We start from the raw sequence: 60,948 nt of genomic DNA, 5'->3' as shown, positions 1-60,948 counted from the left end.
AACATAGTCAAAAATTGACTAGTTCTCTTTCTCAATCATATATGTAACTCTCCTCTGAGTTATATCTTACAAGGCTTTGACCCACTTTCAAACATACTTGAGAGTGTCTCCCACGTATTAGTAGCCAATTCACAATGTTTGATGTGTGGAACTATCGCTTGACTCACTGTCTAAGCAATAATACTCATCACCTTCTTATCCTTTAATTGTCATGCTTTGACATCAATTTCATACTCTCTTCGTAAACTTTGTTGAGTTTCACGAACTCGATCATCTCTTTCTTTGGTTTCTCTCCTACTGCCTTCTAGTAGTTCTAGAGACATGTTTGACATTACATTGGCTCTAGTGAGTATACCCCAAAGATCATAAGATTGAAGGATTATTTTGTTTTTGAATCTCCAAGTCTGATAGTTGTTCTTTTCAAGTTTTTCGATAGTTATGCTTTGTACCTCTGCCATGATGACAAGGATGAAGTGCCAATGTAGAGAGTTATATAAGTGAAAGGTTTAAAGAAGAAGTTTAAGGTGTGTTTGTAAGAGTATTTATGGTTGTAATAATTGATCTGTACTATATTCGGTATATCTACCTATAGGCTCACATCTACAAGTTTACGTGTCTAGACTCACAGCTACAGGTTTACGTGTCTAGACTCACAACTCATGTCTATAGGCTCACATCTACGTGTCTAGACTCACATCTACAAGTTTACGTGTCTAGACTCACAGCTCATGTCTATAGGCTCACAACTCACATCTCTAGGCTCACATCTCATGTTTCCAGGTTCACGTGTCCAGATTCATGTCTTTTTGCACATGACAATGGGCTCACGTCTCTTACACAAGAGCTAGTTTGGCCTTTTTTGTGAGTTTTGTGATTTTTTGAACTTTATGAAATGAGATTAGGGATCCCAATACTAATTAATGGTTGTGATGCAACTAATTAAGTGTTTTTTGATTGTTTTTAGATAGTTTTTCTACCAATTCAATAATGCATAATCAAAATATGAAATGCATAAATAAGAATCGACAATTTCACTCTAATTCAATCTAATGAAGCTCATGTTTTTGTAGTGGATTCTACTCCTAATCATAATGCTAAGATAATTCTTGGATAAAAGCAATGAAATCTAAGCCTTTTGGTCTCCAATTTGATGTAAATCACTAAAAAACTACATAGAACACCATATTGCAAAATAAACTCTAAATCAAAATCAAAAGCAATTAAAAAAACACATCCAATGCTCCAAAACCGTATGCTTTTCAAAGTGTGTCCTCCTAATCAACACTAGGCAATATTGGATGATTCCAGCAGTTTGGAATGGGTGGAAAATGGAGCTAAGCCATAGGCTAGTCCTTGGCAACAATGGCTCCAAATATGTTGAAGTCAAGGTCTTGCCTACGTCTTGCCAAAGCATGTGTCGTTGGATTTTTCCTTAAAACCACAAATGTAACTTTCTATGTGGGTGCGCTAGCTCATCTGTCGCATCCTCACACTGTTGTCGCATTGGAATGCTCCTTGCCAAAGGGGTGAAGGGAGAGCTCTCAATGCCTAGATGGAGGAAAGAAGAGATCCATCTTCGTGGTGGTTCTCTCTGACCAAGACAAGGGAAGGAAAAGAAGCTATTGTAAGAAAAAAACCTACAATCAAATCTATCTAGCATGCATCCATCAAGCAAGTAAGATTTAAAAGTAAGAAGAGGAGAGGAGGGAAAACAAGAAAACTGAATGATTGTGTATTACTTTTTGTAAAAAATGACTTACCTACATATGACTAGTTTTCATATTAGACCGATCAAACTTAAAAATGAAAAATGGTCCGATATTTTATTACTAGTCTTAAGGAACTCTGTATACTAAGTCTGTAGACTTTTCCTATTTGATCGTAAGTCCATGGTAAAACTGCTTTATATGTTCTAGTGTCATCTTACAAAGGGTAAAAGCACGTTCGTTTGGGTAAGTAGGTCGAGCAAATGAAACCATATTAACCTACGGAGTGGTTAACACGAAGTTGTAACTAGATACACACTATTCCGGTTGGTGGCATATGGAGTAGACCCAATGATGTTGATGGAATACCTTATCCAAGCTTGAGAATTACATTCAGTGCTAAAAATGCAATGGCCGAAAGGTTGATTAACCTAGAAAATTTGGATGACACCAAATTGATAGTGTCACAAAGAGTAATTGTTGAGAAGTTCCATAGAAAAAACTAGTTAGATCTAACGCTCATGTTCGAGGTTGGATCCAATAAGAAGAAAAAGTTAAAATATCGAGGTATGGGACCATCCAAAGTCAGAGATCACTTGACAAGACTCGATAAGAGATAAGACCCTTTATGGTATTGAAATGGCACGAATTGAAAAACAAGCTAGCGATGAAGCTAAAGCCTGTGAGATTTAAGCCAAACAAAGGTCTCATGACCAAAACGTTGTACGTGAACATGGTTGCACTCACTTCTCTGAAAGATGAGGACTTGGATATCGAACCTGCTTGGCTAAAGGTCTAGATCTCTACATCTAGTAGTCAAGCTTCTAGCATTGCATTGATGATATAGGGGCAAGTCACAACTTGTTTTCATATGAAACACAAGAGGCCTTGGATAAGCTAGAACTTTAGCCCACAAATACTAATGCCCAAAGTGTAAATTCATGCATAGTGCATTATGAGGGATTTCTAAAGAGATTAATATTATTTCTGTCAGAAATAATGATAGAAATAATCCCTTGGCCAAAAAGGTGTGTGTGATGCCTACAAGACTATGGAAGAATGGATACTACTGAGCCAAACGTGGATTGGTGTAACCAAGTGCGCCGTCTAATCGGCAAACAAAACTAGAGGGCGATGACACAGTCATAGTGCCACTTTGAAGCCCCATCAAAGCTGTGATACAAGTCATTCAAAGATTTGCAAGACAACTAATGTAGATTGGTGTAGCTAGTTGCACCATCTAATCGGCAAACAAGACTACTCAACTCAAGAGGGTGATGACACAATCATAGTGCCACTTTGAAGCCCCATCAAAGCTGTGGTACAAATCATTCAAAGTTTTGCAAGACAACTACTTCTCCCTAGTCTCCAAGACGATCAAGAAACGTAAGGAAAACCATTGCTAACACGCCTCACAAAGAAGTCAACAAAGGAATCAACGCCAAGACGAGACCTCAACCATCTTGAAGGCAATGGATGAAGAAACATCTCCTTCAATCTCAAGGATACTATTAAGGAGAAAAGGTGTGGATACCAAAACAAATAAGAAAAGGTTAGTACCACACGTGGTAAACCTCAACAACCAATAGACCACAACCACTAAGTGCACACCTTAGGAAGACCTCAAGAAAGATTAAGCAATGAGGATACTAGTGACCGTACAAGAAGCTCAAGGCTACTATGAAAGTATCACACAAATCAACAAACCTAAGCAAAAGGAAGTTTCAAAAAATAGTGTTGGAGTTCCCTCATTCATCTTCGCCATTCTCCTCTTGCTTTGTGTTTCTTTATCTTTTCATCATCCCTCCTTCACTGCAAGGTTCATAATGTTAAAAAGATTCTGCCATAACAAATGATATGCTTGTGTCAACACTTCAGCTTTGAGCAACACAATGTTTATACCTTCATAAAATGGGAATATAACAAAAGCATGGCTTCCATTGAGAGCTCGGGCTATGGCCGCTGCTGAATGGACTCCAAAATATGCTCTAGCCTATGCTTCATCAAAGGTTGACCAGAATTGGTCCTCTTGAACATTTTTGCCTTTAGATCTTTACGTGTTTGAAAAGCTTTTATACGAGCTTCTTCCTTTGCCTTGAGGGCTTCCTCTCTCTCCTCCTCCAGTTTCTCCTCTTCCTGTTTTTTCTTCATAAAATCCTGTCTCAATCCTTCTAACACATTCCTTCCTTTCTTCAACTTATTTTTCTCCCTTTTTGCAGGATAGGAAGATCCCCTATGAAATGTACTATCATTGCTTATGGGATCATCATTGAACTCACCTTCCTTTTTGTCCGCACTTGGACCACCTACAAAATCCTTAAAGCAGCAAAAACGATTAGTCATTAGCAAATCTACTACTTGAGCATGTTGTACAGCTATCAAAAGAAGTAACTCATGATTTCTAACACATAAAGAGGGTGAAAGACTGCCATTCATTCAAACCAAGAATGAAAACTTGCACTTGCCAGACTATGAATCTTACCCAATAAACCAAAGATTTGGAGGAAAAAGACAGGAGGGCGGGAGAATCTTGTGGGTTTGTTTTGTGGGGGGGGAAGGGGGGAGGGGGTGTTCTCTCGTCCCAGACACCATTTCAAAGGCAGGACTACAGATTCTACACTACATCAAGGCTTTCCAAAACTACTACTAAGGTGCTACATCTAGAGGAAACAGAATCATCTGAAGCAATGGAAATTGAAAATGGTGTTTTTGCAAAACATGAAGACTATACTGCATGCAACTTTGACTGCTGGGCTGTCTGAATTGGCTGAATTTCAAAGCAAAAAAAAACATATACCTCAGCTATTGACCTCTGCTCCTGTTGAGGAAGATGCTTTATTAACGTTTTGTATTTCTTCACCTTTTTTGCATTTTCGTAGTATTCACGTCTTTTTCCTGAACACAATAAAAATAGTAGGTTTTTTTTTTTTTTTAAGAATGACAGTAAAGCCTTGATTTTCTTGAAAAAATGGTTGATATAAATGAAAGAAAGAAGCAGGCACAGTGTGCTCCAACTCGAGTGCAAACAGAACATGGCTACATACAACTGGACAGGGACTGAAAAGATGCACTTACCTGCGACCACCAACTTAAGACAGACTCTGCTTGCTCATAGCAAATGTTTTAAAAACATACAGCCAGTATCACAAAGTGATCCCAAACCACTAGAATTAGAACTTAGCAGCTGTGATCTACCAACTTAAGATAGACTCTGCTTGCTCATAGCGAACACATTAAAAACACACAGCCAGTATCACAAGGTGATCCCCAAACCACTGGAATTAGAACTTAACAGCACACAAGAAGCTTGAGGATCTATGAGGAGTCCAAAGAGTGCAGGGAAGAGAGGGCATCCCAATCACACTATGAATCTCCTCTGAGCATCCCTCAATTGTGCATACCCTGCCAGTCACCTACTTGTCATAGTGAATAGCTCCACCTCTAGCTGCCTCAATCTACTCATCAATCAAGACAAGTGCAGATGGGCATTGCAAGCACAGTTTCGAGATGGGTAAGGTATAGCAGGAGAAAGGAAGGGTGTCATCATCATGTAAGTATAACAAGAAAAGAGAAGAAAGAGAAGGTAGAGTCTGAACGAAAGCAACGCTAAGAAGATCAGAATCGGGACCTTGCCAATGACAACCTCACTTCTTTCAGAACAAACTTGGACCATCTCGTTTAAAGGCTCCCAGTAAGGTTTCTTTCAATATGATTTCAATCAAAGTCTCACCTGTCGAGTTTTTTTTCTTCATAGTGGTTAAGACTGAACAAAAGGCCAGGATAATTCATTTACTAAAATTGAGATGAAGCAAATGAGCAGGTGGGGGGATGCGGCATACACATTGCAAGGCTCAAACACCCAGTGCAGTTATGCCTTTGTACTTTAAGCATTTGCGAACAAAGTTCACAACAAGAAGTGGAGATAATTGAACAGTTTGTCCAAGGTATTTGACAATTGAGAGTTCAATTGAAGGAGTCAAACAAGAGCCAGATGAAGCTTTTTTTATTGAGCATGTGCCAAACATCCAATTTCATAGGGGGTTGGCTCTTGCACGAGATCCAGGCCAAGAGTACAAAAGAATTCTAGTAAGGGACAGTAGTGTACATGCCTGCTCATAGAACGACAAGAAGCTCAAAAAGCAAGACCACCCTAGAGATACAAGCCAATAATTTTAGTAAGGACGCACAGTGTACATGCTTTGGTCAATGGTATGACAAGCTCGAAAGGCAGGGCAAATACAAGAGAAGCTCAAAAAGCAAGACCACCCTAGAGATACAAGCCAATAATTTTAGTAAGGATGCACAGTGTACATGCTTTGACAAGCTCGAAAGGCAGGGCAAATACAAGAAGACTCCTAATCTCAGAATTCAATCCAAGGAGGCGAAAGAATGGCCATTATAGGGAGAAAATTACACTATGCCATTATAGGGAGAAAATTACACTTGTGCTCTGATGTGGTTATTTGAAGAGGAATTCTCCTCAGTTGGAGGTGGTTTAGCTCACTAAGCAGCAGTGCAAGAACCCACACCACCACGAAGTAAAAATATGGTTATTGAGGAGCTAGTTGAAGATTTTTTTAATTTATTTTTTCTTTTGGGGGAGGGGGAGAGATGCAGCTCGAGAAGGGGGCTTTCACACTTAACATAATGCAAATTAAACACACATGGATGGCCACAACCACATTCACAATAAAAACTTGAACCACAAATTGTAAAAGAAAGAGAGAGGAGGAAGCCACACCTCACTTGGGCCAAAATGGGCTGAACCCCCTTGGAATATTTTTTCTCCCCCAAAGAGAAAGGCCAGATTATCCAAAATACAATAACCAATGTTACAACTGTTAGCAATCATCCCCTGTCTGTACAGTGAGGGCCTTTGTTGTGGGTGTACCTGCCCAGGAGCTTTTCTCATTTTTCCATGTTTTCCCTATTTTTTTCTGGTCGTGGGGCAGTCTTATGCTGGCCGACTCCTACTGTACTAGCCGACTGGTGATTTTTCCTAGCCGACTGCATTTTTTGCTGGTCGTGGGCATATCTGCTGTTGTCGGTTGCTTTTAGGCTGGCCAACCAGCACTGGAGGGTGGTCCCCCCCTTCCTCTTGTACCGGATTCTTGTGTATATAGCAGAGTTTATATAGGTTCTCTCTCTCTAAACTTCTGCGTTAGGTTCTCCGCAGCACCCATCTCATTTTCCACTGTGCATTCTGACATGGTATCAGAGCCCCAGGTGGCTTGAAGCTTGGAGACAGTGAGAGCTTGAGGGTTTGCTAATTTTTGGTGCTGATTGGAGATTTCGTGGGCTGTTTGGGACTTGGAGATTGGGTAGAAGGCGGCCATCACTGTTGGACAGCCACCTTGCATCCCACCCTTCCTTCACAAGACCTTGTGAACCATTGAGATGGCAGATTTGCTTGAGATGGCTGAGAAGCACGTGAAGATCCCCACATTCCCGGTGGATCAACAATTGGACGAGACCAACTATGGCATCTGGAAGGTCTGTCTTGGAGTCTTATGACTTGGCTGATTTCATTGTGGTTGGTACTCCACGGCCAGAGTTGGAGGACAAGTTGAGCAGAAGGGGATGTCACGTGCACCCCACACTTGGATGCCACGTACACATTTTTGTACAAAAGGTGCAGGACCTGGGATGGTGAACTAGTCCCATGTGAGCCCAGTCCGGGACGAGTCCGCCAGGGATCCATCTCAGTCGTCCGAGGTCAGGTGTGCATTGTCCTGCACATGAGTCCAAGGTCAGGTGTGCACTGTCCTGCACATGAAACAGTGCCAGTCCGCGCTGTGAGTCTCCCTCTAGAATGATGTGTGTGATTCTGTGTTTCTGGTATGGTACCGGATGCCAGATCACTGAGTAGTTAGTGTTTAGGACAAGGGGCCAACCCATAGGGCTACCCCGGATCTTAGTGTGGGCGTGGGAATGGTGTGGAACCAACCCCATGAGGACCAGGAAGGCCCAGGCTGAACCCACCAGCCATGGAGGGGCTGTAGGACAGCCCTAGGGCAAGCTAAAGGCAAAATTCAGGAGAAAACAGCCTTTGCATGACTGTAGGGCATGATACCTCTATGACCAGCATAAGGTGGAGCGTGACATTTCTCCATAACCTTCGGACGCAAATCCTTCACAACACAAAGGCAAGTATCCTTCATAAGATAACCCTCATTGATAGCATAAGAGGCATGTGAATGACCAGCCATCAAATCAGTCCATATATGGCAAAGATCAACATCCAAATGATACAAATCTCGCATAGCAGATAAGTCTCCATGAGAGGCCACTGAGACTGCAGCTACATAAGGCCTCCTGGATAATGCATCTGCTACCACATTTTTCTTTCCTGGAGTATGCACAATATGAAAATGAAACATGGAAAGAAAGTTTGCCATTCTCATCTGCTTCTCCGAAAGCTTTGTTTGAGATAGAAAGTATCTCAAGCTTTGATGATCTATCTTGACTACGAATTCAACCCCAAGAAGATAATGTTTCCAAATCTTTAAGGCATGAATTACAGCCAAGAGCTCTTTCTCATAGATATCCATATGAAGCTTAGCATCATGTAAACGACAGCTCTCATATGCAACTGCATGCCCTTCTTGATTTAGGACAGCTCCTATACAATCGCCACAAGCATCACATTCTACCACGAATGATCTTTGCAAGTCAGGAACAATCAATACGGGTCCACATATGATAGCATGCTTGAGTTGCAAGAAAGCATCCTGTTCTTTTGAAGTCCATTTGAAAGTGGTTTTCTTCTTTGTGAGATCATGTAGGGGGGTGGCTATCATAGCAAAATGCCTTATGAAATGCCTATAATATGAACATAATCCCAGAAAACTACGTACTTGATATACGTTTTGCAATTCTGGCCAATTCCGAATGGTCTCTATCTTTGCAGGATCCATTGTTACACCATCTTTGGATACAATATGACCCAAATAATGTATCTCTGAAAGGAAGAACTCACTTTTCTTGGCATTAATGAAAAGTTTATGCTTCCGCAACTCTTCAAACACTGTGACCAAATGAGTTCTGTGTTCCTGCTCATTCTTGGAGAAAACCAAGATATCATCAAAGAATACTCCTGTGAATTTGCGATGGGGTCGGAATATCCTATCCATCATACGATTAAACGTGGCAGGAGCATTGGTGAGACCAAAAGGCATCACCAAAAATTCATATAATCCAAAGGCTGTCCTTAATGCAGTTTTATGGACATCTTGTGGCACCACTCGTATTTGGTGATAACCACTCTTCAAATCAAGTCGGCTGAAACAAGCCGAACCATCAAGCTTATCCAAAATGTCATCAATACGCGGAATTGGAAATCTGTTCTTAATGGTAAGCTTGTTTAAAGCTCTATAGTCCACACACATGCGGAATGATCCGTCTTTCTTTTGAACAAGAAGCACAGGAGAGCAATAAGGTGAGGAACTAGGCTGGACCAAACCTTTCTCTAAAAGCTCATTTACTTGCTTCATGATCTCTTCTTGTTATGCAGCACTCACTCGGTATGCGGGTTTGTTAGGTGGAGAACTACCTGGCACAAGATCTATGCGATGATCTTCGGGCCTTTGGGGAGGTAATTAACCTGGCAGTGCATTAGCAAAACAGTCGTTGAATGCATGAAGAAAATTCAGCCTATCATTAGTCATAGTGTCCACATTTTGATGACTTGGTACAATGCTATCACGAACAAAAACCAAGTACACAGAAAGACTCTTTTTCATTGCTTTATTAATTTGGATGTGAGATACAAGTGGGATGGAATCCCCTTCTTTGCCAGCATCAATGAAATGCATGCGGCCTTTATGCATAAAAGAAATCATGTTGGTCTTGTATTCTTTGCGGGGCTCAAGCCTATGATGCCAATAATACATCACATCCATTTAATGGTGCAACTAAGAAATGTTCATTATCAAGGTAGCCCTGGATATGTATGCGCAACTTCCCTATCAGCGGGGTAACCTGCACCTCTTTACCAACAAAAGCAGCTTCGGCTTCAATCTGGGGTCCCATGTTCTCAACCTCAATACCCAAGGCAGCTGCCGTTTGTATGGAGATGAAGTTATCGCTTGCAGAGTCATCAAACATGAATAGGGCGGACTGATCCTTAATTTGACCCCAAGCCTTGCATACCATCCACTCTTTTGCATCATGATTTGTATTTCCCTGCACATCGGGAACTGCATGTACATTAGCCTTGGTCTGCTTATCCTCGTGCTTTGGTTTGCGGTCAGGGCATTGTCGAAACATGTGCTACCACAAGAAAAACATTTTTCCTCCTTGGCATATTGCTCTCTTTGCTCCGGGGTCAAGCCAAATTTGTTTTTCTTTGGGCCTTGATCTTTAGATGAGGTATTTTCAGCTTTACCTTCCTTGTGGGTCCCCCGGAAGTTCTTTTTAGGTGGCTGTCCACCTTTTTGCAGATTTGGTACAGCCTTATCTTTCCCCTTTGAACCGCCGTGATCTTACTTAATTTTAAACACCAAATGCTCCATAGCAAGAGCAGAGACTGTGAGCTGTTGCAAAGTATGTTTCAGGTGCAATTCAATGCTCGAACGATATGCTGGTTGCAATCCAGAGCGAAACTTCCTCTTTCTTTCATCCTCAGTGATTTGCATAAAAGGAGTTACCTCCAGCAACACTTTCCAAAACTTGTTGACATACTGTTGCACGCTTTCATTATCTCTTTGCTCAAGTCTATCCCACTTTTGGGTGAGAGTTTGCTCCCCATTTGGTGGCAAAAATTGAGCATAGAATCTGTCCTTAAATTCCTTCCAGGTGCAAATGGGATCTTTAGTGATCTTTTCAGTGATCCACCAATGAGCAGCGGTCCCTTTCAAGAACATGCTAGCGTGGCGTACTTTAGACTTCTCAGTGAAGTCCTCATCGCTAAAGGCAATGTCAAACTGTGCCACAAATGCTAACACTTTAGAAGCATCATGCTCTCCATGAAAAACATCAAACTTAACAGACTTGTCACTTGCTTTAAATTCCTTGAGCTTTCTGGCATGAGGCTCATGGTCCTCTCTTTTTCTTTTCCCTTTATTCAACGGGGCAGCCCTATTTGCATGTGCTTCATGGGCCATCGTGGAAGTTTCATGAAGCACGGTGGCATGTGCTCCACGAACTTGAGAATTAGATGCATGTGACTTTCCTGCATAAGGCAATGTCTCTCCATGAGACAACTCAATAGACAAAGCTCTTCTAGTGGCAGACCTCTCATCCCTACCATGGGATACATGTCTTGAATGCATGTGACCTTCATGCCCTCCATGAGTACTAGCATACATATACCTGTCACGCTTTGTGCCTTGTGGAGAAGATGCATGACGAGAGGTGACTGTCACCTCTTCCTTTTGCATAAATGACCTCAACCTTTGAAATGCGGGATCTCCATGCTTCAAGCGAGGTGGATTTCTGAATTTCAGCTCTCCGTCTTCCCCCTCTTTGATGTCACCTTTGCGGAGGAGGTAAGAAAGTGCCAACTCCCTTGGCTTCTTGCCCATTTCCCGTGCCATGGACTCAGAAGTCACATCTACCATTGCATCGGCTTTCCTTGCTTCAATGGCACTTTGCACATGGGGATCTTCATGCAAAAATTTCAGCTCTTGCTCCTGTGCCTGCAAAAGCTTTCTCATATGCTCCATTTCAGCCCTCATTGCATCAGGCTCTTCTTCTAGCATGACTGTCTTTCCTCGAGACAGTTGTCCCTTTGAATCACTATCATTTACCCTTTCAAGAGGCTTGTGCCTTCCTCGTAGAGCATCAGAACCACGCGAGGCACTAGATGGGACCCTTGAATTAGGCACTTCCAAAGGGTTGCCTTGGCTGTCCATTGTGTTAAGTGTGCTAGAAGCGGGGTGTCCAATACACAGGTTTGTTTTCCCACTACCGTGCTCTGATACCAATGAAACCGATCCCGTCAAGTGGGAATAGACTCCGTTGGACACCCACACTCGTAATAGCACAACTTAATATCACAATTTGAAATGGACAACTTAATATAACAACTGAAGTTTGAAATGAAATGAAATGAAATAAACGGACACCAGCACTGGGGCCGGAACGGGCCGACCCCCCCTCAATATATGATATATTATTGGGAGTATTTAACAAATACAATGATCCATGGGTTCAAAGAACCAGATGATGTCCATGTACAAATGCATACAGTACCAAACAAGAGGCTCGAAGTAGATGTTCGCCCCACTGGTGTTCCAGGACCACGCACAAACAGGCGCTCCCGTACTAACGCATGGCTCTCCCGATCTCGGCACCTTTGGACCGTGGTTCTCCAAAAGCTTGGACTACCCGGCACCGAACGGGTGTTAGCCGTAGAGAGAGAATCCTTTATCAGATTTACAACACAGTTCTTAACTTAAATTTGAATTCACTTACTTGTAGCTTGCAGATGGAAGACTAATACCCGAAAGTGTGTGTGCAGCTACTAGTGGTAGACACCAAGACACAACAGCCTGTCGAGGAGGATGAGGGGTAGCTGCTTGTGGAAAAGATGTAGCCTATCTGAAGAAGGGAGATGTCGCCTATGAAAGGGCGACGCAACCGCCTGCAAAGGAGCAGAAGGAGCAGCCCTTTGGAGAGGTAACGCCTGGCTGCTGAGCAATTGAAGCCACCTTGTAGAAGGCACAGCCGCCTGTATGGAGAAGACTGGAGATGGATACACAGTGGGCTGTATGAAGAGGCAGCGCAGCCTGTATGGAGATGGCAGCCAGCCGCCTGCAGAGTAGGAGAAGCAGCCGTCAGCTTGTGGTGTAGCCGCCTGATGGATGGGAGCATGCGCAGCCTGAGGGATAGACAGCCGCCTGTGAAGAGCAGCAGCGCAGCCTGCGCAACCTGTATAGAGGTGGAGCGCAGCCTGTAGGGTCGCCTGACTGGAGATGCACACACAGCCGCCTGCAGTAGGCAGCGCAGCTTGAGAAGAACAATCACCGCCTGGTTATGCAGTAACGCAGCCGCCTATGGGGTGGCTCAGCCACCAGTCTGAAGAGGAAATGTAGCGCAGCCTAAAGAGGTGTGGAGGAACAGAATCGCCGGCTGCTGAGGTGGTGGAGATGGAAGCGCACGATCGTGTGTGTCCAGAGCATAAGGGTGGTCGCCATCTTTTGAAGGTGTTGGAGGGGAGTTCCACAACCACAGCTGGCCAGCTCCCCAAGTTTGCATGGGGGCGGCCAGCTTCATGGTGTGGTGTGGGTGGTCATGCACCCACTCCCACACACACAAAGGGTTAAGTGTGGTCCACCTTGGCCCATATGTGGGTGCCCACTTTTAAGTGAATGTGAACTTACAACCTTATAAACTAAAAGGTTAGAATTAAAACTATTACACCAACAAGTTCAATACACTTACCACCTGTTCACATGCAACAAAACTCGTCAGAAGACAAAGCAAACTTCACAACTCACTGGCAGGCGTCCCCGCTCAATAAGTGACACGTCAAGCAAGCAAACACAAGAATACAAGTCATGCGAAAACAGTTTCAAACATGCAAAACATGAGTGCATGTGCAAATAGTATCATGGATATATCTCCCGTTCATGGAACAAGTACAAAATATCTGTCGGCACAAAAATGGCACGACATAAAACATAAATCCTGGTCTTCCTATGGAGTGACAGTCCCATAGGTAAAACACAGTTCCAGGCACGAGCCTCCCTATGGAGTGACAATCCCATAGGCAAGACACGGCACAAATACTGGCTCTTCCATGGCGTGACAATCCCATGGATAGAACACAGTCCAGGTCATACACGGGTGGCACAAGTCTGGCTCCCGTCCATACGACACCATCCTGCTAACCCACGGGTGGCACCAGTCTGGCTCCCGTTCATGTTAAGCAAAAATACTGGCCTATTCACATGAGACACCGGCCTGGCCTTAAGTGAACGAGACACATGATGGGAGAAAGTAAATTAGGGTTAGGTTAATGTGAGAGACATACACAGAGAAGCACAAGGGAGAGAGAGAGAGTTGTGGGGATAAGTCAACTCATGAGGCATGAGTGTGTGACTCCCCTATCACACATGTATATTGCACTAGTACACATAGTGCACTTAGTACATTAAAAGTACTAAGTGTACTATGTACTATAACTTATGGGCTTGTACACACTATAAGGGTGGGCATAACGCCTTTACCCCAACAACCTCCCACTTAAAGGCAAAGTGCCCTTAAATGAAGGAAAAGAAAAATCAGCATGTACATGATAATATACAAGGCCATATCAAGGCTGAAACTGGCCTCATCCAATGCCCATCAAGTGTCTGCAATGAGCAAACCGCTCCGGAGGCAAACTCTTCGTCAACAGATCAGCCGGGTTGTCATCCGTGTGAATCTTAACAAGCTGAATTTGCTTGTTCTCTATCACCTCTCTGATGAAGTGATACTTCACATCCACATGCTTCGTCTTTGTATGAAAGACAGGGTTCTTTGCCAACTGGATGGCACTCTGACTGTCACAATGCAACAATGGAATATCCCCTGTGTAGCCCAAATCAACCACTAACCGAGATAGCCATAATGCCTCTTTGCAAGCCTCTGTGGCTGCAATATACTCGGCCTCTGTAGTAGATAAGGCTGTGCACTTCTGCATCCTGGATATCCATGACACAGCACCTCCTGTGAATGTAAACACATAACCGGTAGTAGACTTCCGGTTATCTGGATGACCGGCATAATCCGAATCCGTGTAACCATGCACTAATGCATCCTGTTTGCCAAAGCAAATGCACATATCTTGTGTGTCCTTCAGGTATCTCATGACACCTTTCACTGCTTCCCAATGCTTCTTGCCAGGGTTGGCCATGTATCTAGAAACCACTCCCACTGCAAATGCAATGTCCGGCCTAGTAGCAACCATGGCATACATGAGACTGCCACATGCTGAAGCATACGGAATCTTGGCCATATCAGCCCTGTCTCTATCCGACTGTGGGCTGTCCATAGCACTGAGTTTCACATATGGAGGCAAAGGAGTACTAGTCTTCTTCCCCCCGTCCATATTGAACCTCTACAAAACTTTGCCAATGTATTCCTTCTGAGACAAATACAACACATGCTGATTTCTGTCCCGAAGTATCCGCATACCCAAGATGTGATTTGCATCACCCAAATCCTTCATATCAAAGGTTTGATGCAGCCTCTGCTTCAAGGCATCCATCTCTTTACGAGATTTCCCGGCAATCAACATATCATCAACATACAAGATGAGGATCAATAGACTGCCATCCAAAGCTTTCTTGGTGTACAAGCAGTGATCTATGTCACTTCTCCTGAATTTCTGGGATTTCATGAATGTATCAAATTTATGATACCATTCTCTTGGTGCCTGTTTGAGCCCATAAAGACTCTTTTTCAGCTTGCATACAAGCTTCTCCTTTCCACTCACTGCATAACCCTCTGGCTGCTGCATATATATCTCCTCATGGAGATCACCGTGAAGAAAAGCACATCCATCTGAATCAAGTCCAGATCATCATGCGCAACCAAAGCCAACACAGCTCTAAGTGTGGTCATTTTGACCACTGGAGAGAAGATCTCATCAAAGTCCACACCATATTCCTGCTTGAAGCCCTTAGCCACTAACCTGGCTTTGTATCTTGGCTTTGCATCTGATGCAACTTTGAGCCTGTAAACCCACTTGCATGGCAAAACCTTCTTGCCTGCAGGCAAATGCACCAACTTCCAAGTTCCATTTTTATGCAGAGAATCCATCTCTGACTTCATGGCACGCTCCCATAGAGCTTTGTCTGCCCTCTGTAAAGCCTCTTTATAACATGAGGGCTCCCCACAGTCAGTGAGCATCAAGTAGTCAACCCCTGGAACAAACCTGTCAGGGGCTCTGGAGGGTCTTGTGGACCTCCGTACCCAATGACCATCATTTGCAGGTTGCTGTCCAGCCTGCATATCACCCATTGGTGGCTCTTGTTCCATGCCATAAGGCTGAAAAATCATGCCCGGTATCTCCTCTAACTGTGGTATATCCATAGGGATATCTTCTGCCATATCTGGCTGTCCATTTGGACCATTTTCAGCACCATTTAAGGGCTGGTTTTCCTGCTGTAATGGCTGATTTACAGCCCTTTGTTGTTGTCCATGATGTCCATCATCATCAAAGATGACTCTGCCAGGCTCCTGTTGCCTTGCAGGCTCCTTATACATGCATGTTTCATCAAAAATGACATCATTGCTGCGTATGATCTTTCTATTCATGGGATCCCAAAGTCTATACCCCATTTCACCTCTGTCACCATATCCTAGGAATATGCATTTGTGAGACTTAGGATCAAGTTTGGTGCGCATTTCCCTGCGTATGTGCACGTACGCAACGCAACCAAACACTCTCAAGTGCTTGTATGACGGAGGCTTCCCTGTCCATACTTCTTCTGGCACTTTCCCACCAAGCCTCGTGTTAGGTGACCTATTTATAAGGTGAACGGCTGTCATAACAGCTTCAGCCCAAAAACCATGAGGTAATGCAGCATGTGACAACATAGAACGGACCTTCTCCTGAATGGTCCTGTTCATCCTCTCTGCTGTCCCGTTTTGTGGAGGATCATAAGGAGTAGAGAGCTCCCTCTTGATGCCTTTAGCATCACAAAAGTCCTGAAACTGTTTGGACATATACTCTCCACCATTGTCGGAACGCAAAGCCTTCAGTGTTTTGCCAGTTTGATTCTCAACAAGAGCAACAAACTTCTGAAACACTGAGAATGTATCACTCTTCAAACGAAGAGGATAAACCCACACCTTGCGTGTGGCATCATCAATAAAAGACACAAAGTATTTTGCCCCTCCCAAAGAAAGCTGAGGCATCTCACATACATCTGTATGCACAAGCTCTAACTGAGCATCTTTCTGTCCAAGAGCTTTCTTGTGGGGGCACTGTAGTTGCCTACCATATATACAATGCTCACAAAACTGAAAACTTGAAAACTTTAGAGAAGGCAAGTAACCCAAACGAGACAATTGCTCCATTCCCTTGACACTCATGTGTCCCAACCGGCTATGCCACATAGAAATTTCCGGCAGCTCGGTTGCATTCATGGTGACAAACACCTGCATGCATGAAATAAAGAGTGTCCACCTTAGAGCCTCTGGCAACAACCAGTAAGCCCTTACTAATTTTCCACTTTCCACTACCAAATGTGGTAACATAATCAGCATCATCAAGCTGTCCAGTAGAAAGCAGATTCTTCTTGATCTCAGGCACATGCCTGACATCATGGAGCATAAGCTGTGAGCCATCTGAAAATACAAGCCTCACATCACCTCTGCCAAGAATCTTGCATGCATGGTTATCACCCAAATAAACCACTCCTTCATTGCCAGCAGTATACCTGACAAACAAGTCTCTGCAACCTGTGACATGAAAGGAGGCACCTGAATCAATGATCCATGAGTGCATACCATGACCACCTGTAAGAAGTGAATGGGCATCAAGTGAAGAAGTAAATAGGACCTCATCCTCACTGCCACCTGCATGTGACACATTGATTTCTTCAATCTTGACTCCACTTTTGCCCTTTGGCTTTACATCTTTGGCTTCATCTTTCTCTTTGTCTTTGCCTTTTCCCTTTTCCTTTTGATCATTTTTCCATTTGTAGCATTGCTTTTTAATGTGTCCCTTCTTGCCACAATAATGGCATTCCAAATCCTTTTTGGAGCGAGACTTGCTCCTTCCCCTTTCTTGGCTTTTCCCCCTTTGCTGGGATCTCCCACGTGCATTCATTGCATTGGACTTTCCAACAGAGTTGTTTTTCCTGTTCATCTCTTCTTGAAGAAGAGCACCCTCAACATCTGCATATGACAGCATAGCATGCGAATTGCTAGTGGCTGTCCTGAATGTGTCCCAACTCTCTGGCAAAGTGCATAACAAAAAAGTGGCTTTGAACTCATCGTCCATTGCCAACTTTTGATTAATGACCTGGCTGACAATACCATTAAACTCATTTAGATGGGCTGTCATAGACGCCCCTTCCTTCATCTGAAGACCTATGAGTTTCTTCAACCAATACACTTTGCTTGAGGCACTTTGCTGGGCATACAAGTCTTGCAATCTCTGCCACATTCCCCAAGCTGTCTTCTCTTCACGAATGCTGAAAAGTAATGAGTCTGACACAGACAACATGATAGTAGATCTTGCCAGCTCATCCATATCTTCCCACTCTTCAGCCGTAAGAGAAGCGGGCATCACACCCCTTTCTTTGATAGGCTTGTGCTACTTTTTCTGGAGCAACACATTGTAGCACTGGGTTTGCCAAATATCATAATTATGCGAGCCTTCAAGCTTCTTGATGTGAAGCAATGAAGAGCTCTCACCTGTGGTTGCCATAGCAAAATGCAACCTGTCAATGCCTGACTCCCTGCAAAATGTGCAAACACTGCACCAAAAGCACACAAAGTGCTCACAGTTTTTCTCCCAAGCTTTATCTCCCACTGCGGAAGCACAAATGCAACTTTTCTCCCACTTTTTGTGATGAAAACACCAAAATCTGGTTGCTGCAGATTTTGGACAGCACCTTAAATGCGCTCTATTGCCCTTCCAAAGTACTGTACAGCAGTACCAAGTGCTCACCAATGATGTACCAAACCTGTACCGGCAAGTACAGCAGCTGAAATTGAACCTTTTGGTCACTCAAAACAGTGTACAGCCATGCCAAAACTTGCACAAAGCTGTGCCAAATCTGTACCAACAGGTACAGTAGCAATAAATGCTCTTCTGGCTGTCCAAATGAGTGAAAATCAGACTTTTACAGTCTTGTACACTGCATACAACAGTCCCGAACAGAAATTGGGCAAAAGCCCCTTGACTGCAAGCTGATTTTTGAGGATTCAAGGCATAAATGTCTTGCGTGCTGCTTTGCCAAGCTTAACAAGCATACAAACTTGAAAAGCCCCTTGATTTGAGATCAATTTCTGATCATACATGGTACATTGACGCACATGAAGGCATCCAGAGTGTTCACGATGCTTCCCCCTGGCCACATATACATCAAATACATGAAAGCCCCTTGATTTACAGGCACATTGAGTGCTTGTAAGGCATCAACACATTATCCACAGCATCAAACGCGATTGCCTGCATGCAAATCAACCAAATCGGCACAAAAGCCCCTTGATTTGCACTGCAATTTGCTGCAATTTTGCCCAAATGTGCGATTTTTCACATCATACAGCATGTATGAGTGTTTAATTGCACAATTACATCAAAAGCCCCAAATTTTGACATCCAATTTCCTGCAAATTGATCTTGATTGTGACCAATGTCCTGCAAATTGATCCTGATTGTGACCAATGTCACCCAATTTTGCCAATTTTGCTCAAAATTGAGCAATTCGACACCTGTATCTGCTCAATTGTTGATTGTACTTGCTCAATTGCAAATCCCAAAAAAAAATTGACGAAAATACCTTGTAATTTCTGATTTTTCTTCAATTTGCAGGCTGTTGCAGGAAAAGAGGGGTTGATGATTGCTGCTTCTGTTCTGTGCAGGTGAGGGGGCACTTCTAATGCTGGTGATTACTCGCGGCGGTTGATGAGAAAGGAAAATACACCAACCATCAGTCCATTCTGCACCTTGGATACCGCAAATCAGAACTCACTTGTGCTAACTGGTGGTCTCCCCGCCATGCTTTTGAATAGAGCTTGTGCTTGCCATCGTGAATAGGAAGTGCTATTTGCTCTCTTGAAAGGACTGGCAGGCTGGTCGATTGAAGACAGGCGTGGGTTTCTCTGGCTCCCACTCTCTGTCTGTCTTGGCGGTGAGAGACGACTGCACAAGAGGAAACGCACATCACTATCTCTCCTGGCTGTGTTTCGGCTCGCTGCTCACGCTCGACGCATGAAAGCCTTCGTCGGCTGCGAATGATTCAACGCTCACTTCGCCGTCTCCGCTTATGTTTCGCCTAGCGCCAGCCGCCTCGCTTGACGCTCGCTATGCTGCCTTCGCCTGCATGTCCTGCCTGCCTTCGCCTCCTCCACTTGCTATGCGCTTGTATTCGATGGACGCCCGCCACCGACTTCGCCTTAGTAGCCTTCGCCTAGCGCATCTACGCCCGGCGCTACACGCTTGTTTGTTGACGTCTTCGCTTAGCACCAGTCTGGCCTATACCAGGTATGCGCCTTGTGTAATGCTACACGTAGCTCTGTCTCTCTCTGCAATTTACGCAGGCTGCAGCTGAATCAGGTCGACAGAGCTACACTTTCTTACGTGCAACAAAGACAGTTGTAGGCGCCTAGCTCCACCATCATGTTGGAAGTATACTGCACATGCAGAGAGCTGCAGACTGGCTCTGATACCAGTTGATGGGAGAAAGTAAATTAGGGTTAGGTTAATGTGAGAGACATACACAGAGAAGCACAAGGGAGAGAGAGAGAGTTGTGGGGATAAGTCAACTCATGAGGCATGAGTGTGTGACTCCCCTATCACACATGTATATTGCACTAGTACACATAGTGCACTTAGTACATTAAAAGTACTAAGTGTTCTATGTACTATAACTTATGGGCTTGTACACACTATAAGGGTGGGCATAACGCCTTTACCCCAACAACACAAAACTACAGATGGACCAAATGGTCAGCCAATTGGTGACACACGGAACAAGCCGCTAGGCGTGCCCGTTTTGAGCTGACTTCGGTGGACAAACAGGTTGAGAGTTTTAGCACAGGTATGAGCGTCAAGTATGAAGCTCTAGGTGCTAAGTTAGTGATTCAGGGCATAGAGTTTGTGCGTGACTTTATGGCAGACATAATTTTGGGTATTCAGTGGTTTCACAAGTTTCTTCCTGATGTCAAGTGGGACAAGCACACGTTCCAGATCAATCGGAATGTGTCAAACGCTCCGGTGACCATTAAGTGTGAGCCAAGAATTCCGAACTTTCCGCTCATAAGCCACTTGCAGGCTAAGCGAGCAGTCAGGAAAGGCGCACAGTGTGCGATGATTTACATCCAGACAGCCTAGACGGTGGCCAGTGCTTCCGAGAAGTACTCGGTTCTCCATGAAAAGTTCCAGAAGATTTTTCTTCGGGACAGCCTCCCTACCCAGCTCCCCCCGTCCAGACCGGAGGATCACAGGATTGACCTCCTCCCAGGCTCGAAACCCCCGAGCAAGTTTCCGTATCGCCTTTCCAAGGCAATGGAATCGGAGTTGGACCGCCAACTCCAAGAATTGTTGCAAGCTGGCTTTATCCGTCCCAGTGTGTCGCCGTTTGCAGCACCGATCTTGTTTGTCAAGAAGAAAGATGGGTCTTCCCGTTTGTGTGTCGATTATCGTGCACTCAACAAGCTGACTATCAAGAGCAGATTCTCGATGCCTCGAATTGACTATATTCTCGAGAGACTGAATGGAGCAAAGGTGTTCTCGAAACTGGATTTAAAGAGTGGGTACCACCAGGTGCGGATTGTGGAGGGGGACATCCCCAAGACAGCCTTCCGTACAGAACGGACCCACTATGAATTTGTGGTCATGCCATTTGGCTTGACGAACGTCCCAGCTACATTTAACCGCATGATGATGCGTGTTTTCCGAAATTTGATTGGAAAGTGTGTGTTCATATTTCTGGACGACATACTCATATTTTCAGCTACGGTTGAGCAGCATGACATTGATGTGGAGAAAGTCCTTAAGTTGCTGGAAAGCAACGAGCTCTACGTCAATGAAAAGAAGTTAGAATTTTATCTGTTCCAGGTGCATTACTTGGGATATATAATTGGTGCTGAAGGCATGAGACTTGATCCAGCTAAAGTGGCCGGGGAAGTACCTCAGACAGCCTATGACATCAGATCATTTGTGGGTATATGCCAGGCATATTCCACCCACATTGACAAGTTTTTTGACCTCTCGACAGATCTCACCGATCTGCTAAAGGGAGTGAAAACAAGAAGGCAAAAGATTCGAATGACTCCATGAGCGTTGGAGGCATTCCAAAACCTCAAGGTGGCTTTATCAGAAGCACCTTGTTTAGCACTTGCCTCCTGGAACAAACCATTTCAAGTGATCACCGATGCGAGTAACATCGCAATTGGAGGTGTATTGCAACAGAATGGTCATCCAGTAGCTTACATGTCTCGTAAGTTACTGCCCACTGAGAAGAACTACTCAGTCTATGATCGTGAACTCCTAGCAGTTATACAGGCCTTGAAACATTGGAAACATTTCCTGTATGGACGTGACTTTGAGGTTCGCACTGACCATCAGGCATTACGCTGGATTCAGACGATGCCAAGTGCACAGTGGAGTGATCGACAACACCGCTAGAGTCAAATATTCCAGCACTTCGGTGGTATGATTGAGTACCTTCCAGGAAAGGCCAATCCAGTGGCCGACGCTTTGAGCAGGAAGGGACAAGTGTCTACGATTCAAACCACTAGACTTGACCTTGTTGGTACAGGACTAGAGGACATGAAGCACACGTACGCGGATTCTGAGGAATTCGGTACACAGTGGGAACAGGCATTGGATGCAACAGGACCATGCCATTTTCTGATACGCGATGGTTGGCTTTTCTACAAAGGCCGACTATGTGTCATGAAGTCATTCCAGGTAGCTCTTCTCCATGATGCCCATGACGCCATTACAGGTGGTCACACGCAGCATGAATTCGACTATGGAGAAATTAGAACGGCAATACTATTGGCCAAAGATGAGGCGTGATGTGTTTACATATGTACAACGCTGTGACATTTGTCAAAAGGTGAAAGCTCCTCATGGAAAGAAGATACGGTTGTTACAGCCCTTGCCAATTCTTGAGGGTCCTTTCCAAGACATTTCCATGGACTTTGTCACGAATCTGCCTCCAAGTCCGAGTAAGCGTAATACGCTTGATAGGTTTAGCAAATTGGTTATGCTTATTCCTTGCAGGGCCAATGTGACCGCCGAGGATGTTGCCCAGTTGTTCATTCGGCATTGGTACCCAATTGGCGGGATTCCTAGGACCATAGTGTCAGACCGAGATGCCAAGTTTACCAGTCATTTTTGGAGGGCATTGTTTGATAATTTTGGTACTAAGCTGAATTTTTCCAGTGCATTCCACCCACAGATAGATGGCCACACAGAGATATACAACCAGTTGGCCTTTGATGTGCTGAAGTGTTATGTCCACGATTAGCAAGGTAAGTGGGAATCGTATTTGCCTTTAGTTCAAGCTATTTTGAATGACTCTTTTTCTTCAGCTATTGGCAGGACTCCATATGAGGCAGCGTTTGGAAGACCTTTCCAGTCATTGTTAACCAGGACTTCGTCTTCAGTACCGGAGGCGAACAGAGTGACGAAGTCTTACCAGGAGATCTTAGAGTCAGTAAAAGACAAATTGGCTAAAGCGCAAGAGGCCTACACTCGATAGGCCAATAAAGACCGAAGGGATATGAAGTTTTCGGAAGGGGATTGGGTTTATCTTCGGATAATGAAGCAAAGATTGAATGAGGTGGATAAGCGATGCCCAAAGTTGTCTTTCATGAGCTTCGGACCTTTTCCCATCCGCAAAAAGATTAATGAGCTGTCTATGCAGTTAAAGCTACCTCCGAGTTGGACTATGCACGATGTATTTCATGTCAGTTGGTTAAAGCCATATACAGGTCCACCCCCTTCAGAGGTCAAAGACGAAGCTGAACCAGACATTGTGGATGAAGCAAAAGTTATGGTTCCAGAACAGATCCTTCTGCACCGTTTCAAGCATGGCTCAGGCCGAAGACTACGACAGTTCCTCACGAAGTTTCAGGACCGAGGAACCCATGAAGCGGTATGGCTTGACAAAGAGTTTTTCGAAGACTATCCGGCATTATTGACGGATTATTTGGAGGCTATGCAGCTTCCGTCAAGTTAAGCAGAAGGGGATGTCACGTGCATCCCGCACTTGGATGCCACGTAGACATTTCTGTACAGAAGGTGCAAGACCTAGGATGGTGAACTGGTCCCATGTGAGCCCAGTCCGCCAGGGATCCATCTCAGTCGTCCGAGGTCAGGTGTGCATTGTCCTGCACATGAGTCCAAGGTCAGGTGTGCACTGTCCTACACATGAAACAGTGCCAGTCCGCGCTGTAAGTCTCCCTCAAGAATGATGTCAGTGATTCTGTGTATCTGGTATGGTACTGGATGCCAGATCACTGAGTAGTTAGTGTTTAGGACAAGGGGCCACCCCATAGGGCTACCCCGGATCTTAGTGTGGGCGTGGGAATGGTGTGGAACCAACCCCATGAGGGCCAGGAAGGCCCAGGCTGAACCCACCAGCCATGGAGGGGCTGTAGGACAGCCTAGGGGCAAGCTAAAGGCAAAATTCAGGAGAAAACAGCCTTTGCATGGCTTTAGGGCAGGTATGGGGCAGCCCATACAGGCTGCCCAGCCCTCTTGAGGTTTGCAAAAGCTGTGTCCAGCCAATCAGAAGCAGGCGCATCATGTCCAGCCTTTCAAGGAAAAAAAAGCAGTATTTTATGTGAATATTTTCAGCATTTATTTGCTGAATTTTCACCAGTCGTGGGACATTTGTGCTGGCTGCCTGTTTATCTACTGGCCGACTGCTGTTGGGAAGTAGTATAAATAGTGGAGGCCACAATCCCATTCATTTATCTCATTATTCAGCAAGAGCTCAAGCAAATCAAGGGCTAGACAAGCCAAGGGAATTGCTAAGCAAAGGGGTGGAGAACTGAAGGTCAAGGGCAGGGATTTTCCAGCCAAGAAAAGGTCCAAGATTGCTGTATTTTCTTTCAGATTTCTCATCATTCTAATAAAGCAAATACACCATCCGTGGTGGGGGCCCTACAGAGGGTAATTGGGACCCAATACTGTGTCCTCTGAGCTCCTAGATGTGGAACCAACCCCAATGAGTTGGAGTGTTGCCGGAGCATAGCCTGAGTTAGATACTTCGTGAAGAGGTCCGCTGCATTGTCCTTCGTCAAACAATAAACAAGCAAGATGTTACCAATCAAAATCTTCTTACGAACAAAGTGATATTGTATCTCTATGTGCTTGGTCCAGGCATGGAAGACTGGGTTCCGAGCAGTAGCTATACAGCTCTGGTTATCGCATTGGATGACCGTGGGTTCCTTCTGTGGAAACTCAATCTCGCCAAGCAACCTCCGCAGCCACACAACCTCGCAAGCAGTACCGTAAGCAGCCCAGTACTTTGCCTCTGTAGAAGACAAGGCAATGGTTGGCTACCTCTTGCCGCTCCATGAAACAGCTCCTGAACCAAGGGTAAAACCGTAGCTTGATGTAGATCTCTTCCCCAATCTGAGTCACTCCAACCTTGAAGTCTGTCTTGTTCCATCGTTCCCCCTCTAGTGTCATAGAAGAGTCGAAGATCCTTCGTACCCTGCAGATACCGCAAGATCTGCAATCCTACGTCCCAATGAGTCTTCAAAGGCGTCTGCATGAATGAGCTCAAGAGCCCCACGAGAAAGCTCAAGTCTAATCTGGTGTTGAGCAACCAAATCAATGAACCAACAAGCTTCCGATACAGAGAGGCATCAACCTGCTCACAAGGATCATTCACTGTAAGTTTGGTGTTCGGGTCCATGGTGAAGTAATAGACTTGCAGTTCTCCATCCTAAAGGTCTCCAGCAACTCATGAACATACCGCTGCTAAGAAACAAAGAACCCCCTTTGGGTCTGCCAAGTCTCCAATCCCAAGAAGAAATGAAGTAAGCCTAAGTCGGTCATCTCAAACTCCTTTGACAAGGCAACCTTCGTCACTGCTATGTGCTCCACATGACCGCCAATGAGAATGAGATCATCCACATAAAGGATAATCAACGTGACCAAACCGCTTTCTCGAAAGAGATACAAGTTAGGATTTGCAACTGATCTCTGAAAACCTGTTCGTAGAAAGAAGGAATCAATCTTCTGATTCCAAGCCCTGGGAGCTTGCTTAAGACCGTACAAGGCCTTTCGCAACATGTAAACCATCCCCTTTGATCCGGAACCTCAAAGCCTGGAGGCTGCTCAACATACACCTCCTCCTGCAAGTCACCATTAAGGTGTCAAAGTCACGCAGCAGCAGCACACACACCACCCTAGGACACTGAGCAACGTCGGTGGTTGGGCTCCCATCTCCTAGTCGTTGCTCCCCCCCAAAAACCCAATCGGAGGAGAGATCTATGACATGGTGCCACCACACCCTATATATGGCTCTTCGGCTTCCCATGCTCTTGCATATGGGATAATCCACTACAACTTCTAGTCATGCGATAACCCGAGAGTAGCTACAAGAATTGCCACCTCCAACACCCTCCTTCAATTCGAGCATCTCGATCAAACAGAGGTTAGGACCGCCCAGGACCACACAGGCCGAGCTCTGATACCATGACAAAGTCACACAGCAGCAGCAGCACGCACACCACCCTAGGGCAGTGAGCAACGTCGGTGGCTGGGCTCCCATCTCCTAGCCATTGCTCCCCCCCAAAAACCCGGCCGGAGGAGATATCTATGACAAGGTGCCACCACACCCTATATATGGCTCTTCGACTTTCCATGCTCTTGCATATGGGATAATCCACTACAACTTCTAGTCATGTGATAACCCGAGAGTAGCTACGAGAATTGGCACCTCCAACATAAGGAACGCAAATTTTACATCCAACTGATATATGGGCCACAGCTAAGAAGAGGCAAGGGCAAGAACTGTCTGAATCATGGTCATCCTCGCTGTCAGTGCAAAGGTATCCTCATAGTCGATGCCAGGCCGCTGAGCATAGCCCTCAGCCACAAGTTTGGCCTTGTGCTTGTCCACTGACCCATCAGGCGTATACTTGGTCACTTGACACCAATGACTGACTGTTCTGACGGCCTCGGAACTAACTCCCAAGTTTTATTCTTCTCTATGGCATCTAGTTCCACTTGCATGGCTTTCCTCCAAGTCTCCTGAGAAAGAGCTTCCTTAACGGAAGTGGGCTCTTTGTCCCATTTGATACGAGACATCAAAGCGTAGTTTACTTGTAATAGCTCCTCCGAATGACTTTTTTCACGAACTCTGTGCGATCTTTGAGGCCCATCCTCTCTGGTCCACTCGGAGGGAAGCTCCGTAACACCCGACTCCCAAATGGTGTCTAACAACCACTTTGGTACTCAAACAGAACGCGGAGCTTCCTGCCTGCTGCTGGGGCTCATCTCCAACCTCGGGCTCAATCTCTACAACGGACTGAGGTAACGGACTAAGGTTGTCTAGCTGGAACAATAGACTGGGAATCATCCTCATACTCATCTGGTACTTCAAGAAGTGGTAGCTCATCAACAGTGGAACATGCTCATCAAAGACAACATCTCTGCTAACAACAACCTTGTTCCGCTCTGGGTTATATAACATGTAGCCTTTGGAAAGAGAGTTATATCCCACAAATACAAGCTTTTGGGACTTTGAGTCAAGCTTCCCCCTCTACTTCTTTGGAATGTGAACATAGGCATCACTCCCAAACACACGAAAATGGGAGACATTTGGTTTCCTGCCAAAATAAGCCTCAAATGGAGTCATCTTTGGTACTGAAGTCGTTGGAGATCGGTTGAGGATATGGACAACCGTAGCCATGACCTCTCCCCAAAGTGGACGAGGAAGATCACGATGCTCCAGCATCGTCCTCACCATCTCCACCCCACAGTCCGGTTCTTACAATCAGCTACTCCATTCTCTCAAGGCGAACCTGTATTGGCCAGCTTCCGCTTGATGCCATGTTCTGCACAAAACCGCACAAAAAGCATTAGAAGAGAACTCCCCCTCCTTTGTCAGCCTGAAGAGTCGTCACCTGCAATCCAGACTCCTTCTCCACCATAACATGCCACTCCTTGAACCAAGCAAACGCTTGGTCCTTCTGGGAAAGAAAATAAGCCCATGTAAATCTGCTACAATCATCAAGCAGCAGCATAAAGTACAAAGAACCTCCCCAGGATGGGGTCTGTATAGGTCCACACAAGTCAGTGTGTACCAACTCCAAAGGTTTCGAAGTCCGCCTAGTAGCCTGCTTCGGAAACTGGCAAGCCATGCACCATCTAGTCCCGGAAAGCCCGCCGCAGTGCATCCACATTCAAGTGGCCAAAACAGACATGCCACAAGTCACCAGTCTGAGTGCCTAGTAGAGAAGAGAGTGCTAAGAGTTTGTAGATCCCATTCTCCACTTCGCCTTCCCATACAAGCTGGCTTGTTGCTTTGTCCCGTAGAGCAACAAAATGCTCATCAAACTCCACCCGGATGCCAGTCTTGCAAACCTCATGCACTAACAAAAGATGAAAACCAAGTGCTGGGACGTAAAGAACATGAGAGGGATGCTTCTCCCCACTGTGAATCGGGATAGTGGAATTGTCACCAATGAAAATGCGACCTGACTGCCATTTAGGATCTTGTAATAACTCTCGAGAAGGAGTCGTGTGCCTGGAAGCACCACTATCGAGAATCCACTCCCGAGTATCCCTGGCAGTGAAACCAACTGTCTCCCTGCACGAAGAAGATGAAGCATCTGTGTCTATAATCTCCAAGTCCACAAAAGCTGTAGCTGAGAAATCAGTACTCTTCTCGGTACTCCGCTTAGGACATTTCCTCCAATAGTGGCCTTTCTTGCCACAATTGTTACAAGTCCACTCGGCTTTCAAAGCGCTCTGAATCGAGCTTCTTCTCAGAAGGCTTCTCCGATGAAGACTTCCCTTTGCCCTTATTGTTGTTGTTACGGCCTTTTGATTGCTGGCCAGTCAAGGCCTCGGAACCTCCGCCATGTGAAGGGTTCGTAAAACACTCTTCTTGGTCCAAGACCATAAGCACAAGCTCCTCCCATGTGATGGTGCTGAGCCTCCCATTGGTGATCAAAGAGGAGTAGAAAGCTGAATACCGAGAGGTCAGATGAGATAGCAAAGTGATGGCCATGTCCTCTGAAGATATCTCCTTCCCAGCCTGAAGAACCTCCTTCTGAAGAGGTTGTAGCTTGTTAATGTGCTCTCGCATCGTCGAAGACTTTGCAGGATTCATCACCAACATCTGCACTTCCAAGGAAATCCGCTTCATGGGTGATACCCTGTTATACAGAGAAGCCAAATGCTACCAAATCTCTCTGGCCAGCGTCATATGTTTGATATGATTAATCACCTGTGGTGTGCAATTAAGGAAGATGAAAGAACGCACATGGGCATTGACACGATCCAATACCTGTGCCGAACCTCCGTTCTTTCCTAGTAGACGGTAAAAGCCAGTCACAAGGGACAGAGGATGGTAACGGGGGACGGGGATGGGGGACAGCCCATAAGTAGGGAATGAGGACGGGGGAGGGAACGACACTCAAAAAATACTCTTAAGTTTTTCTATTCTACACTTATTCTACTTGGTGGACCTCTTCACAAAGTCGCTATCTCACGCTTTGTTCACGTGGCACTGCAGCTCCCTGTGGTTGGTTTCACAGCCAAGAGCTGAGAGGGGGTGTTAGAAGTCATCTCCTATCTTTACCTAGACACCAGGGCCTCTATTGTGGGTGTGCCTGCCCTTTTCTCACTCCTCATATTTTTCCCCCATACTTTCCCATTATTATGTGGCTTGGGTGGCAGTCTTCTAGTGGCAGGAGGACCTTTATCTTGGCCGATTGTACCCCATTGTGTGTGGACACCTTTCTGGTGTTGGCCGACAGTGCACAGTTCTGGCCGATTGGTATAGATGCTAGCCGTAGAGAGAGAGGCCTGTCGGATGCCTTTGGAGTAGGCCGACTGCTGCTTGGGGGCCATATAAAATGGCCCCACACCCCTTGCCATTTAGTGTCTCGTAGTATCTTGTATTTGCGGATCTTCTTGTGTATATAGAGCAGAGTTACACGCCTCTATCTCTCTCCTTCTCTTGTGCTGTTTTTCTGCACTGTGTTTGCTCTTGTATTCCCAGATTTGGTCATCATCTCCGCTGTGTATTCTAACACAAAGATGCCTGTAATTTTATTACCAGAAGGGAGTATTTGTACAAGCTTTGCTAGTGTCCATGGAAAACCACTTGGTGGTTGTTCCATGTGCTTGATTTATATGCCGAATGGTTACCCAATGGCTAATTTCCATATCCAATGGTTGATTCTTGTGCCCAATGGCTGATTTCCATGCCCAAGTATTGATTCATGTGCCAATGGATGATATCCATATTCAATGGTTGGTTCATGTGCCCAATGGAAATTTTCCATACCTAATGGTTACCAATGCTTGATTTGTGTATCCAATGCTTGATTTCCATGCTTGATAATTACTCAGTGGTTGATTCATGCGAAGAGCAGCAACAATCAAGGCATTTGGATCATTAGAGAAGCTATGGATCGAAAAGACATGTAGTTCTTTTGTGCGTTAAAGCATTCACAAGTGGAGGACAGCCATGAACCTTTTGGTATGCATGTAGCTAGGTTTGCACGACTCATATCTAAGTGTAGATCTGTGAACATCCTTGTACATATTCTCTCTACTTCTCTATTGTGTCTGGCAAGGTAGATTAATGTTAATCTATCATGTGTGCTCAGCGTTAATCGAGAGTAGCTTCCGCACGCATGTAATAGGATCGCTTGGCCAAAGCACATTGGAGTCTATCAAGGATTGCTTGGCCAAAACGAAAAGGCCTACACAAGGTAGGCCAACAAAGTCCAGAGAGACTTGAAGTTTTTTGAAGGCGATTGGATTTAAAAGCATAGATTGCAGTAAGTGGGCAAGTTATGCCCAAAGCTATCTTCCAAGAGTGTCAATCCATAAATTAACAAAGTCTTCATGAAGCTCCAATTTCTGGGTGATTGGACTATGCATGATGTTTTTCACTTTATCGGATAATCCGTGGGTTGTCTCGAGAGCATAAGGAACATTCATAGCAAAACACTGGAGAATGTCATCTGGTATGCTAAGATATATGAGGAAACGATGACTGGTCAAACTCACAAGAATGTCTCCAAGAAACCTCATATCACAGGTACTTCTCAACAGGCTCCCACCGTAAACGAAAGTTTAAGGTTGAGAAGGCTTCACATAACCAAAAACAAACCCATATTTCAGGTGAAACCATCTGAAGAAAGTCAAGAAGAACTAGCAGAACATCCGGAACATTCAGGAGGGCAGATGTTTCTCTTGCCAGGACACATGAAGGCCAATTGTCCGCAGACGAAGAATAAGCTTTAGGCAGTTTATGTGGTCGAACGCATCACAGAAGATTTCATTTCTGTTCATATATTTTCATACACGCATGCACCAATGCTCGTGCACCATCCGTACAGTCTGAACTGTTGTTGTACGCCCTGTTTGTGCTCCATAACAGCTGATTTATTGTTTGTACAGGTGGTACGAGCTGAATCGCCGATTGTAGGCTGAATTCTTGATTGTACATGTTGATGTGCTGTATTGAATTGTTTGGATCAGACATGGGTTGCACCCCCTTTCTCATCCCTACAGTCTAATACATATCATGTACCTAAGCATGTAATAATATGCATTGGAAGCCATGACCATTGAAACTTTAGTTACTTTGGGTCTTTTTTCATGAATCAGATGTATGTCAACATTACTTCGGATGTCTAGAAGTATGTGAAAGTTTGGCCAAGAGTTTTGGGTCCTTTCTCTAACGGCATGCATAGCCAAGAGGTCGTAAAAGCATATCCCTGAGCTATATGTGCTAACGTTTTCTTGGTCATGCAAAATTCCGGGGAAAAATCTATCTAAGCTATGGTGATGATGTAGAGCGGGCACTCACGGATGTCGGAAGGGTTCACACGAGGCTTGCTTTTGGCGTTGACGAAGGCATCGAGGCTGAGACCGCCTCCGCCACCACCTAGCCTCTGCCTGCTCTTTCTGTTGTTGTGCTTGTCGAACGCTTTCCTCATCTTTCTTGTGCTTGTGTGTCTTTGGTCTGCTCTCCGTTTTGGCACCAACACGGTTTTAGTGGATCCAAGGGTAGAGGTTTAATTTATCATTTTTGCAAGTTTGGATATGTTTTAATTAGCATTCAGTTCTTCTAATCAGAATTGAGTGCTTCTGTTGTAAGTGTAGTTGTTGTTTACAATAAAAAGGTAATCATCAAGCAATCCAAGGGTGCAGATTTGTTCTTGCAATTTTGTTTTTGAAATCTTTTGGAATTTGGTGTAGATATGTTTTAACTCGTATTTTTTTGTTTGTGTATTATCATCTCTTCTCTTTAAAAGAAAAAAAGTATATAATGGAAACACCCTTTTTGTATTATTTCAGTACATAATGGCAAGACACACTTTATGATCTCTTAAAAAAACACTACATAATGGCATAGTGGCAAGACACTACATAATGGCAAGACACACTTTTTACAAAACACTACGTAATGGCATAGTGGCAAGACAAGGGGGTATGTGCAACTTGTTTGGTCCTTTACCAAGGATACTCAAACCACCACAACATAAGAAAGTAGAATAAGAAAGCATTAACAAGTTATTGTTATTACCTACATGAGAGAATGAAACACCTATGGTATCTATTGCTTCTCTTTTCTATTCTTTTATTTCCAAGTCAAGGCATTCTAGTGTGTGGTTTAGATAAACCATTTGCTTCATAGTGTAGAGGGGTAGGTTGCCTATGGTATGTACATGTGAATTCATGAGATGTGTATGAGTTATCCCACATGAAGGGATCGTAATATGTATGTGATTTATCCCACATGAAGGGATTGTAATATCTATGGGCTTTTTGTATAAAAGGGGGATTTTTCACCATTGAAGGAAAATAGAATTCACTCTCATTTATGCATCTTGTTTGTGGGCATGTAGTGTAGCTACATGTTAACTAAACTTTTTGGCAATCCTGCTAAGGAGAGGTCAAGTTTCTATCACTCCCCCTCCTGTTTACTCATAGTAGCTTTAATACTTACTTTTTGCATGCCTTAGCATGGGTTGATGATACCTAGCATGGGTTAAAGCCTCTTGTTTCACACATGCGGTCACCCATTTCACACATGTGGTCGCCCATTTCACATATTTGCTACCCATCCATACACAGCATTTAGCACGGCGTGCTAACGTGTGGCTTAGCACAACCTGCCGATGTGTGGTCCCTCGGGTTAGCTACAAGCCACACCAATGGATCAGACCCTCCCACCTAACCATGCCACTGCTTATCGCCCCCCACCTACTTGGCCACACTTATCCCCATATCTTATCACCTATCGCCTCATGTGCTTATCATGCCATCTCATCCCTTATCGCTCACCTACACCCATGACGTAGCCCTTCTCCCCCAGGCAAAATGATTCTCAGTCTATCACGCTCTCCACACCCCTTTTTGCCTTCTCCAACTGCCTATTCCTATCACTTATCACATATTCTTCCCCCAACATTATCATTGCCATTATATTATCCCCTTCCACCACCCCCTCACTGTGCAACATGCCTAAAACTTGAAGGCTACAATGGGCATCAAAGGCATTTTAGCCTTCAAGTGAAGGCTACCACTAAAAATAAGCTTGCAAAAGGTCGTAAAAGAAAATTTTCCTTAATAGTGGGCTTCAAATGAAGGCCAAGATAGCATCTAGGCCTTCAATTTTTTACAAGATATGAGTCCGCCCCACTAGCACCTATAATAATGGCCCCTAGACAATGTGATGTGAATGCTACTTCAGTAATGGTCCCTGTAGCATTATATGGTAGTGATGTGTGTGAACACACTTAGGACCACCGGGGCATTTTTTCCCTCACTAGGAGGTTTTTTCCCCCGTGCGTATGTACACCCTCTTATCTACTCATTTTGGGGTGTATACTTATCTTTTGTATCTAGCACACATTTGTTCTTATATACTAGTGAGTTTATATGCTCTCAAGCTTCTCTATATCTTGTGTGTTTGCATTGTTGAAACCCTAATCCTAATTCCAATAATTAATATCAGAGCTAGCTTCCTTGACACTTGATCCAGTAGTCTGCCTCCCTCCTCTCACGACCCTATTTTTCTGTCTCCGATTGAGATACCCTCTTAGGAGAAGAAGGTGTATACTGTAGTGTGCTGTATACAAAGTGCACCGCAAGAAGGTTTTTGCAGACGTTCTGGAGAGGCGTCATTTTAGATTGGTTATGCTTGATTTTGGGTGTTTGGGCTGTGTAGCGGCAAAGATTTGGTGTGCAGCAGCATCTACAGTGTCTTCAACAACATCGACCATCATCTTTTGCCAGTAACACTCTATTCTCTACTCTGTGTTATTTTTCATACACTTTGCAGGTGATTCAATCAGTTGGCAACCATCCAAGGTTGCATCCAGTGAATACTGAGTACTTGCAGTGTGTTGAAAGATTTTGCGTTTAGTAGAAAGTCATGACTGGCAATAGTGATGTATTCAACATGTTGTCCACCACTGAGGACAAACTTGAATGCGGTCAGTGGTAGTGAAACTCATCCTATTTCACAACTACCAGTGCAACTAGGTGCTGCAGGTACATCTGAAGTAGAATCTGATATAGATGTGGCTCCTCCACATGCACCATCAGTACCTCCCATTGTTGCTCAAACGAGATGGGATGGAAGAGATGCATAGGCACATGCATTGCTTGCACTTTCTGTGAAGCGAAGCATTATTCCTCATATTCGGTCATGTAAGACTTCAAAATAGGCATAGGATGCACTTGCTACATTATACCAAGTGTGTAATAAAGCATGTGTTGCATATCTGCGCAAACAGTTGGAGTCTGAGCACATGAATGAGGGAGACTCAATGGATAGCTTCTTGACCAAGATCAAAGATTTTAAGGAGCATCTTGCCTATGGATGAGATATATCCTGATAGTACATTGGTACCAATGTTCTTAATGTATTATCGGATTTTTATCAGAGTTTTGCCTCTACTCTTAGACTCATGATGAAGGGAAATCCAAATGCCCTTACATTTGACGAGCTTGTTTCAGTACTCTTACAAGAAGAGCAGTCTAGGCAAAGTAGATCTAATATGCAAGTTGGTGTGACCAAGCTTTTGTTGCCAATCAGAAAGGCAAAGGTAAAGCTTTTGTTGCCAATCAGAAAGGCAAAGGTAAAGCTTCTTTGCATGGTGGCTATAAGCCAAAATCAGAATCCTCAGGTAAGGATGCAGAGAAAGAAGGTGATAAGCCTAAAAAGAAGGGTAAGTGTCAATATTGCAGGAAACCAGGGCACTACATACATGAGTGCAAGAAAAGGCTAGAGAAGGAGAAAAAGAAAGAATCGGGCATGGTTGTGTTTGATGCATCTGCACCAAGTGCAGAGAAGAAAAAATCTACAAGTTTTGCTCAAGATGATTGGGCATGGACTCTACATTGCAGTTCATGACCCTTCTGTTCATGATGTATGCATGTTAGTGGCAGAATCGGATGCTTGGTACTTTAACAATGGTGCTAGTAAGCACATAGTTTGCTCTCATCTCTGGAATCTGTCCCAAGTGCAGGAACCGTCACATGTGCAAATGGTTCCTCACTCAAAGGAGTTGGTAGAGTTGTGCTCATTGCTTGCAAATGGGGGCGCATTTACTCTTTTGAAAGTTTTATATGTGCCAGGCATTAAGAAGAACTTGCTGTCAGTTTCAGCCTTAGCCTTGCCAGGCTTGACGGTGAAATTTATGGATGATAGATGTACAGCTCAGGATAGAAATGATGGTTATTCTATCATTGCCTCAGGTACCTTGTTTCATGACCTAGGCCATCTGAATTATGGTAGTTTATTACGCCTTCAAAGGCATGCTATGGTGTCTAAGTTGCCAACTCTTGAGACCCCTACTAGACATGTATGTGAGGGGTGTATTCTTAGTAAAATGCATCGGGCATCATTTCCAAAGGATGGATCTGTGAGAGCTGTTAAGAAATTACAGCTTATACATAGTGATGTATGTGGTCCTATGAGGACACCATCTATTGGGGGATATCTCTACTTCATCACTTTTATTGATGATTACTCCAATTATAGCTGGGTGTATCCATTAAAGCAGAAGTAAGAGGTTTTTATGTGCTTTAAGCACTTCGTATCCATGGCTGAAAATGCATGTGAATGTAAAGTTGGCACCCTTCGTTCAGATCGAGAGGGGAGTATATGTCCAAGGAATTCCATGCATATATTGGTTGAAAAAGGCATAAGGCATCAATGTACAGTGCCATACACACCTTAGCAAAATCGTGTGGCTGAGAGGAAGAACAGGTCTCTCATCATGGAGATGGCACGATGTATGGTGAAAGCCCAAGATTTACCTCATGGTTTTTGGTTAGAGGCAACTATGTGCACAAACTATGTGTTGAACAAATGCCCTGCCAAGGCCTTGCAGTCTAAAACTCCTTATGAAGCTTGGCATGGCAGGAAGCCTTCTGTGGCTCATTTGCATGTTTTTGGTTGCCTTGCTTACGCTCTTGTGCCTGAGCAACAACGCAATAAGCTTGATGATAAGGCAATTAAATGCATATTTGTGGGATATAGTTCAGAAAGTAAGAGATATAGACTCTACCATCCAGCCTCAAAGCAGATTTTGGTAAGTAGAGATGTTGTTTTTGTCAAAAACTCAGTTCAGCTCATGCTTTCATGCAAAAAATAGCAGAATGTATGCTCATAGGACATGTTTGATTCGCTCCTACCTTTTTTTAATGGAGGGTAGCCATATGTAGAGCAATTGAATGCTCAACCAAGTGCTGAAATTCAGCCTTTGTTTTGCGAGTGCAAAATCAGCCTGCAAATCAGCCTTTTGATGAGGCAATTATTGAGGATGTAATGGATGAGGAGAGAGCAGCCATAGAAGAATCTAGGCATATGCCAAAATGGCTTGTGTAGACATTTAGGGATAGCAAGTTGGCAGCTCCTTTACCTAGCAGAACTCGTGCAGGTTCTCATCATGCAGATTATTCTCATGTGGATCATGTTCTCATTTCTACTTTATGTAATGAGAAGGAACCTATTTCCTTTGAGGAAGCACATGGTAATGATCATTGGATGCATGTTATGTAGGATGAGTATAACTCTATACTCAAGAATAACACCTAGTATTTGACAGATCTACCTCATGTCAAGAAGGCCATTGGTACTAAGTGGGTTTACAAGTTAAAACGCAAAGCAGATGGTAGCATTGATCGCTACAAGGCCAAACTTGTTATAAAGGGGTATGCCCAGCAAAAGGGCATTGATTATGATGAGACCTTTGCACCCACATCTCGTATGACTACCATTAGGTGTCTCATTGCTTTGGCAGCACATCATGGGTGGAATGTACATCAGTTGGACATTAAGACTACATTCTTGAATGGCGATTTACATAAGGAGGTGTATGTATCGTAGCCTCTTGGTTTTGATGTGACAAGGGAACACTTTTTTGGTCATCGTTCTGTACGTTGATGACATGCTGCTCACAGGACCCAATATAGATCAGATTTCAGCCTTTAAGGCTGATTTGCAGTCATTGTTTGAGATGTTAGATTTGGGACCCTTGCATTATTGTTTGGGGATTCAGTTTATGCAGCACAATGATGGCATTGTTATGCTGCAGTCTAAATATATACATAAGCTATTGAAGAGTTTTGATCTTGAAGACTGTAAACCTATGGCTTCACCTATGGATACAGGTACTCGACTTAGTCTTCAAGATGCAGGAGACTCTTTTGATGCTAGTTTGTATCAGCAGGCTGTTGGATCCCTTCTTTATGTATGTAACACGAGGCCAGATATACAGTATACAGTCTCACAGTTGAGCAAATTTATGCATGGCCCATGTACAAAGCATTTGCCAAGCTGTCAAGTGGGTTTTTTGCTATTTGCAGGGCACTCATTATTTTGGATTGTTTTATCCAAAGGGGGGTGAGTCACAGCTGCATGCTTTTAGTGATTCATCAGATTGGGTTGGATGTTATTGTATAAGGGCTAATAACCTTGTGCGGATTTATCTTAAGGATATGTATGAATCCTTAGTCTATTTTGGGGACTTTTCATATCTTAGAAGTTAAAAAGTCGTTTGGCTCTTGAAAAGGAGGAAGGCTTTTCAGTCATGGACGTTCTTGATACTAGGCAGATTTTCTGTGTAGCTATGGCGGATTTCTGAATGCAAGATGCAGTTTGTCAGTCTATCTGTCTTATTCCTGTTTCCTGTACTTTGCATATTCAGTGTCTTGAGTGTATGTAGTAGTGATCTGAGAGGAATGTGTGTGTTTTGAAACTGAAGTTCTATGTGTGTGAGGATTTTCTTAGTCTGATAAGAGTAGGATTCATCTAAAATGACAGTTCCTGTGTGACAATTTCCTGTGCAAAAACTGTTTGGCTGCAAGAAAAGTATACACTAGCGATTTACGGTGGTTTCAACCACAATGGTTGATTAGGATGGAGCCTACAATAGGAGCATGTAAAGCAAGTGGCGCTGTTGCTGCTGTAGATTCAGGCACTGTTGCTGCAGATTCACGTGCTGTTTTGAAATCAGATTCAGGAGGTGAAGTCAGATTCAGGAGGCGAAATCAAATTCAAGAGGCAAAATCAGATTCAGACATAATCAGCTATGCAGAAGATTGAAGAAGAATCAGTTTATCTATTTTTAAGAAAGGGTGTAATTCGAATGATGGTGCTTATGAAGGGTGTTCATGGTCGAGTTTGCTTTCTTCTGTAAGGGGGATGAGTGCCAAGAAGATGCCGAGCAGCAGTTATGGTGGCGGTTACAATGGCAGTTATGGTTCTTGGAAGTCAGATGCTAGATGGTAATACATTTTGGAGAATTCACAATAGCCTTCATATTCTTATTTTGTAAGATTACTAGTAAGGCGGCAAGGTTCATAGCAAGGAGGATCATGGCAGATTTTGGCAGTATGGCAGATTTTAATAGTGCAGTTTGACAACACAGTTTGACAGTTTTTCTGATTTGCAGACTGAATCCGCTTTGCAGCCAGAAGGTAACTTTTTATGGCAATTTTTTCAAGGAGAAATCATAATATTATCAATTTAAAATATTTCAATCAATTTTAAGCAGCCAATTAAATGAACTTTGCGGATCCCGGTACAGCATCCATGGCTCTCCGTTTAGCAAATTTAATGGGTCTCGGATTGGTGTGGTGCATCTTTCTTGAGGGCTGAATATGATTGTTGTATTTTAATTATGTGAGTGTGTCATGGGGGGTAAGAAGAAGAAGAAGAAATGTGAGGTTTGCATGAGTAGGAAGCATGAGGTGGATGATTGTCCATGTGCAATTGATGAGTGCACAAAAAAAGATGCATGTAGGAAATGCTGTATGGTTGATCTATGCACAAAGTTTCATAAAATCATCCATAAAGTGCATAAAGCATCATCTTGGGAGGAAATGGAGACTGCATTTGAAAGGTTGGCAGATTTTGAGGATGACTTAGAGAATGCATATGAATGGTTAGCTGATGACAAAGGAGACAGGCGAAAGTCATGTTCCAATAGGAAAAGTTACAAAAAAGTTGAGAGATGCATATGTGGATGAGTTTGAAGGGGAGTCAAGTGATGATGATGACATTTGGATTGGCATGGAGATTGAAATCCATCAAGTGGGGATACCAAAGATGGAGGAGAAGGAGGTGCAAAAGGAGGTTGGCCAAGAGAGCCTAGAAGAGCCCCTAGATACCCCTAACCTACCACTAGAGTATGCTCATGGAGTGGAAGAGGAAGATTCATTGCTCTACATTAGGTTACATATGTCACTTGCATCTAAGGACTTGCATCTGAGGAATGTTGTGAGGAGAAGCAGATCATACATAGCAATGATTTTGTTCATGTCATTCAAAGCACAATTGAAGAGGCGGATACCAAGATGAATGAAGAGGAGGATGTGATTCAGTTGTTTCTAGGTTTCATGGATGATGTGTGTGGAATTACAGATAAAGAATCAAATCAGGAGGAACTCCCTGAAATCAGATTTGCTGAAGAGAGGAATTTTTGGCAAATATGTCATTTCAAGAAGAATTTCCACCAGAAAGATCCGCACAAGAGGATTTGCAGCCAAAAGATATTGCAGAATTGATATTCGAACCCTATAAACAGATTTTGCAATCAAAAAACCAGTTGGAGGAATTTCCAGCAAGCAGGTGTATTTCAGAGGAATTTCCAGCAAGCAGGTGTATTTTAGAGGAATATGACGGAATAAGAGCAAAATCCGTTCTTGTGCATCAAAGCATGGTTGTTGCAGATAATTGTTATGGTTGTTGCAGATAATTGTTAAGGTCACATTTCAGGTGCTGCAGGAATACCAGAGGAGTTTCCAGATGCTAATTTTGATAGTTGGCGGATTCAAGCGGATTTTTCGACTAACATAAGTGATATTGCGGATGATCAAGGAAATCAGAATTTTGACTCTGAATGTTTTGAAGGACATATTTTGATGTCACAGGTTGATATTCAGCAAGGAGATGTTTCAGTTGTTGCAAAGAATTTGAACAAGTGGATCGATTTTTGGTCTGAATCAAATACAAGTCTTATGGATCAAATTGAGCAAGAGGATTGTCAAGACCAAGTTGTTAAAGAGTACAAAGCAGGTTTGACACATTTGGGGGATCAGCATATGATGCTTGAAATGCGGGCTGATGAAATTTTAAGCTTAAGTTTGATGGATGTGCATTCTAAAATGGATGTGGGAAAAGTTGTTGTCAATTCAAATATATTTTTGTTGAATGATGTGTGCTTTCAAGTTGATGACACATTGGAGGTGAATTTGTGCAAAATGGGTTGTCAGATGTGGATGACAAATTCTAAAATACAGATGATGGCAAATTGTCAAAATTCAGATATTCATGTGTTGCAGATTTTGGAGTTGCAAATTGGTCAAAGAGGATTGCATTACAGGGTGCATAATGATCAATTTCTATGGTTTGTAGATCAGGTTACATCTAAACAGGTTCAGAGGATTCCAGAGGATTATATGCGGATTATTTGCTTGATTTTGGTGGAATTTTCAGATTTCAGAGCAAACTTGGTTTGTATACATCTTAGTAGGTTTCTTGCATATTGGTGTCACATTTCATTAGCAGCTGGCCAAATAAGCCTACACAAGTTGATTGAGACTGATTTTGATCGCTGGAGGATTCAAACAGAATGTCAAACTCTTATGAGGGAAGTTGCAAAAGTTGTCAAGGGTCAAAGTTTTGGTTAAGAAGAAGAAGAAGTCGTCTAGGAGAAAAATTGGACAATCTGACTTTTCTCTTGGACAAGGATCTCTTAGTTATGACCTCTTAACAGATCTTAGGGAGAAAACGGCACAAATCACATTTGGGCAGCTTTTGGCACTCTCTCCAAAGCTCAGAAAGGAATGGGGTAAGCTGGCTAGCACAAGGGAATCTAAGAAAAAGAAGAAGAGGGATAATGGGATTCCTATGGCTCAAAAGGTGGATATTGATGTAGAAGATGATGTTCTTGTGATTGATGTCATCATTGAGGGGCAAACAATTTCTAATGCATACATTGATGGAGGTGCATCAATCAATGTCATGAGTGAAAAAACAATGAAAGAAGCCGATTTAAAGTTGTCTTCTACTAACTCTCCCTATTGCATCAAACTTGCTGATAATACTAGGGTGAAAACCTTAGGAATTGTCAGGAATTTGGGAGTGGATGTATGTGGTATTTCTGTGCCTACAACTTTCTAGGTCATTCCTACAAAGCCTGATGCTAGGGCTTACCCATTGATATTGGGTAGGCCATTGCTTCGCCAAGTGAAGGCAATTCAAAAGTGGGAGATAGGTTATCTTATTCTACAAGGTGAGAATAAGAAGGTCCACTACAACATCAAGAGTCATCGCAAGAAAGTGGTAAGAGGTAAACCTTCACAACTTCCGAAAGTTCAGAGTCAGAGTCATCCGATGAAGAGGAGACAAGTGGTAGCTCCGAGGATTCCATCTCAGAAGGGGGAGGTGGAGGGAGTTGCATTTGGTCTTTCCTTGGGAAGGGATCGAGGGGATGCTAAAGACAATGGAGCCTTCGAAGGGGAAGCTTCTTCAACCATGTGCAAGAAAGGAGATGTGGACCTCACTAGTCTTCACCAACAGAATGAACTTCTTCTTGATGAGTCCATAGCAGGTACTGAAAGGGAGAATTACTTAAAAATGTTGGATGGATTTCCTAACCTTTTTGCAAATAGCTACTCACAAGTACGCCAAGTTACCCTACTAGAGCACAAGATTGATCTCAAGCCCCAAAGTAAGCCAGTGGTACAGCGGCCAAGGCGTTTGGGAGTAGTGCACGCAGAGATGCTTAAGAATGAGGTAACTAATTTGCTTGAGGCTGGATTTATTTTTCCAGTAGAGAACTCAGAGTGGATTTCCCCAGTTGTAGTCACTCTCAAAAAGGGTGGAAAATGGCGTGTGTGTGTGGACTTTCGCCCTCTGAATGCATGCACAAAGAGGGATTATTATCCTCTACCCTTTCAAGATGAGATTTTGGATCAAGTTGCAGGTCATGAGTTGTATTCAGTGTGATGGATACTCTAGATACTTTCAAATCCGGATTTGTGAAGAAGATCAAAGGAAAATCTCATTTATCACCCCTTGGGGAGTGTATGCCTATAGGGTGATGCCATTTGGCTTGACCAATGCACCAGCAACTTTTCAATGCTTCATGAGTCAGGTATTTGCACCTTACTTGGGAAAGTTTATAAGGGTCTTTTTGGATAATTTTTGCATTTATTCAAGCCGCATGGATCACTTGGAAAAGTTGAGGTTGGCCTTGCAAAGTATTGATGATGCAAAAGGGTGTCTTAATCCTGGAAAATACCGCTTGGCACGAAGGAAGGTGGTTCTCTAGGGACATGTTATCTCAGAAGAAGGCATAGAGATGGATCCTGAGAAGGTGCAGGCAATTGTGGCCCTCCCACCACCTACCCAGTGTACGGGAGGTAAGGAGGATTTTGGGTAAAACAAAGTATTACCAACGCTTTGTTGACATGTTCTCTGAGAAGATGTATCCTATAAATCTGTTGACAAAGAAGAATGTTTCTTTCCAATGGGGGGCCGATCAAATTCAATCTTGTTGTTTGCTCAAGGAATGCATGAGTCAAAGTCCAATTGTGCAGCCTCCTAGGTGGGGAGAGGACTTTTATGTAAACCCAAGTGTCTCATCACATTCAGTGGGTGCTATACTTTTGCAAAAGGGAGAGCAAGGGTGTATGCAACCAGTGTATTATGCAAGCCGACAACTCACTGATGTCGAGGAGAGGTATGGTGAAATGGAGAACGGTGGTTTGTCTCTTGTTTTTACAGTAAAGAAGTTCAGGTCATACTTGTTACCTCACCCAATCCTGTAGGAGGAAAGTTTGCAAAGTGGATTTGTGAGCTTCAAGAATTCTCTTTCACTTTTATTACAACGAAGACACCACTAGGGCCTCTCTTGCAGATTTGCTTACAAGGAAGGAAGAGGAAGAAGGAACAGGAACAAAGGAAGAAGTATATAAAGATTTGGAGACACCACCGTGAGACTGCTTTCACTATGCATTTTGATGGAGCCTTTAGCCCTTCCAGGCAATGTGAGACTGGGGGGATAGTTTTAATTGATCCAAAAGGAAAAGAGGTATGGTCCAAGGGTAGGGAATTTCCAAAGGCTATATCAAATAATGTGGCTAAGTACAATGTATTAATTTGGGGATTAGAAGATTGCATAAAAGATGGAATTAAAGAGGTAGAGGTTAAAGGGGATTCGCAATTTGTCATCCGACAAATGAAAGGAGAAGGAGTCCTAATCTCCACCTCAACACAGGTTATTACTGGCCTCAACTCAACAAAGATGTCTATGAGTGGTGTAAAAGCTGTGAAAAGAATGCTAGGCATATGGACATAAGCAATTGGTTCCCGGACCCTTAAACCCTATCCCAGCATATGGTCCATTTGAAAGGTGGGGATTAGATTTTGTGGGCCCACTTCCTCGTTCCTCACATGGGAATTCCTCACATGGGAAGTATTACATATTGGTGGCCACAGATTATGCAACAAGGTGGGCAGAAGCAAAGGCCATGGTCAATAATAAAGCAGTGGCTATGGCATCCTTTCTCAGGGAATACAAATGTGCCCGATTTGGGTGTCCATTAGAAATCCTTACGGATGGGGGGAGGTCTTTCAGGAATGACTTGATTGAGGCTTTGGTGCAGAAATTAAAAATAAAGCATGCTATGTCAACTCCCTATTATCCCCAATGTAATGGTTTAGTAGAAAAAACTAATGGACTACTTTGTGGATCTTTATCTAAGCTAGTGGATACTATGAAGAGAAAGTGGGATGTGCATTTGCCAGAGGTCCTATGGGCCTATAGGACAACTCACAAACTTTCTCTTGGTTTCACACCTTTTCAGTTAGTTTATGGAATGGAGGATATTTTGCCAATAGAATTGGAAATCACAAGCCTTCGCACATCTTTTGCACGCTTGAATAATGAAGAAGAAACACATACCCAATGCCTAGTACAACTGGAGACCTTGGATGAGAGGTGACTTCAGGCACTTCAAAATTTGGAGGCTGTACAACAATGGTGCAAGGCAAGGCATGACACTCTCACGAAGAAGAAGAAGAAGCCAGAACTCAAGCAAGGAAACTTAGTGAGGTATGATGGCCGTGTGGAGAAACGCCTAGATAAGAAACTTCTTTGACACTGGGAAGGCCCCTTCAGGATAAAGCAAAAGTTCAAAAACAACACCTATCTTCTAGAGGATGCAAGTGGCCAAGAGGTTCCCGGACGTGCCAATGAGTACCAGCTAAAGATATTTTACGCTTGAGCACCATGGCCAGCAGATCCCCAAGATAAGCATGGAGGATCTACTGGGGGGAAAAGATGTGACATGAAAAATTGATATCTTTCATTTTCAATTTTGTGCATATTTTGATGGTTTCTCAATGGTAATAAGGTGGAAGCTTATCTAAGAAGATTGTGGCGCCCACAATGGAATAACGGCGTGGTGATACGGCAGCTTGGCGGATACCCTAACAGCAGCATTCTATCTTCAAATATAATGGTTTTACTTGATTTAGGGTGCACACATTGTAAATGCCACAAGTATGCTTGATAAATACTTTGGTATGGTAGATAGGCTAGTGATGTGGAAAATAAAAGTGGGCCTTCATGCTCACATGGATTTTAATTGTATTATTAATATAGTATTCACCATAAGGCTACAAGTTGGGGAGTGTGGAAGGCATGTGGAGGAGTGTGTGTAGGTGCATAATTGGGAAAGATTCTTCTAGAATGCCTACATGGAAGAGGAGAATTCCGCCATGTGTAAGTGGGATCTCCACCTACATGCCACTTAGACTTGGCTATTATCTCATCACACTTTCAAAGTCAAAAAGTCTTTAATTTAATAATCAATAGAAGACTTAGTCTAAGAGGACAATTGATGGTGGTGACATCTACCCTTATGTCACTGAAGAGTTGAAGATTTTTATGTTGTAATTTGTAACAATGGAAGAGAGGGTGATTCTCCACCTATAAAAGGAGCCCTCCTCTCCCTTTCAAATCAATGAATGAAGCCTCCTCAATTGAGCATTTTGTGTCATTGCCATTCTCTTATCTTCAAACCCTTATTCAAAACACTCTCTTTACATGTGAATATCTCATTTAGCATTAGCTCCTCATGCTTAACCCAATTTTGGACCTCTTTGATGATTCATATAAGTGGAATAAGGAGTTATTATCTTGGTGGGCCTGTAACTTCTCAAGGTAGCCCTTGCCTTATTACCGCCCTCCTTTGGAGGTACCAATGGTTTTAGCGGCGGTAATGAGTATGCGGAAAGACTTTGGGGACCATAGATAAAATCTTTACGATTGTCCGCTGAGCAATGTTAACCCTTACCCTCTAGCTTGAATCATGAAGGAGATGAAAGGCAAGAGGCTATGTGAAAATTGAGGTTTCATGCAAAGAGAGGGAAGTGCAGTTTATGAGGTCTAATACCCAAATTTCAACTAGTAATTACTCATCACTCGGGTATTGGTTTCTAAAATTGATTATATGTCTAGGAAGCTCTTTATATGCTCTTTATATCTAGGAAGCTCTTTATATGCTCTTTCCACTCATGTAACTAATTTCTTAATCCTTTACTTCATTGATGATCAGAAAAACCCCAACTTTGTGTCACACTACTTTTTTGTTATATGGTTGTAGAGAAGAGAAGAAGATAGAAGAAAATGCAGCCATCTATCTTTCTCTTGTGTCTTGCTCCCTTTTGTGTGTGTGTGTGTGTGTGTGTGTTTGCTTGCAAACAAGGAACTTAAGCTCTCTCTCTCTCTCTCTCCCCCGCATTATCTTTAAGATGCTAGTTTCAAATAGATCGAGGAAAGAATTCACGTCAAGTGAGTTTAATGCTTACTATAAGGAGCATATGATCAAGAGAGATTTCACAATTGCTCATACTCTGTGATGATAAAACTATGTCACAGTGTAAGAATCACACAATGGTGGAGAATGGTGTGCAGTATGCTCCAAGGCAGTTAACACCGCAGTACATATGCTTAACAAGAGTTACACAAAAGGTCGTGAAGGGCATGGCACCTCAAGAAGCTAATTCAGGCAAGAAACCCTGAGTATATTTTAGGACATTTTGTTATGATTGTTTTGTTCCAGACGCATCCAAAGCTAAGTGGGATTCCAAGAGGAGAAATTATATCTTCTTATTATGGTACACTATAGAGTCAACGGGTTATCGACTATTATATGACCTAGAGAAAAAGAAAATAATTATTAGCCCAATGATGTGGTGTTTAACAACCTCATCAGGGGGAGGAGAGGGCTCTATCCACACTATCCTTCAATGAAGAATTAGCTTAGTAGGACACAAGCACTAGTGTGATAGAACCAAATCCATAAGAGGTGGATTCATCAGATGATGAAGAAGAGGGGTGTCCACACTATCCCTCAATGAAGAAGAGGGGTGTCCACACTATCCCTCAATGAAGAACCAAATCCATAAGAGGTGGATTCATCAGATGATGAAGAAGAGGGGTGTCCACACTATCCCTCAATGAAGAAGTAGCCCAGTAGGACACAAGAACTACTGGATAAAGCCAACTCCATAAGAGGTGGATTCTTAAGATGATGAAGAAGAGGGATCTATCCACACTATCTTTCACAATGAAGAAGTAGCCCAGAAGGACATAAGCACTACTAATAAAACCAACTCCATAAGAGGTGGATCCATTAAATGATGAAGAAGAGGGCCCTATCCACACTAGCCTTTAATGAATAAGTAGCCCAACAGGACATAAGCACTACTAATAAAACCAAATCCATAAGAGGTGGATTCATCCGATGATGAAGAGAAGAATCTTGCAATACCTCATAAGGGGCCATATTCTAAATGGGTGAAGTAGATCTTCGATGGAAAAGCTCCACCCCTAGCAACATAGAAGAGCCATCACAACTATTTGAAGATCCAAGAGAATAGAGGAGTAGAATAAGGCCTCCATTCACATTAATAATATGGCCTTGATCATTGCGATAATGAAAGTATAGGAGCCACCTAGCTTGGATAATTAGCAGATCCAAATTGGAAGGGGATCATGGAGTCAGAGTTTGACTCAATTTTGAGACACTTGGGATCTTGTGGATCATCTACAAAATGGAAGGTTATTGGCACCAAGTGGGTTTGGAAGGCCAAGTATAAGTTTGATGATGCAAGCCTTATGGAAAATAATTTCACAAGTCAAAGGGTTTGACTTTCAGGATACATTCGCCCCCCCCCCCAGTTAGATTGACCACTACGTGTATAGTACTTGCCTTAGTGCTCATGGAAAGTGGATGGTATTGTAAATGGATGTGAAGTCAATTTTTTTGAATGGCCATCTCGAGGAGGTTTATGTGGCGCATCCACCTGGGTTTGAGATACCCGATTCTTAAAACAAAGTGTGTAGACTCTCGAAGGCATTATATAGGTTGAAAAATGCCCCTTAGGCATGGTACCAGATAGATGCTTTCTTTATAAGTATTCATGTTTCTAAACCCCATCATATGTAAATTTATATATTTTCTTTAAGCAAAGCATAGGTATCTGATCATTGTCCTGTATGTGGATCTCATTATGATGGGGAACCATGAAGAGAAGATCTGGTTATAGGAGATGTTGAGTTCAAAGTTTGTATGACATACCTTAGGCTTATGCATTTCTATTTGGGGATAGAGACCTAGCAAGAGTCAGATGGAATCTTAATTTCTTAGCAAAAGTATACAAGAGAATTCTAAAAGCATTTGGCATGGCTGAGTGCAATTCAGTGTTACGCCCATGTAGGGTGATTCAAAGCTTTTTATTGAAGATGCTTCTCCACTTATAAATATGAAGGAATACATGAAGTTAGTTAGGAGTGTAATCTTCCTATACAATACACGACTTGACATCAGCTTTGTATGTGTCCTTAGTAGGTTCTCAAATCATCCTCGAGTCAGGGATGTAGGTGTTGAAATACAACAAAGGTACCATTGGGTATGACATCATTTACAAATTGAGCAATTCCTTGACTAGATTTTGTGATCACATTGGAAAGTAGATTGTGATAATAAGGAATTTGTTTTTGGCTACTGTTTAGAATTACATCTGGATCCGTACTAGACATGGGTGTTTCTCAAAAGGGAGCGATAGTGTTATCAAAGTTGAATGGCTATCACCAAGAACTCGGTGTTTCATGATCGCTCAAAGCACATTAAAGTACAATATGATTATAGATTTGTGAGCTAATTATATGGATAAAGAGGTGGAGCCTATCTACAAAGAGTTGTGTGGACATTTTCACAAAGGATCTATGGAGAGATTTATTGGATTAGAAGGCTCTAGGGAGAGATTTATTAGAGCTACACCATCTTCATCGACTCGGCATTAGACCAAAGAGGTAGTTCACCTACATTGAGGGGGGTGTTGGAAAAGCATTTTCTTAATGCTCCTCCACCCTCATATTATTCTTGTGGGTGTATTCCTATGGGTGATGGATGTTCTCTATTTTGTAAGGCTCCCTTTATGAGGAGTAGCCATTGTAGTGAGTACCCAAGTACCCGATAGTTCCCAGTTTAGACAACCAAGTGTGGCCAAATGGTTAGGAGGTGGCTTATGTAGACTTGACACTCTGCCAAGTAGAATACGTGCTTGTGTTGTTGACTATGTGATTGTATTAGTGTTCTTGGGCTACAAGGTCCATTTGAGGGTTCAAATAATCTTAGATGGTTGTGGGAGCTAAGCTAAGTCCTTGCTACAGGACTTAGTTATAGCTTGATATGGGTGTAACAAAAAATTTGCTCCATGCTCCACCCTCATGTTCTTTCTACGGGTGACCAATATGCTCTATTTTGTAGGGCCCCCTTTATGCGTAGTAGCCATTGTAGTGAGCACCCGCCCACCTGTGGTGGTAGCCAAGTGTAAGGCAAAGGAAGCGGTACATGGGTAAGAGCATCATCGTCTCTTCTCCTTCTTGTTTAGGTACGACACCCCCTGGGTAGCTCTGGGAGCTACAAATCTCCAATTGAGGAGCTATCTTCATAGGCGTGGAGGTTCTTGTAAGGTGTGTAGTACTTTTTACTATGGTTTTGTGGCCAAAATCAAATTTCAAGTGCGTTTCAGTCTCCATTCGGCCACTGTAAGGTGTTTTCGGCAGTTCTATTTTTGACAATTCTGTTAAGAACTGTCCCTGCTTAAAACCTAGCTCTATTACAATGCAGCAATGTATTTTGGAAGTGCAAATAGTGTTTGTACATGCATTACTAATCTTGGGTGTATGTACATATACTCTGGTCACGTCTAGTGACATACATGTTATGTAGAAGTATTGTTGCAAATAGTGTTTGTATGCATTACTAATCTTGGGTGTATGTACATATACTCTGGTCGCGTCTAGTGACATACAGGTTATGTAGAAGTATTGTTGCATGAAAGATACTATTGTGTTACAAGTTGCATATAAAAATTGTTTGTTTGTAGGTTTTTGGTTGTTGTAGGCAAACATGTATGACCGACTCAATTAGATTGTCAATGAGAAGTTGGAAAAGAATAACTTCTATGCTTGGAAGTTTAGAATGACCAGTTTCATGATGGGTAAAGGATTTTGGAACTATGTCAAAAGAGATAATGAGGAGCCTCCATAGTTGCATGAAGATAATGCAACTCCAGCAGATGTAAAGGCATTCAGGATTGGAACCAAGGTGTAAGGAAAGTCATATATTAGCTTTTAATCAATGTCACAGACACAATGATAGTACATATACAAGATGCCAACACTCTAGTAGTTGCATGGCGGAACCTGGAGCAAGTGTTCCAGACCAATACAAAGGTAAGGAAATTGCAACTAAAACAAGAGCTGCATATTGTGGAGAAGAAAATAATGTCTATCAATGAGTATGCTTTAAACAAGGGAATTGTTGAATTTCTTGGGACTATCAATGTATCGATGAAAGATGATGATTTAGTGAACGACTGTCTGAAATGGCTTGGAAAAGAGTACAAGCCATCCAAGACCTCCATTATAGTCAAAGAGAATGTTCCTAACTTTTAGGACTTAGTGTCTATGCTGATCATAGAGAAGAAAAGTCTCTAGGTAAAGGTGCAGGTGTTGTGGGATGTATAGATATTTGGTACAAATGTATTGGTCATGTAAATGAGCAGCAATTGAAGTCCATGTGTAGAATTCTGAAATTGTTATAGGTTTGCCAAAGTTTAAGGTGGATGGATGGATAAGGTTTGCGAAGCATGTCAATTTGGGAAACAAACAAAGAAGGTATTTCCACATGTTAGAAATGTAAGCAAGAGGGTACTTGATGTGGTGCACTGAGATGTATGGGGGGTGACAAAGACGACATCAATGGGAGGATGTCACTATTATGTATCGTTAATTGATGATCACACAAGGAAGGTGTGGTGTTTACTCACTTTCAAAATTTTAGAATGTTAGCTAAAAAACAAATATGTTTGCTGATTAAGTGCATGAGGTCAGATGGAGGGGGAGAATATTTCTCCAATGATTTTAATGTGTATCTGAAAAATCATGGAATTCACAAGCAATTTATATGCAACTACACTCCGTAGCTAGCAACTGTGTTTGCTGGCTGAGGAAGAACAGAAACATTATAGAAGTTGCTTGTGCAAGAGAATGCCTTATCATTATCGGGCTAAAGTAGTTGTAAAGACTAAAGTTTACATTATGAACAGGACCCCCACAACAACAATGTATGGTATGACTCCAGAGGAGAAGTACAGTGGTAAAAAACCAGTTTTGTCACATCTGAAAGTTTTTGGATGCATTGCATATGTACATCTTCTTGATGAGCTACACAATAAGCTAGATCCGAAGGCTAAAAAATGTATTTTCATTGGCTACTCCCTTGAGAAAAAGGGGTACAGATATTATAACCCTACCACACATGAGCTGAGGGTGAGTAGGGATGTCGTATTTGATGAGATTTGATGAGACGAGAGTAGCTAGTATGCCGATGTAAAAGACTCAATTGGGGTTGATGCACAAGAGTAGGTGGTTGCACAAAATGTAGGTCAACAATCACAGTCAAGTGGACCAAGAGAGTCCTCTTGTAGTAGTGGATCTATTAATAGACCATGGAGTGGTAGGCTGCATTTGCATGTTAGTCCTGCAAATTAAACAGGTGTACCATGTAAAGGTAAAGAGAAGGTCGATGAGCCCCTTGGTATGCCTAACATTTCAATAGGGCATTCATTTGTTAATGGAGAGTCTAGTGGCTCAGAGCATATTCTTGACGAGGAGTTTGGGATTCTAGCTACTATTTAGGACACCTCGTGTAAGGAAGGCTAAGGCAGCCACATGAAGACCAAGGATAAATTCAAGACCCCTTGGTATGCCTAACATTTCAATAGGGCATTCATTTGTTAATGGAGAGTCTAGTGGCTCAGAGCATATTCTTGACGAGGAGTTTGGGATTCTAGCTACTATTTAGGACACCTCGTGTAAGGAAGGCTAAGGCAGCCACATGAAGACCAAGGATAAATTCAAGACCACGCAAGTCAAATAGGGTCAGAAACCCTATTTAGTGATCGATATATGATTGTTATGTAGCTCACCATTATGCATACATGGCAAAGGTTGTGCAAGATGTTGAACCCACATGTTTTGAGAATGTTGTTGTTGTTGGGCAACATGTACATTGGAAGAAAGTGATAGATGAAGAAATGGCTGCATTGGATGCAAATAAGACATGGGAATCAGTGCCTTTAACTAAGGGTAAAAAGGCTATTGGATGCAAGTGGGTCTACAAAGTGAAGCAAAACTCAAATGGAAGCATTATTAGGTATAAGGTGATATTGGTTGCTAAAGGTTATGCTCAGATCTACGGCATTGATTATAAGGAGACATTCAGTCCCATTGCTAAGATAGCAACTGTGAGATCTGGGCTGGGTTTTATATGAGATGGATGTAGATAATTCATTCTTGCATGGTAAGTTACAAGAAGAAGTTTATTTGGAAGAGCCACTTGGTTATGAGCATTTGAGTCACCTAGATATGTGTGTAGGCTATGTAAAGCCTTGTATGGCTTAAAGCATGCAGTGATAGCATGACATGATAAGATTGCATAGTATCTTATAACCATGGCTTTCATATGGCGAATGATGATCATTCACTCTATGTGCAAAAGGATGATAAGGGGATTGTGTTCATCACCATCTCGGTGGATGACTTGATTGTTGGCAGTGAGGAAGCTGAGAATGAAAAGGGTCTCCTCAAGAAGAATTTTAATATGAAGGATTTGGGTAAGTTGAGATACTTTCTTATTAGCATTGAGGTCATCAGGATGCCTGAGGGCATATGATGGCTATCATAGAGATAGTATGCATTGGACATGTTGTCCAAATATGGTATGGGTGGCTGTAAGCCCATTTCTGTGCCATTGGATCAGAATTTGGCAAGATGATTACAAATTTAGATGAGATTTTGGAGAATGCTGCTATGTAAACAGGGAGGATAGTGGGTAGCTTGATCTACATGACAATCACCGGGCCAAACTTGAACTACACAGCTGGGTTGGAGAGCTAGTTTATGTAGGTTCCTTAGAAGCCCCATTTGGATAGTATGCACACACTATGCTACGTGATGTCCACAGTGGATTATTGTCTCCTCTATGAGATTGGTATATAGTTATAGGTGTATGGATACACTGATGTAGATTGGGCTGGTATCATCTTGGATAGAAGATCTACTAGCAGGTTTATATTCTCCTTTGAGAGTGGTGTTGTTACATGGAGCATCTAGAAGTACCCCTAACGGTTTCCTTGTCGAGTATAGAGCCAGAATATAGGAGTGTTGTGATGACAAAATGTGAAGTAGCTTGGTTACGAAATCTACTTAGGGATTTGGGGTTGTATATGGATAGGTAGGTTATCATTTATTATGACAACCTTAGTAGCTCTACTTAGGGATTTGGGGTTGTATATGGATAGGTAGGTTATCATTTATTATGACAACCTTAGTAGCATACAGTTGGCCAGGAATACAGTGTTTCATGCATGAACCAAATGCATAGAGGTCCATTATCACTTCATCAGAGAGTAGGAGATATTGACCTCATGTATATTAGCACAGAGGAGCAAGAGATGCTAATCTCGTGTATATTAGCACAGAGGAGCAAGAGATATTGATCTCATGTATGTCAGCACAGAGAGGATTAGGTAGCTTACATTTTCTCAAAGGCCTCCACAATGAAGCTTTGTAGATTTCGCACTATGCTTAGAGTCTTGGAGATGGAGTTAAGCTTGAGATGTTAAGCTCAACACAAGCTAACACTTATGATGCACCTGGGTGATCATTTCACATTTACACCACTAGCATGCTTGGTAGCTAACATGACATATCTTTCCCAGTGATTCTACATCACTCATATAGACAAAGAGAAACGTATTCAAGGAAAGGAAACCCAAGATACATCAAGTGAGCAAAAAGCATCTCAAGAGGACCATGACAGAGAACTGGAGAAGGACCAAGGACAAAGATGACCTGCCACTACTGTGGAAAGGTAGGTCACATGGCAAAGGATTGTTCAAGAAGCACAAATATCATGATCCAGAATGAAGACAAAGTTGAGGCTTCCAAAGATGGAAGCAACCCAGAGCAGTTATTCTGAGCATGAGAAGCATGGTTTCTCACACCTTGTTATAATCCCTTCCTCCCATGTCGTAAAGAAGGACTTTTCATGGTCTATGCCGTAAAGAAGTACCAAAATTATCTGTTGCCCAACAAATTTGTATTCTTCATTGACCACATTAAGTACTTCTCTACCTTGTCGATAAGCCTTTCATCATGGGAAGGATAACCCGATGGCTCTTAATCCTTCTAGAGTTTATGATCATGCAAAAAGGCTCACAACATGTGTATGCTGATGACTTGTTACGCATCCCCCATGGGGAACTGTTGGTCGGAGTAGAGGAAGAAATTTTTGATGCCCCACTCTTCAATCTCTGTGTTGTTCTAGAATGGGCAGAAGAAATTGCCCATTATTTGGCTAATGGCCTTCCCTAGGAGAGACCCCTCAATCGTAATAAAGCATGACACCTTATCAAAAAAGAAACCTCTTACTAATTGATTGTAGGATAACTTTACAAGTTGGCCAAGATGGAATCATGAGGCACTGTCAAGAATTCGAATATGTCCACATCCTTGAGTAAGCCCACTCCAGCTAGCTAGATGACATTTCTACATAGACACCACCGCCAAAAATAACTGGCAGGATTTGTGGAGTCAGTGTGACTGATGACTTCGCCTGCGAGCTCCGCCTCTCCCCCCCCCCCCCCCCCCCGTTGCTTCTCGCCGTCGCGCCCCCCTCTCCCCCCCACCCGCCAGTCCCCCACTCTCTCCTCGCCTGCGAGCTCCGCCTCTCCCCCCCCCCCCCCCCCCCCGCTGCTTCTCGCCGTCGCGCCCCCCTCTCCCCCCCGCCGCCTGCCAGTCCCCCGCTCTCTCCTCTGCCCTCTCCCCCGCCTCCTTCATTGTGCCCTTACTCGCCATCTCTCCCCCGCCTTCTGCCTCGCATCCTCCCCCGCCATCGCTCCCCCGCCTCCTTCCTCGTTTCCTCCCCCGCCTTCTTTCCCCCCCGCCTTCTTTCCCCCCGCCTTCTCCTCCTCCGCCTCCTTCCACGCTGCCTCCCCCGCCATCCCCCCCCCCGCTTGCTTCCTTCCCCCGACATCTCTTTCCCCCGCCTCTCTACCCCCCTCGCCTCCTTCTCCTCCGCCTCTCTTCTCTCCCCCGCCACCTCTCCCCCCTCCGCCTTCTCCTCCGCAGCGTGTCTCTTCCCCTCCGCCTTCTCCCTCTCCTCCCCTTCCGTCTCGCCCCTCCCCCCTCCGCTAGCTCCCCCCCGCCTCAGCTCCCCCCTCCCCCCCCGCTATCCTGTAGCCCTCCGCCTCTCCTTTTCCTCGCAGGGCTGTGTCCCTCCCGTTGGTGACCCCGGTTTCTGGCCTTTTCCCTCTGGAGGACTCCATGGAAGCCGCTCCGACTACCCCTGCCGATTCCGATCTCCATCTGGAGTTCACAGCTGAAGATCTTCAATTGTTTGTTTCCACAGTATCCGCTCTTGAGGCCTCCTCCTTGGTCTGCAAGATAGTGGGTAGCCGTCCGATGCGGAGAGAGCTTCGCGACCTTCTACAAGGCAGCCTTGTTGGCGTGCCCGCCAAGATCGTCAGCGTAGATTTTTTGGGACGTGGCTACTACCAGGTGGATTTCGAGTCCCCCCCAGGCAGCAGATGGTGCTGGCTCGGAGCCCCATTGCCCTCCGCTCATCCCGGGCGTTCCTGGCGCAATGGACTCATGGTTTCAACCCCGCTTCTGACCCGCTAGCAGGCGCGACAGGTTTCCCCGTCACTATCTGCTTTCCTGGACTCCGTAGGGAAACTTGCCCCTCTTGTCATCCATTAGCAAGGCGTTCGGGCAGGTGGTGGAGACGCCTCAGACAGCGGCTTCAGTGATTGCTCGGGCAGCAGGACTCCCGGCCATTCGTGTTGTGGTTCCGTCACCGGAGTCCCTCCCGAAGACGATCCTCCTCCCTTGTCTTTCTGGAGGACATCTCATACAGCGCGTGGAGTATTCGGGCCTCCCCGGCCAGTGTTACACATGTCGGGAGATGGGCCATCTCACACGCGCCTGTCCCCGCAAGGGGGCTCATCCTTCACGCTATGCCGCCTCTGGTCCCCCTGCAGGAGACCCAAGGGGTGGCCATCCACCTCCTCAGAGACCGGATATCCCTGGCTCGCCACAGCAAGCGCCATCATCTGACGAGCAGGCCTCGACGGAGGATGCCGCGCAGACCCAGGAGGCTGGCGGATGGCAGGAGGTTTGCCGACGGAAACGCCCGGCCCGCAGGGACCATGCAAACGCCAACAGGCAGCACAGGCTGGCGGACAAGCTGGCGGACATGCGACTCCGGCTGGCATACAGGCACCTACCTGCACTTATGCTCCAGTCAGGGAGGATAGGCGGCCAGCAGGTCCCACCCTGATGGACGAGGATTCAGATTCAGTGCCCGTTGAGGCCGCTGGTGGAGACCCCGCTCCCGCCTCCCCCCGCGGGGGGCCCCGCCCCCTCCTTGGAGCGGATTCCTGAGGATCCCGGGCCGCACTCTGTGACCCCCGGCTCCCCTTCCCCTCACCCGGAGAGCACTCCTTCCCAGCCCCCCCCTCCCGCCTCCCTCGGTGGCCCCCCCTGACACCTATCCTCTGGTAGATGCCTCTCCATCCTCTCCTCGCTCTCCCCCCTCCTTGCCGCGAGCCCCCATCCCTCCCTCGGCCTCTCCAGGATACTTCGCCAGACCACCCACTGCCTCGGGGTAGCGCAGCTGGGTAGGCCAGAGTTCAGTCCAGCGACTGTTCCACTGCCACTCCGGGCCGGTGGAGATGGCGATCCTAGCTTCGCCCGCCACACAGAGTTCTCTCCAGCCTCCCCTGGGGGGCCCCCGCGAGTGATGGGGCTACCAGTGGGGATTACGGTTTTTTCAGGTGCCTCCATGCTGGCCCGTTCGAGACACTGGTCACGCCCTTGCGAGTTTGCGTGGTGTGCCATCCCTCTCGTTCTCCTTCAGTGGTGAGCAGCATGGTGGCCTTCTCCTTTCCTCTCAGTGTTGCCCCAGACACAGCATGGGATTACAACTCTGTAGAGGAAGTTTTGCGTGATCAGATACTGGAGTTTTCTCACCACTTCAGTGACTTGGGGCTCACGGACCTATTGCAGGCCCGATTACACTCAGCCCGCATGAGCTTGTTTGGTATAGGAGATTGGCGGGCGGATCCGGTCCACACATCAGTTGAGGCGGTGCTACTGATTCTCCTCCATGCTGCCCCGAGGGTGCAGCCTACCTTTAGATACATATATGCAGAGGATTGGTCTCACGCCTATGCCTTGGACAAGGCGAAGGCGGAGTGGGGCTGGACATAGAGACAGGTCACCCTCTTTTTGGAGAGACTCTGCACCCGGACAGACAGTGACTATTCTCCCTCCAAGCCGGCGCCCAAGACTCACAGAGTGGAGGGCAGATCATCCGGGCCGGCTGAGAGGGGTGAGCCAGTTGGCGGCTGCTTCACTTGCCATAGCTCATCTATGAGGATCCTCTCATGGAACATCCAGGGTCTCGGTGGACATCGCTGCTACATTGGTCGGGGCAGACTTCGCCAGGAGATCCAGAGGGCTCTCGTTGGAGGACCCATAGATATCCTTTTCATCCAGGAGCACCACCTTTCTGCTGGGCGTACCCGCACCTGCGGGAAGATCTTGCTAGGCAGGAGTCACACTTTTTGGTCACCGGCATATGGCTCCCAGGGGAACCAGGGTGGAGTATGCATCTCAGTCAGCGAGCAGCTTCTATCCGAGGTTGTGGACTCTGGCACTCTAGTCCAGGGTCGAGCGCAGCGGATCATCCTTCGGGTTGGGGAAGACCGCATTGGCGTCCTGCCCCTAATGGGGCGACCGGGAGAGCCGAGTTCTGGAGCACCATTAGGCAGTCCCTCCCCTTGGCAGACCACTGGTGCCTAGGAGGGGATTGCAACATGCTAGAGGATGCAGAGGACAGGATGGGGGGCAGCCAGGAGACCATTCATGGGTCGGAGCTCGCTGCTTGGGAGGAACTAGTGCTGCAGGTGAGAGGCCAGGATCCGTGGACTCTCCCGGAGTTTGGCAGGTTGCAGGGGAGTCTATCTTTCTCGCGCTCGGATAGACGGGCCACACGAGTTAACCTTTCTCGCGCTCGGATAGACGGGCCACACGAGTTAACCTTTCCCGCATCGACAGGTTTTACATTGATGAGTGGGCTTGTGATAGAGGTGGCACTATGGGCATACTTGCAGGCTCCTCGTTTTCAGACCACTTTCCAGTGCTTCTCCAGATCGAGGACCCTACGAGAGGAGAGCGGGGCCAGAGCGTCCGGATTCCAGATTGTCTCATAGAGGAGCCCGAGATTGCGATCAGAGTTGAGCAGGTCTGGCAGGAGCTGCAGTTCAGGAGAGGATCGGCAACCAGCGATCTTGCCAGTGGCTTGCAGGAGATCAGTCGGATGCTCAGACAGGCTGCTTTGGACCGTCTGGAGGCCTTCAGAGAGCAGGAGAGGAGCCTACGGAGGAGTCTAGCGTCCCTCCAGAGACTCCAGGAGAGGGATCCTACGAGCCCTTGGATCTCAGAGCAGATGGAGTCAGCTCGCACTGAGATCAGATCCATCGAGGAGAGGAGGGTGGAGTTCCGATTCCATGCTCGAGCTTCTTTTTGGACACAGGCTGGAGACAGAGTGACTCGAGACTTCTTTGAGGCGACAGGGCCTCGCTTCAGACGAGAGGGTCTCAGGCGTCTTCGGCAGGCTGATGGCCAGGTTGTGGTGGATCCCCCCACAGGGTTCGGGCGATAGCCACAGATTTTTACAGGGATCTTCTCTCTGCTGAGCCAGCAGATGACAGGGTGAGAGAGGCTCGGGAGGCAGTCTGGAGCTTCACGAGACCGGTTGTGCCGGCCCATTTGCAGCACTCCCTTCTCTCCCCCTTCTCGGATATGGAACTGGAGGAGGCTCTTCAGGCATTACCTCGGGGCAAATGCCCAGGAGAGGACGGTCTCTCAGTGGCTTTCTTCCAGAGGTACTGTGGCCTCTTACATAGGGGCTTCAGATTGGCATTCCAGGAGATTATGGAGTCGGGAGTCATGCCGGACAGCATGGCAGAGGGGTTGATTCACTTGATCCCCAAAGAGGGAGGAGAAGGACTGGAGATTAGACAGTGGAGACCGATCACCTTGCTAGGCACGGCCTACAAGGTCCTAGCTAAGGCGATCAGCAGGCGGCTTCAACCTCACCTTTCGGACATCATCCACTCCACGCAGACAGGCTTCATCCAGGATAGGAGCATTCTGGATAACATCTTCTCTTTCTGGGAGGCTACAGCTTTGGCTAGATTTCGGCAGGAGGATCTGGCAGTGCTCCTTCTCGACTTCGAGAAGGCATATGATCGGGTGGACTGGGCCTTCTTGGAAGGCACTATGGAGAGGATGGGCTTCCCCCCTCAGTGGATCCATGGGGTCTCTGCACTCTACACATCGGCTCATAGTCAGGTGCTGATACAGGGCGTGCGCGGAGAGAGGTTCCAGCTCTCGCGCTCGGTGCGGTAGGGGTGCCCCTTGGCGCCCTTTCTTTTTCTTTTTGTGGCGGAGGCCATGAGCACTTTTTTGACGGCACAGGATACAGGTTTGCGGGGCCTCTAGCTTCCCATCCGCACCTCGGAGGAGCTCTTAGACTCGGAGTTTGCGGATGACACTGCTGTCTATCTTCAGGGAGGTGAGGAGAACCTCCGCCGCTTCGCCTCAGCCATGGACAAGTTTTGCAGAGCTTCGGGCGCTTTGATCAACTGGCACAAGTCGTGTGGGTTGTGGGTCAGTTCTATGCCCCCCCCCGACTTGGAGGCCAGTTGATGGTTTTCAGTGGCTGCCCCCCGGCACTACAGTGCGTTATTTGGGATGCTATGTGGGCATTGACATATCTCCGGAGCAGCAGATAGCCCCCCTTCTTCTGAGCATTCGGACGAAGCTTCTGTATTGGAGTACCGCTCGTTTATCTCTGGCTGGCCGAGTAGTTGTGACCAACCAGGTTCTGTTAGCTACCATGTGGTACATCACTTCTTGCTGGGCCTTCTCTCGGGCGTGCATTGGCCAAGTGCAGAGGCTCATCAGGAACTTTCTTTGGTCCGGTGGCGAAGGGCGGCCCGCCAGGGCCAAGGTGGCATGGGCTGTGATCACTCAGCCGGGGGAGAGAGGCGGCCTGGGCATTGTTGATCCTATTTGCCAAAGCCGAGCTTTGCTTGGCAAGTTGATAGTTCGTGGCCTCCTGCCAGGTGCTGAGCCGTGGAAGGAGTTTCTTGTTTCCAGGATGCTCAGCCGCACTCCTTCTCTTAGCGGCCCCTGGACCCCCAGCATCAAGTGGATCTTTACAGAGCAGCGATCCAGAGGAGTGGGCCTTGGCTTCGAGGAGCGTTTTGCAGCTAGCCTTCTGAGGGCCTGGGCGCATCTGAGGCCGTCACTCTTCCAGACTCCCCCGGGCACCGATGAGGAGCGCATGAGGCAACCATTGATCTGGAACCCCTTGATTTGACTTCCCAGTGGCCATATGGTTGGATTGCGGTCTCACGTGTCGTGGGGCCCGTTGAGCTCCGGCCCAGCCCAGTCCCTAGACGACTGGATATGTTTTCAGCAGCTGCCTCTAGAGGCTCAGGAGAGGAGACTCAGTGGGATGAGGGGCAGAGAGTTGATGAGACAGGACATTGAGGCGGCCATCCCCCGGGAGTGGTGGACCCCAGTACAGGACCCTCCACCTCCACAGTGGATGGGTGTCTTTACTCGGCATCCTTCTAGCGGTCTGCGGCACAGCGGAGAGAGTCGCCCACTCACTTTCGAGGTGGGAGAGGGTGGCCAGCTTCAGAGGACACGACTAGATTTGGATGGGCTCCAGGGTTATATTCTTCAGAGGGTGTGGGTGGTCGGCTTTCATCAGAGACAGTGGCATGTAGACCCCTCACCGGCCTCGATAGGGGAGGACTGTTCTTGGAGATTATGGGCTTGGGACAGCAGGCCTCTTATTCAGTGGGATCCAGGTGAGTGGTTTTGGCGAGATTCCTACTCGGCCCCTACCAGCCCAGGCATCCCCTTTTTTCAGTACACAGCGAGGCTGGGGCGGCAGATTCAGAGGCACAGGATAGCGAGCACCCCGACGGCGGCCGAGCATTGGCTGCGATAGGGGCTCTCCCCTGCCTTTCTTAGGGACTTGTGGCAGCGCCTTTGGGCCAGCTTCCGGCCCCGGAAGGTGACGCTTTTTCTCTGGCTCACAGCGCATAGAGGACTAGCTGTGGGGGCTTGGCTAGCTTTTGGCAGACACCCAGCGTCC

At 44.9% G+C, this 60,948-nt stretch overlaps 1 protein-coding gene across 1 annotated transcript; it reads right to left on the bottom strand.

Annotated features, from left to right (window-relative positions):
- Positions 1 to 3,183: 3,183 nt before the first annotated feature.
- On the bottom strand, positions 3,184 to 31,635 carry LOC147629439 (rRNA-processing protein). The gene is made up of 3 exons (XM_086812717.1): positions 31,403 to 31,635; positions 4,504 to 4,601; positions 3,184 to 4,022 (listed from the first exon to the last, which is right to left on the bottom strand). The coding sequence occupies exons 1-3, from the start codon at positions 31,530 to 31,532 to the stop codon at positions 3,660 to 3,662; spliced, it is 591 nt and encodes a 196-aa protein (XP_086668843.1). The 5' UTR covers positions 31,533 to 31,635; the 3' UTR covers positions 3,184 to 3,659.
- Between the last annotated feature and the right edge of the window lie 29,313 nt (positions 31,636 to 60,948).

The sequence above is a fragment of the Cibotium barometz genome, chromosome 18 (assembly GCF_041138505.1).
Source record: "Cibotium barometz isolate CiBa-2024 chromosome 18, ASM4113850v1, whole genome shotgun sequence".
NCBI lineage: Eukaryota > Viridiplantae > Streptophyta > Polypodiopsida > Cyatheales > Cibotiaceae > Cibotium > Cibotium barometz.
Note: the sequence above shows the minus strand (reverse complement) of the source record. Positions and strands in the feature narration are given on the sequence as shown.

Bases quoted from the DNA above. Each gene is read 5' to 3' on its own strand.
- LOC147629439 (XM_086812717.1), bottom strand. From the start codon at position 31,532: ATGAGGAAAGCGTTCGACAAGCACAACAACAGAAAGAGCAGGCAGAGG. The intron at 4,602-31,402 runs GTGAGTGCCCGC...TATTGTGTTCAG, and splicing joins TGTGAACCCTTCCGACATCC to GAAAAAGACGTGAATACTAC. The intron at 4,023-4,503 runs GTATATGTTTTT...TGCTGCTTTAAG, and splicing joins AGCAGAGGTCAATAGCTGAG to GATTTTGTAGGTGGTCCAAG.